The sequence below is a fragment of the Xiphophorus maculatus genome, chromosome 1 (genome assembly GCF_002775205.1).
Source record: "Xiphophorus maculatus strain JP 163 A chromosome 1, X_maculatus-5.0-male, whole genome shotgun sequence".
In the NCBI taxonomy this organism is placed as follows: Eukaryota; Metazoa; Chordata; class Actinopteri; order Cyprinodontiformes; family Poeciliidae; genus Xiphophorus; species Xiphophorus maculatus.
In genome coordinates, this window is record NC_036443.1 from 6,944,944 (window position 1) to 7,016,206 (window position 71,263).

Sequence of the window (71,263 nt, forward strand, 5' to 3'; positions counted from 1 at the left end):
AAACCCCACAGCATTTTTAAACAAACCGTTTGGAGTGTTCAGACCTTCAAACTCATTAGTCCCTCATAACTCAAGCTGTAAGAGATAAATCCAGCACTTCATAAATCCCACCCTGGACGCAGTGTCTGTCTGTCTGTCTTTATCGGTGTGCTGGCCGGTAGCTGCGGCTCGATAACGGCCTGTTCTGTTTACTGACGCACTCAAAGGAGCCAGCTCTCACTTTAAAGTGGCCCCTGGATTTAGAGAGCAAAGTCCAGGGCCGACATCTGAACCAGGGCAGGAGAGGGAGGGCTTCGGGGTGTCCTGGGGAAGAATGTCCACGTCACTTAAAGCTTTTGTATTTGGACATTTTCCTCCATTCCACAAATCTGTGACAAGCCCAGTGATGGACAAAAGAGTACAGAGTACCACATACTGGTACTCCTTGTATGTAAAGAGTACCAGTAATACATGCCACAACGTTCCCTAGCTTTGCACCAGTGCCAGTCCTGAATGATAGGCAATCTAAACGGCTTATTAGCAACACTAAGTCATCAGAGGACTCCCATAAAGGCCTGAATTTTTACTTTTGCACCCAATTCCTGTTTATAAAAAACACTGAAGTTAATGTTTGTGCTCTCACACCGCCCTGGGGAAAGAACCATTTAAATGGACCATTAAAACCCTTATAGCGTTCCCAATAATGTGGGCTATGTTAACTTCTGATAGACACTGTATTAGCAAACTAAACTGGCAGAGGCAAAAAAAAAGGAGATTAAACTAAGAGTGTTTCTACTGGTATTATTTTGTCTCACTGTTGCCTTTACTCAACAACACGGTCCACTGAATCCTAAAGTGATTCTGTGCCGATTTCAGAGTTTTTCTCTGATGAGCCGTTTGTGTTTCAGCATCTTTTCGTCTTGCCCAGCCTTCACCCTTTTTTTTCTTGGCCATTGGCATGTCATCAGCACTGAGATTTGCCTCACTTCATCTCATACGCACATTTAGTGCAAACCAACATTTAGACGTACATATTACTTAGACATACAGTAGACAAGCAAACAGAGTCGTTTGTGCAACAGGGGAAATGGGATAAACAAATCTGGTATAGTAAATAACAGAATAAGGAGTTTTAAGTTGTACCGTATGGGGCCTATTGGGTTGAACTTACTGGCAGGAAGAGTGAAAAAAAGTTCTTGCAGGAACTGGAAGCGTCTCATTAAAGACATTCCCAGCATATACTGTTTATAAACAGGCTCTTGTTCATCGCTGGTGATGGATGGATGTGTCCTGCTGCTGACTCCTCCTCTGACAAGCTTTCTGCCACTGTTTCACCACAAACACACACTTTACTACGGAGCTGATATTTCATGTTTCAGTATCACCTCCTCGCTGGGTGGGCCGTCGCCGTTTTCAGGGTGTGCGATTTCACGGAGGAGGGAACGTGTGTGTGTGTGTGTCCATGTGTTAGGAGGGAGAATGGCGCGGCAGAAGGGTCAGCGCGATCCTGCTAATGAAGAAGAACGGCCAGGCTGTCAGGAGCCGGTCGAGGTCACGCAGAGGAGCTGAACACAAATCCATGCCGCACTTTTCAGATTCTTACTTGTAAGATTTTCTGAAAAATCATTTCCCTTTCGCCTCATAGATACGTTCTGCATTGTGTCGCGGTCTAATGAAATCCAGATAAAGTTGCATTAAAATGTGTGATTGTGACAAAATGTGAAAAGTTCAAGAGGAGTAAAACTTTCACAAGGTGCTGGTTAATAAATGCATCTGAGGAGGGAAAAACGAGTCACACACGACATCACAACAGGGGAGAAAACGTCGTCTTCATTTTGTTTATTTCTTTACAGTACACAGACCGACTAGATACGTTTATCATTTATAATATAAAACCAATTTTCACATTAAAATGTGCAAAAACAGACAACAAAATGTGCAAATTAAAGAGGCAAAAAAAAAAAAAAAAAAAATCATTGTTTTGAGACAGTTTTAAAACTCAAGAAGTGCAATCAAAACTGGTCATGCATCTTCACAAAAACACCGAGTAAAAACCTGAAACTACAAGGAAAATATGAACGGTCTGCATAAAAGATCTGCTCTGTTCTGACATGTTTTTGCTGCAGGTTGAGGGAGAGCAGATGTAAATACAAGGTAAAGTCTTAAAAGGACAACACCAGACAGTGGAGTTATTCTGGCACATTTAACCACCACAGACGGGGTTGAATGTGGCGGTTCAGAAACTTTACAGCACCGTAGTTGGTTCAGAGAAAACATCTGTGGAATGGTCTAGTCTGCCAAATACCATCAACATTTACAGGATGCTTGACGTTACGACTCAAAGCTCCACGTCCGACGTCTGAAACCCAAATTAAAAGGCAGATAAATTAAGAATTTTTATCTGTACTTCCATTGCGGCAATAAGAAAAAGTCCCATCTGTAAACATTAATCAGGACGAACAGTCAATAAATAAAAACTAAAACTTGACGGATTGCAGTTTGCGTGTGTTGACCAAGTGAGTTTGATTGGAGATCCTGGAGCTTCTCCTCCGTCCGCCGGTTCAGCTCGGGATCAGCGGCGCCGTCTCATCAGTTCCCAGGCTCCCGTTCACGTTCTGAACCGGAGCCTTACGGTAGATCAAGAACTGCACTGAGATCTGAGCGGCAAGATTAAGGAAGTAAATGAAAGATAATTTAGTCTGGAAATTGTGATATTTTCCAATAATCCATTTGTTTTACAATACATATCCAGATGTAGAAATGACTTCAATTTCATACTTTTCTAGGCGACGTCATGGACCCATATATTGGGTTTATAAATTGAAATCAGGCATGTGTTCACAGTGCAGTCCAACACCAGTGCAGGTTGGAAATGATGGTGGTCTAAAAAAATGAGCTGCAATCAAGCAGCTGCAGCTGACCCAGAACGCTGCTGCTCGCGTTCTGACTAAAACCAGGAAGATACAGCGCATCACCCAGTCCTAAAGTCCCTACACTGGCTCCCTGTAGCTCAGAGAATAGACTTTAAAATATTGTTAGTTTAAAAATAACTGAACGGTTTAGCACCACAATACATTAAAGATCTGCTGTTGTTGTATCAACCTTCCAGACCCCTAAAGTCTTTTGGTTCTGGTTCTGCTCTCCAGAGCCAAACGAGGAGAAGCAGCATTCAGATATAAAGATCTAAAAAGCTTATCAAACCAACTTGTTGCACAGATCAGTGTGTAACTCAATTGCTGGATCCACTCAGAACTAATCTATGTGCTTCATGTGGGTGCATTAGTAGTTGAAAAAGATTTTTCCAATCTTTAAAATGTTGCTTATTTTGGGCAAAGACTGCAGCTTCATCTGATAAACACTAATAGTGAAGGTTTGTAGCAAAGCAGCCACCAGGGGGCGCTGAGGTAAGCCCTTTACTCCAGTTTCCCATAGATCTGGGGATCCAGTGTATTCGCTACTGAATATGTTTCAAACACAACCAGAGGATGTAGAACAGAAACTGACAGCCATCATCTCTACTTGGCGCATTGTGCAGCAGTGTCATTGTTTTCTCTGTGGAAGGATACGATGAGGTCCAGGCTGAGCGTTCCGAGGCTGCCGATGAGCCAGGGGAGGTGATGGACCAGGTAGCTTTTCTCGCTCTGGCCCCTCTCAGGGTTCTTCAGTAAGACACTCAGGCCGTAGGTGGTGTTCCCCAAAATGACGAGAGCAAACAAGAAGTAAGACACTCCCTCCGTCGACTTCCTCTTAAACTGCGACGAGAAACGAGACGACAGCAAGGGAAGTGAATCATCTGAACGAGGGATGTGGAACGTTTTCATTTTCTACCTACTCATATTCCTGTACACATTGTCACACAGGGAACAGCAGCTCTGCTTTATGCTGGATTACATTCACTTCCACTTTTGCATTTTCAGTTAACAAGAACATTGAATCTGTGGTTTTTCACAGAGAGTTCTCCAGTAATGTGTTGCTCACAGAAGATGCACTATGTTCTTTGGAAGAAGTGCTTATCAGTACTTCAATGTAAAGAAAACTTTGACCAGTTCAGACCCCAACTGGTCTCTATGCATTCCCGCTTTGATCCTTCTAATTTACTAAAAAAATAAACTTTTCTAAGCAAACGTACTTGAACTACGGCCAATGGCAACGCTCTGCAGGCTGCTCTTTAGACCTTCCACAACGGTTCTTAATAGCATTGACTATAAATGATAAAGAACAACTTACGTTTTAAAAATAGATCTAATAATAAAGGCAGGTTTTAGCTATTTTCCAGTTTTCTTCCATAGAATAATTACATTTACTTTCCACAGCAGAATGGCATTAAAATTACCCGTCATTTTTATTTACATCTATATTTCTCGTTCCGAGGCTGGAAACTACGTGCAAACATCAACGTATTACGTTTCTGAACACGTTTTATGTTTTTCTTCGTACTAAAATCTAAAAACGGGGATAAAAATATTACTATTTTAAAACAACAGATGTTCTGCAAGAGGTAACAAAAATTTGAGGCTCTAAATCCATTTAAATAGCTCAGAGCTAAATAAAATTATGGAAAAAATGGCACCTACTAACTGGTGACTGAGCACCCTCCCAATGATTCTTGATATTGCTGCATGTGCAGCAACATATAATAAAACAGACAAACATTTATGTGCATAAACAGACATTTCACTTAATAAATTATACAAAAAAATGTTAGTTCCACTAAAGCTAGCCTTGGTTCTTGCATCCTTTGGCTTCTGAAGAGTTTTTTGTTTTTATTGTAGTTTGAGATTTCCAGGAGCTGCAGAGATAAACCGTCATAAAGAAAAAATGCTGAACTCTAATTTCATTTAATTGAAAGTCAACACAACACGACATGGCCAAAACTGCAACGGCATGAAACGGCAAAGGGGTGAAAATGGTAAATGGCATCAACATTCCTTAAACATTTCTGCAAGCCTGCTTGTCATACTCACATTTCTGTGCATTTGTGGCAGTCTAGAGCAGAGGTAGAGGACTGATGACACCGACCCAATGGAGAAACCAACAATCTCTTTAGGGGTAAAAGGCTGGGGTAAAGCAGGACAGATTTAATGTTACCAATAACCAAAAACAGCCAGACAAAACTGGCAAACTTCATTTAGACGAGTAGACTATAGCAGGTCTGACCTGAATAGAGCTAGCATCAGAGGTTGAGAGCAAAGAGCGGCTCCTGAACCCAGAGAAGATCATTTCAGGTTCGGGGTCGACCCCAGGGCAGTGGGCCAGACCAGCAGTGAGGCCCAGAACGCAAGAAATGCCCACGACGTTCAGAACTGTCCTCCCTGGTGAAGATGCGGAAGCAGAGGTCGACACAAGTACGGAAAACTGAAGCAGGTACAAAAACCATTATATCAGAGTAACGTCGGCTCACCGTTTACCAGTCAGAAACATGCAAAGCTGGCTTTCAGCACACAAGGATTTCAAATTTAGTTATTATAGCCGTCTCTGCAAAATGTCTTACTGGGACGAAATCAATATCCAGTATTAATATTGCTGTAGTTTATTTCCATTTGTATGGAAATAAATATTAGTTCTTAATATCGGCCCAGTTTTATTTATCGGACCGTTAAAATATGTTGATAAATGACTACTGCTGGCCAACACCAACGTTAGAACCGATATTTTGCTAATCATTATTGTACATAAACAGTGTATTAGTGCTATTTAGTATATTTTATGTGTGGCTGCAGGTTTTGTGAGGAGCCTCAGGGTTTCCATGTCTAAACTCGCACTTTGTTGTTGTGCGAGTTTTTAACTTTGGTGTTAAATACGGTCCAAACGAACTAAACTCTATTTTTTTTTTTTGTGGACTCTAGTGTCCCTTTTTACAAAAGTAGGCTGACAGGAATGGGGAAGGAGAGGGGGGAAGACATGCAGCAAATGTCGCCGGGTCCGGGAGTCGAACCCGCGACGGCCGCGTCGAGGACCCAAGGACTCCAAACACGGGTCGCGCTAACCGCTACGCCACCACGGCACGCCCAGACTCTATTTCAGAATACCCAATAGGGTAAAAACCAAACTTTAATTGACGAAAATAAAAACACTCACTGTGAGCCACTCTGTGTCTCATTTTGTAGTAGGTGTACATGGCGAGCATCAGCAGGTCAGCCAAGACATAATAAATCGCTGTGTAGATCTATATGACGAGGACAAACAGATACACACGTCTCAGGTGAACAAAAAACTAAGATTCCTATGAGCTCAGATGCTTCAAGCCGACTAAAATAACTCATTGATACAAGAATATTCCATAACAATATGATTTCATGTATAAGAATGCAATATATGGTCATTTGTTAGCATTCTGGTGACGTTATTTTTCTTATTTTCAAGGCAAAAGCCATAAAAGGTTGGTTTTTAAAAAAAATCATGAATACTGAACATTTGACAAACTTGAAATAAAATATTTAAGTTGTTTATGTAAAAAAAAAAATAATAATAATAATAATCACCTGAAGTGGAAGCTGGTCAGCTAGAAAGGAGCCAATCAGATTGCAGGAATCGCCTCCCAACCACAGCAGCAGGAACCAAACCGACAGGGCACTGTCCATATTCCCCTTTTTACAGGAACTATAGTACTGACTGTAACCAGACAGAGAGCAGAATGAACTTTTAAGCCAATGACAATTAAGCAAACTGCAAAACTGACTAAAAGAGCAAACCCTTACGGAAGAGAGGACACCATGAAACAGACGATGGACAGGAGGCCCAGGCAGACGCTGGCCATGTCCCTCCCATCCTGGGCGCATTCCCCCAGGCCTTCCCAAACCCACCGGGAGCCATTCGGACACAACGAGGTGAAGTTTCCTGAATCTGTCCATCCGGGCGAGCTCTGGGTGAAGACGCTGCCTTTCCACATAGTCTGCCGGTCAAGAGGCACGTCTGTTAGTGAACACGAGAAAATACGTTTCAATTGTGGAAATGCACCGATTAAATAACCAGAGAGAGGAAAAACCTAAATCTTAGTTAGTTCTGATGGATGAGTCGCAGATCCAATATGGAAAAAACCTCGACCTTTCCCGCCCTCTTGATTCATGAACTGCTTATAAAACAATAACATAGTAATAATAACACAATCACCTTTAGCAGGCTTAAAAACTACTCCAAACAATTCTGCATAAAAGAGGAACAACACTGCTCCGCCATGATGAAAACGACTCAAAGCCTTTTGATCGCTGTTTATGCAATTAATAAAAGGACATATTAAGTTCAAAACTCATTTTAATGAGTATAATGAAAGTCATTAAAATGAGTTTCATGACCTAAAATGAATCTGTCCATCCAGACAAAAGAGAAACCCATAATGAATGAAGGTCGACCTTCGTCGTTTGAGGCATAATTTGTAATATTCGTGTAATTTCTTCCTTTTTGTCTGAATTCAAAGCCACTGCCCCTATCGAAGAACATAAAGGGCATGTTTTCTTTTTTTAAAATGTTAAAGTGTTGTTTTTATTTAAAAAAAAAAGAAAAAGAAAAACCAGAAAGGCAAGAGATAAAAAAGCAAAACAAAAAATTGGAATAGGCCAGAAAAGGTTTGCCTCCTTGTTGCATTTTCGTCAATGTTGTTAAGTCTTCATAAAAAAAAAAAAAAACCTTTTCTAAACAGATATTGAAGTAAAATACAGAAATAAACCTCCAGACCTCAATGTGTCGCAACAATACAAGCAAGACTGACGCCGTCCTTTAAAGGAAACCAAAGCAAACAAACTGCTTGTCTCGGCCTTGTGGCTCAAATGTCAGCTTATTCTGATGAAAACAAACAGAAAAACATCGGTAATGAATCTGAACGCAGGAGAACAGATGCAGAAACCAGAACTACCAGTAAAGGTTACACATCTATAAAGGTCGATATCAAAACAATAAACACGCTGTTTAGTAGCTACTGCAGAGGTTAGCAACAAAAGCTATCTACATTACCTCCCACATGTGACCAAACTGGTTCACCTTTAACAATGTGAACATGAATAATATGTGGTGTTCGCCTGTGGACTCGTTTCCAGGGCCCGGAGGTTTGGGAACATACCGCGGAAGATCACGATAAACAACAGCAAAGGTGTTCCGTCCTCCCCACTGATTGGCTGATTTTAAAAACGTATCCGCAAACGTAGCAATGAGCGTAAGTGACTGTGTATGGCAAGCCGTTTTAACACAAATTCGGTTTCGTCTCACTCTCTGTAATTACATTCCTAAAAATGCATCTTGACTGTCCGGAATTGTAATTTAAGTTATCTGCATTTACATTCTGACTGGTAAAAATAATAATTCAAGATATATCTTCAATTACATTTTGCCGAGTCAAAATTCCTTTCAAGATATCTCAAATTACGTCACTGGATCCGTCCTTTGAAGGGCCATACATCCGTAATTACAATTTAAGATATCTTGAACTTAATTATGACTAGTCAAAATTACAATTTTAGATATCTGAATTAAGAATTGCGTGGAAGCCCCTTTGTGCTGTCCAAACAGTTGCCTGCAGAATTTTATCTGTAAAATTATCTGTAAATGCCACAACGTAGAAAGAGCTCGGCAATGTTGTAATAGTATGGAGTGAAAATAGTCTCAAAATACCTGTGCGTGTGTAATACTGGGTTTGTAACTCGTGTAAGCATCTTTGTGTGCAACTTTGGATAGTTGTATCTGTGAAACATGTTTTGTTAACCGTAAAAAGAAAATTTGTGCGCAACTCCAGGTACTTGTAAATATATGGTCACACATATGAAGAAATTGCAAATACAAAATAAAAGTAGACACACACAATTACAATTTCTACAAACGTTAAATTTCTACACTTAGACGTTTTAACTACAACCTCACAAACCTTCTCCTACGCCTGTAATTTTCCGCATTAAGAGTAGACTGTACAGAATACATATTCAAGATATCAGTAATGTCATTCTGACTAGTCAGGATGTTAATTTAAGATATCTTAAATGGAAAAGCTGTGCAATTCAAGATATCTCTAATTTATTTGGAGATACCTGAAAAGGAATTCTGACTAGTCAAAATTACAATTCAAGATATATTTAATTTAGTTTTGTCAAGTCATTATTTGCTTTTAAGATATCTATCATTTAGTTTTCACTAATCAAAACTACATTTCTCCTATCCAAAAATACATTTAAGATATCTTGAATTATGTTGCCATTCGAGATATCTTGAATTTACTTTATGACTAGTCATAATTTAATTGTAGATATCTGAAATGTGTATTTCAGTCAGTAATTCATTGTAGATATCTTGAATTGAATTCTCCATACAACTCTATTTGACTAGTCAGAATGTAATTAGAGATATCTCAAGTATTTATTTTATCTAGTAAAAATGTAATTAGAGATATCTTAAATCGTTAAAACATGTAGTCATAAAACAATTTATGATATCTGGAATGTAAGGGCGGTAAAACAGAATTTATGTTAAAACGGCCTGCCATACATCCCATAGAACGCGGCTTTGGTCTGAACAAAGCTCCAAACTACGATAATAAGGAAAAGAAAGAAAAAATCGCCACATAGTAAACATTTCTCAGCACATATGATCAACCTCATTAACCTACATTAACTCTGTAACTGGTTCTAAGCCGATATAAACCTTTTTTTTCCTCGAACATTCCTCATTAAATGACAAACCTCGCCAAAGATCACAGAGCTACGTTCGTATTTTCCATATGTTACTAGAAAATGTCCCCTCTATCATGACCTGTCACGTAAATTACATTGACAGTCATGTTTATTATAATCTATTAAGCAATGTAGCCCTCAAAACAACTGGAAACCAAGTTGCGTTAAATCAGAAATGTAAACTTTGTAATAACTATAACTATATTTATCAAAAAAACATGTGAACAGAGGAAAGAGAGAACCTACCAGGAAGGCTATTAAAGTCCGAAGCTGAATCCCAAATACAAACCGGTCTTCTTCCAATTGTTATTTTGTGGGTTTGTTTGGTGCTGGCCAGGGGTCAGCTGACCCGCCGCCAGACTGACGACTCAGCACCAAGTTCACTGAAGTCAGCACGAAAAGCTGTTGTTTTTTTTTTTTTTTTAAGGTTTCCTGGAATCACGTGCTTCGTTCCGACCTTAACCCATCAGCCCCCAAAGAACAAAAACCGAACCCAGTCCCCCATAGATCCAACAGACGCAAATACGATCTTCTTATCAAATGCTGAATCAGCACAAACCCGCCTGTCGATCATCCGTCAGAGAGGAGCTGTGAGAAAGTCAGCAGAACGTTCTGCTGCAGCCCAGGAGGACTCGGAGACTTCTTGAACATAAATAATCTGTTGCGGTGAAGAAAGTAACTAGTGGCAACAAAAACACAACTGTAAATATTTCTGAAAACAGTCTTTTACATCCCCACCCCGCCACATTACAACTACAAAATGTGTTTTATTCGGATTACGGATTAGTCATATCCTCCACAGGTTTAGCCAAATCGCAACAATGACAAGAAACAAGCCATTGTTGAAAGAAATCCGATTTGAAGTTTACCACAACCCAAACAGAGAGAGACAGAAAAGGTGGAAGGCAATTTCAATTTAGTAGTCGATTAATCGTTAGCTAGAGTAAACAGATTCAAAGTCTTTTGCTGAAAAAATGAGCAGTAATTAAGTCAAAACTGTACAAAAATATTAATACATTTTAAAGATAAAAACATGCTTTAGCCAAAACTCACGTGGTTTAGTTTCAGCTTCACCTGTTCAAATACACTCTGCACATTCTACATTATTGCATTTTAGGCAGTAGTTTTTATTTTCTTGATTAAAAATGGAATCGAGTTGGGGGTTTTCGCATTGTTTAATATATTTCTAGTACTGCATACATTTGATCAGAATAAACATCAGAATAACTGATTACTAATATAATCGTTTGTTGCACTTCTTCTGTTTTTGAGCTGCCACACTCTTTTTGTTTTTCAGTATCGCCACAGTAAGCTGGATTGTTTGAACGAATATTGCCGTTTATCTTCCGGATGTTGTTGTTGCACCTGCAGTAGTTAAAACTTAGGGAAACGACAACCTGCTGCACAAATATTTTCCTCTGCTGTGCTTTAAGAACAGGTTTTATTGACGCACCAAAACACATATACGGTAGACTCTCTTATGTACACAACGTTTCCACAAAGTCATACAAATACTTAGTAGGCTCAATGTCAAAGCATAGATAATATACATCAAACAGAAAAAGTCAAGTTAAATGTTTTTATAAAGAAATTGTTACAACTCTACAAATGCAAATGGATGATAGAAAACAAAACAAATCAGTTGGTAGCTACAACAGAACAAGAAGTCCTACTTTAAAATCTGTACAAGCGGGTCAGTGTCCATGAAATAGAAGATCCATGTTTACGCTCTCGGGGGGAAACAGAATAAAATATGGCAGACGACTTGTAAATACTTTCATTCCAAGGCAACAATCTAATGAGTTGGTTTAGAAAACGTCATACTTTTTGTCTCTCCAACATAACAATAATTAAAAAAAAACAGAGGCTGGGAGATGAAAGGAAGACAGTCTTTTAACTTGTCGTTTCTTTACGCCGGGTTTTTACTTGATGTGAACAAGCTTGTCGTCCGTTTTCAACCGCTTGCGTCGAGGCTGAACGAAGTCCTCCTCGGAGTCCTCCGTGTCCACGTCCTCCCTCTCCTTCTCGTCGGAGGACGCGGGGTCCGGCGAGTCGGGGAAGTGTTGATCCGGGAATATGTCCTGCAGCTTCTCCTCAAAGTACAGGCTCACCGCCTTACCAGATATCGCCATCTCTGATCCCGCCTGTCGGAGGAGGAACAGTAGGAGGAGGAAGAGGTCGGAGGAGGAGGAGAAGAAGAAGAGCGTGAGGAGTGACATAGAGAAGGAAAGGTGTGAGTACCGTTGAGTGTGGGCGGGATAGGGGAAACATGAGTGGGTTGGAGGCAGGAAGAAGGAAGAGGAGAATGAGGAGACAAATTAGATTTGGTTAAGACTCCTGGTGGCAAAGTGGCCCCAGCTCAACCTTGCTGTACAGAGCGAGGATGTCCTGCCTTCCGGTCCCACTGTGGCTCCATGAAACATCTCCGCTAGTGACTTACAGGTCAAAGAGGCCGTTTTCAACAACACCCACCGAAACAAACAAAAGAAAAATCTATTCCATAAAACGAGATTTCCAAGGTTGCGTAAGAATGTAATGAACATGGCTCAATGAAGAGCTTTTCATTAAACTAAATAAAGGCTAACCTGCATTGATCAGCGGTAACATGAAACTTGATGTTGAAAGCCTCAACACTGCTGAAGATGAAATCTGAAACAAATCTACACCACTGATGTTAATTCAAACGGTTTTCACTGTAAGTGTCCCAATACAATATTTTTTTCCCTTCTAATACGATGCAGACGTCATAGTTTTCAGTAGTGGACGATACCGATACCAATGTGACATCGGCACGAATGATGAACACTTTTATTGCTTCTTCTGTAGAGTGGAACTTTAGAAAAGGCTTCAGAAAGTGACATTACTCAGAGAACAGTAGTCAGAAGCGATAGGCATGAGAACAACTGACCCATTTATTGTTGGTGTGTTTTCAGGATATAAGTGCTGCTGGATAGAAACTGGGACAGAATGAATGCTGGAGCGGAGATTTTAGATACTTGTTTATTGGATGATACTGGAGTGAATTCCAATATCAGCATTAGGTACCTGTATCATGCATGCACTAAAGCACATCTGCTTCCAACACTATTTTGAAATACAGTACAGTCAAACTGTTCAGAAGGCTTTTTATTTAAATACTTACTGTCAGAAGCTATGTACTGAGGGCACTGCATAGTAACGAACAACAGTTTCATAATTGTTCCTGCTGATTTATAGAGCCGACTTCTCTGTTATGGAAAATCCCTGATTAGGGAACCTGCCAAAAATCTCACTGTAAAGGTAAACATCTACATTCTTCAATGAGCACATACAGAAACTGGCGTCTAAAATATCACTTGTGTAGTTTTGTTTTTTGCTTCAGTATATTAAAAGAGTCCTGTAATGTCTGCTGTCTCTACTCCTAATACGGAAAATTACTGGCCCCTGCATCAGGGGCCAAACCTTTGTGAAACCGGATATCGGGAATTGGTCGTATAATTCTGATCGGTGCATTTCTACAGATTTCTTTCTCCATTCCTCTAATGTGTTTTGTGCCGTTTTATTTAGGTGTATTCACAGTAAACCTGGTAACTAGCATCCAAGATATTTCTTTAAAAACTGAAACTGCTTCGGTAAAAATTGTTACTGGAATAAACTGCTAAACGTGACAGAAGCAGAGGATGCTAGTTCTTCTATTACTCCGTTTTACAATATTTCTTTGACTTTGGTCCAAGGCAGTAAAATGAACTCAACTGGAAATGACATGTCAGACAAAAACAACCAAATAAACCCAAGACTGACAGATCCTGCACCAATACTCCACACCCTGGACACTAAAGGAACATTTGCATAAACAGCATACTATCTCAAACTTTTCTTAGTGTTGATAAAACTAACCATTTATACACGCTCAGTCATTTTGCATATTTAAAACCTTTTTTTCTACTGTGTAACTTTAAGTCTTCTATGCAAGCCTTCTATTTTTGAGCGACTTGAATGAGGCAAGCACACATTCAAACCGCCTTGAGCAGCTCACTGCAGGTCGACGCTGAAAGTTAATAAAAGCTCCTTTATGTTAGTAATGTAAAACAGACGTGTCCCAAATGGTTAGTTTCTTAGAAGTGAAGTCTACATTTGTTTACGATATTAGTTTGCTTTAAGTCAGTGAGCTTTATAAGAGCATCTTCTGTCAGCAGCATATTTTCATGTTACACTCATCTGCTGTATTAAAGCCAGCAAAATATAAAGTGAAAGCCTGGATCTGAGAGTGAAAACAGTCACAGAAAAAAGTGAAAGGAAAGCAAACTTAGTGACCCGTTTTGCCACTTATTGAGAAATAAGATCTGTGTCAACCAATTTTCAGCATTGTTTTTTCTTTTTTAAAGGTGCTTTGAATCTAAAGGCAGCTGCTAAGAGCTTCACTCGGGGCGTTTCCGCACATTTCTTGGAGCCTCAGTGGGAGGGAGCAGGAGATAGGTGCCCCATTTGAAACGGCTTACCTGGGTATTAATCTCTTTCTCCTCATCATAAACTTGGATTATTCGAGACATCTAAAGGGGGTAATAACATTACAACAAAGACAGTGAAGCAGGAGGAGGAGAGAAGAATTCATAGCACAGGAAAGTTTAGTTCATAACAGATAAAGGAATCTGTTTCTTTTAAACTGTGCTCAGTTAAATCACCCAGTCAAAAAAAGTGCATCAATTAACAGCAAGTGAAGGTGGCAAACGACAAACGGAGAGCATGGTCGCTTGCCAAACTTTTTCCCCTCTGTATACGTTTCACCATGTTGTTTTCTGGTCCAAATAATATGCATCCAATCGTCTCTTCAGCTTTACATGATGTTTTTCCTCAATGAATAAATACCAGCATGTGCATTTAATAAATATCTACAATAAATATCATTTAATAAATACCTGGAAACCTTCCTCTCTTATTAAGAATGTGGATGTTTTCTCTCGCAATGAAAGCTTTTTTAAACAACCGTGTGGTTTACCGATGTGAAGCAGTGGTAGAGCGGTGTTAGTAATGAGTGATGGCAAATGTGAAGAGAGGAGGAGATGCCTTTAAACTCCACTTGACAACAATTAGTGCAAGCGAACAAAACTGCAAGCATCACAACCAATATGCCAGGTTCAAAACGTGGTTAAGAGTAATGAGCATACAAGTGCATCTCTTTTTGAAATACCATCGGAAAGTTAGTTCATAACGTGACATTCCCTTGTTGCAGAGATGAATGGTGATAGATTAATTTGCTTTTGTCAGTTTTGAAGATTGTGGCCAACAGATGATGCTAAGCCAAAAGTTAGATCCTCTGGAAACTGATCAATACAAAAAAAGGAATATGGAAGTGTTGGGTTACAGCCTACACAATCCTGTTCGCCCATTAATAAAGAAGCTATAGTGACATATCAAAGCTAAATTCATGTAAAAGTTTAATGGGAGAAAACTTTTCTACCACAAGAGTAGAAAAGTTTGGTAGAACATAAGTAGTAGAAGTAACTGCTGAGTTTGGGCTCCTTGGAGTCCCACAATGGCTCTTTTTAACTTTGACTACAGAATTTCTAACTTTTGATATCTTAACAATGAAATGTTGTTCAGTTTATTTCTGCAATATTTGTCCTGAATTTCCACAAAGAACAACACTTAAAAGTCCTAGTAATAGGTTTTAGGTCTGCTGTCATTAGGCTGGAATCTATGAGTTTTTCTAGTTTTGACATAATTTTCTATCCTACAAAAAAAAGAAGAAAGATCCATATCCTTTATTAAATGTTATGTTTATTTTAAATCCTAAAACTAGAAATAAAATGATGGTTCATTAAAAATGGCAAATTTCTAATAGTAGATATTTTAAAGCAGCGATGCCTGCTTTAATGGCCGTGGTTCATTCATTAGCTGTAACCAACAATCGTCTACATTAACACATATAAATATATAAATGTGTGTTTATGAATTTCTCTTTTTGAAATGAATTATTAAAATGTACTTTTTGACTATATTCCAATTTTATGGAGATGCAGATGTACCCTTTTAATGGCTTCAAAATAAAGTCGGTCAGGTTAAATGCAAAATAAAAATAATATGAATGAGCAGGTGGTAAAAAATGTGGAATCGCTACTCTTGGATGGTAATAAATTCAATCAAAAAAAATGAAACCATAAGCAGCTTGGGGGAGAGGTGAAATCAAGAACTATAAAAAAAAAAGAATACATTTGATGTATAGATTATATTTAAAAGTCAAAAGAGGAACTTCTCTTTTAAACTACGTCTCAGAGTAATAATACAAAATGTCCTCATCACTGCTTCCCCACTCTGTTCTCATTTACTTAATATATTTAGCTTTCTTCTATGTAACTAAATGCTCATTACAAGTTTAAATGAATGAAATAAACGCTACAAATATGTAATCCTGTTGATCATCATCTGAAGTCAACCTCTATGTTTTCATCACTTGCACCTGCTTTATACATCTCAAAAAATTTAAATATTGTGGAAAAAGTTCAATATTTTTGTCGCTCGTTTCAGAAAGTGAAGCACATACCCAGCTCACCTGTCAGCCGTGAAATTAGTTGGTCATGAAAATTACAAGAAACAAAGGCTCAAAATATTTCACTATGCCTAGCAAAGCTATATAGTACGAGTTTTACTTTCTGAGTTGAGTGACAAAAATGTTGAATCTTTCACAATTTTAACTTTTTTTTTTAAAGAAGTTTGTATTTCATACGATACGGAACGTTTTTAACTTTGTTGTTTTTGGTGACACTTCTCTTGCTTTTGACCTATTGCTCCAACTGTAACTGAAGGAGAAAATATTTTTTAAGGAATTTCATAAGCTTACATCCAAGAGTGGAGATTCTATATTTTCCAATAGGATTGCATAACGTCCGTGTACATCAGTGTGACTTGTGTCTGCATGCACAATTTTAGTCACTGCCATTCCCCAAGCAGGTTGAAGCCTCATGCTGCTCACCTCGTTGTATTTTGCACAATTTTTGAAGATAAGGCGCATGTCATTCACAAACTCCTGTGTGGTCTTGTAATACTGGGAGCTTCGCAGCTGCAGCTTCTTCTTCACCTTCTTTAGGTCCATGGGCTGCTTAATTATCTTGTAGTAGTTGGGCACCTAGATCCAAGGACAGAGGTATGTTACATACTGAAATATTGCAAATAAAAAACAGTGTTCATAAAATCGAGGTGTAGGCTGGGGAATCTGGGAAAATAGCACAAATGTAAGATTTCTACTTCAGATTGTACACAAGTAGAGTAAATAAGTACAAGGCACAATGTCAGAAAAACATCCAGTTATGCCACCATCTCGGTCACTGAAAAAATAAGTTTGTTATGCATAAAGGGGAGTTAAGAGACCATCCAGTTAGCTAGATGCATTTTATTTAAGCTAAACGAGTTGGACTGGATTGTTTACCTAAATTTATGTTACGGAAGAAAACATATTTAGTTAAGAGAGATAACCAGAGGATGGGCTGAAGAAAAAAAACAAAAAAAAAACATTGGTCATATAAATGATCCTTGATGATCAATTATGAATTGCTGAAAGAAGTACAGCAAGCAGTGAAATATTTGTGCATGTTGGGACTACAGATGGCCACTGTGTTTTAGTTAACAGAGTCAGACTCAATGCCTGACTAGAAGCTCTGGTTACACAGATTGATGTTCTCATTCACAATAAATCTGTTTGTGTGTCTGTGTACATGTTATGTGCAACTGTAGACATGGAATCATGATTAAGTGGGGCCCGCACATTGGCTCAAACCCAGGGGCCCACACAATCCTAAGTCTGGCCCTGCTGGGATGCCAATCTCTACTGTTTTTCTCTACTGTGAAAAACAGTGGAGATGAATGAAAGTGTGCACTAATAAGTTAAGTGGATTAAAGCAAAAACTATTTAGTGATCATGAATGTGGTCACTGCTAATATAAGTAAAATATTTGATGTAATTCATGAAGTGTAGCTTGTTGAATGATGTGTGTGTGGAAGGTGGGAACACTTACAGAGCTTGCAACAGGTTCCCTAAAGCCCATGCTGAGCTCATGACAGAAAATATACAGAAGCAGGCGTTCACATCTCTGCAGACAGAAAAAGACAAAGTTACACGTCTTGTAGTGGTCATGAAGACGTCTTCGATTGATGTTTTGACAGTGCTGACCCGCTGGTCTTCAGGACTCAGGCTCTGATCTCCTTTGATCCTCTTACTTTCATCACAATACTCGATCTCTGGGTCAGCTATACTCCGGCAGAATGTGCAGAGAAATTCACCTCTAAGGGACAAAAAAATAAATCACACAAAGTAGAGCCTTTAGATTGATCTAGTTTACCGAAATATGGCCACAAAGATGAGCTTTCTGAAATGTTACTATGGCAAAACATACAAACGCACAGGATGCACTTACTGTGGGAAGATTTTTATGGTGGGTACGTGACATTTCATGTGGAATACTTTAGGACAGCGGTCGCAGCATAGAAGGTCACCGCCGTTGATACAAACAGCACACCAGTCTTCATTGGGGTCGTCATCTTTCCCACCACCGCCCTGCGCTGCATCATGCGACCCACTTCTTTTGACTACGCTTCCATTGGTGAGTGCAGAGCCTGTCTGGCTTGTCGTAGTGTTGGTGGAAGACGACGTGCCGTTCAGTCCAGAGCAAGACGTCTCAGACATGGGCTCCGTTTTGACGCGTTCGCCAACATCCCTGTAAGCGTCTGGCCCTGCGGATGGAACCCCCAGTGGGCTGCTCTCTGGACTGCTCATCTACAGCGACAACACAAAAGGTGCACTTCTTTTAGAGAAATGTTTTTATGGTGCATAACTTAAACCTGCCTCTTTAACACTGAAACATGCAAGAACATTAAAGCTGGGCAATAAATCTTCAATTTTTTTTACACCAGATCTGATTTTAATTGATTTTTTTCTTTCCTCGCTTTCTTTTAAATAATAAAATGACAGGAAATATTTTTTAAAAAGTGGCTTTTACTTCAGTCATCCATTTTGTGAAGTCTACGACAGAGTAATGGGGCCAGGCTACGAAAATGTTAAATTAATGTTGTTAAATTACGAGAATATAGTCATACTATTAGCAGAATAAAGATATAGTTGTACCTGAAAAACGTCTAAAAAATACAAGGAAAAAACGCAACGCAAGTAATAACCCGGCCGGAACACGGTGCACTAAATAAAATATAACTTAATGAAGCTTCGAGACAGATACATTTTCCTCGAGGAATTTTAACAATCGAGGTACTAGAATCATTCAAGGAATCGTTACAGCCCTAAAATAGACACTTAGCACAATCGATTCAAAGTCCTGCAACTGAAAATAATTTGATGATGATGTGCTTAAAGATTTAGAGTATAATATCATGTATTATTTCTAAAACTTATGCCAAAGTATAACTTCACAAGATGCTCAATATTCCTCATTTTAATTTGTAGTTATTTTTATTGATGGAGCTCTCATAAAATTACCAATTTATTCTCATTAAATGTTTTTACTCTGGTAACAATACGAGGGCATTCTTGCAATATCATGACTTTATTATTGTTAAGAAATTCAAAGTTGAAATAAATAGAAGCTGTAAAACGTGCTTGTCAAACAAGATAACCGCCTTGGGTGTGCTGACATTTATCGCCCAGCCTTAGTGAAAATATATACAAAAGAATTTTGACCTAATTATCTGACCAGAAACTACATTTCAAAGAAAAACATTCATTTCCATCCAGCCTGGGAATTGTTGTCCGTACCATGCAGGCGCTCCTCCCAGCATCTTTGCCTCGCTCAGTCTTCACAGAAGAGGAGCAGCTGTAGTCATCCTCAGTGCAGGGTTCTTTCTTCACCTTCAGCTGCTCTGCAGCCGATCCACCACCTGTCCCCGCTCTGCCAGCAGAGCTAGAACTGAAAACAAACAAAACCCAGGCATCGAAATATCAATGAACCTGATCAAATTCACCATAAAACTCAGACCGCTCTCTTTATGCCTACAGATTATCAGCCCACTAAGGTCCATGTTAAGCTGTAGCTACATAGATTTTTTCCTCTCCAATCAAAACTCTGTAAAACCTGTGCTAAACCAGCAGGTGGCCATTTGGATGAAATCAGTCTTATGACATTGTTTACTGTTCCCTCTCCGTTATTTCTTCAGTTTTTCATTCGTAGCTTACTGGAAACGGGGGGCAGGACAAACCGAACATAAATAAACCATAAAAATGCCTGCTGCTGTTTTGGTTTCCACTAGGGCTGCACAATGTTATGAAAACGTAATATTTGATGATATTGGTAAATGTTCCAATAACACGACGACCAGCCAAAAATAAACAAATATTTAAAATGTTTGTCTTTCTGCTTTGGGTTTATAGCAAACATCAATAGTTATTCCAGCTACTGGAAGAAAAAAAATCTAACATTTTCATAAACAAGACTGCCATTGAAACAATTCAGCTGTAATTTTTTTTTTTTTTTTTTAACAACTTCACAGCCTAAAACATTTGTTATACTGGATTAGTGTCACCGAATATATAAAAATGCACAAAGAATGCAAGGTATTTAAATAATTCGATAACATTTATAGCAGTTTTGTCTTAAGTTTTTTACCACAAAACTACAGAGTGGGCACAATTCAAATTGGGCCTCTATCTCATAGCTTTTAATATTGCTGCAAAATATATGAAATCATGTTGCAGAGATATTAATGTAGGCAATATCCCAGTCGCTGCTCATCGTTTTAGAGAGCGCGATGGAAAAATTTATATTTTTAAGATTAAAAGAACCTTTTGAAAAGACCCCATAATCAGTCATTTAACATAATTTTCACTAAATTCACATTACTGTATTAAATATGGCTTCTGTGTTGATCTGATGTAATATTCTAATCTTAAATGTTGTGTTTTCACCAGCTGTAAGCAGAAAATCAATAGAATTAACCAAAAAAAACATGAGTCTGTGTAATTAATCCATATATCATTACTAACAGAGAACTTGCAATAATATCCTAAATTATTGATTATGGCTAAATTTTACATGTTTTCATAACAATGTGGAAAAATGTGGATCATTTTAAGATTTTTAAGGACTTTGCTGAAACCCTCTTATTAAAATTATATTTATATTCCCACAATCTTGACAATGTTGCACAAGCGGCAGTTAAAAGTACATGGAAACATGCATATTCAAATGAAAGTAAAACAAATATTTATGAAAAACAGAAAATTAAAAATAAGATACTGCAAAGTATGAGCAAAAGTACAACACAAGCAAAAATATTCTGTATAGTTATTAAAAATGGTATAAGTAGTTTAAAAGAAATGCACAAAGTAGGATATTTTTTAAAAATGTACTTGATTTTTATATTTGTACGTAGAAAACAGCAAGAGATTATTTACAAGAAATACACAAAAACTCTGCAAAAATCAGCAGGTATGAGTAAGCAACAGCAGAAGTGTTATAAGAAGTTAGAAAAACTGCAAATATCAGGAAAGTCATAAACTTACTGAGTAAAAGAAACTCCTCCATACTAAAGATATATTTCATATCTCGTGTTGCTTTGTGCTTCAACATTCTTATAAAAACTACATCATTCTGCCAACACTTGGTCTGAATGTTTCTTCCCACAGACAGAATTTCTATGGAACAATCAGGAAACATTTCTCCCTCCGGAGGCTTCAGATGTGAAAAAGTAACACTAACTCCAACTAAAATGCAAATGTTTAAAGGCTGATGGATTACACTTTGCTTAAGGACAGCCTGAAATATTACATTCAGAAACACCAGAAGAGACATTGAATTCTCCCAGGTGATCCTCTCCAAGTCGCTGCTGCACTGCAGACACCGAGTGCTTTTTTGGCTCTTAGTTTGGCCTTCGGTGACTGATTCTATAAAACAAAGACACCCTTCATCTTTACAAGAATAGTTCTTTGGCTTTTTCTGGACATGTGCCTGTGTTCATCATTCTGCTGCACAATGAAATGCTCTCCCCTGGTCTGACTAAGAGCACTTGAGCGTACCTCGTCTGAGATTATTACTTCCAGCAGGAGTAGAGCCATCAATAAATTTCTGAGTGGCGGCTCTACAAGCAGGAAATGGTGGGAAGTTGTTGGACATACAGAAGAGGAGCTCTTTCTAACTAAGGTGCTGTTCCCTTTTCAGCACGTTTTAATCTACTTTGCATGCCGAGAGGAATTGACGGTGGCTTCGACTGTCCATTTATTTCTTTAATTTGGTCGGTTTCTTTTTGCGTATTTGAAACAAGAAACCTGCTTTTTGCACTTTCATTTGTTCTGCAGCAGTGAGATTATAAAAAATATGTCTTCCCATGTCTCGAACAGAATTTGTGCTAATTTAAGACTTTTTAGGACAGTTTAAGACTATTATGAATGAAATTAAGGACTTTTGCCAGTTGCAAATAGAGATAAAAGACAATTGTTGTCCAATGTAATTAACATTAAAAATACACCGTAATTTTTAAAACAAATTTAAGACTTTTTAAGGCCTTATGTTTAGATTTAGACATGAATTTAAGAATGAGCAGAAACCCCAAAATACTGTATTAAGCCAACAAGCACATCTACCTACAACTAAAATCCCAGACGAAGACAACTGGTCTTCTTCCCAAGTTATATTTGAAGCTCTGATTTGTTGATGCTTTCTCCATTTCTTTAAACCCCTTTTCATTGCGTCACAAAGCTTCCCGTTGCATTACCTGCCTCTGCTGCCTGTACTTGACGTACTGGAAGGTCGCGCCGGTGTGTGAGCGTTGGACAGACCTGCCAGAGGAGAACATGGACTGTGCTGTGACGAAGTTGCAAACTTTACCGTTTCTACCTAAACAGTTCATGGGGGTTTAAAGTATGACTCTCTTTGAGCATGCGAGTACCTGACGATCCAGGAGAAAGGGTCGACAGTCCGGGAGAGGGGTTCATGTCTGTGGAGCCCAGCTGGTGTTGTTGGCTGGCGGAGATGCAACGAGAGAGGAGGTATCCGAGATTGCTGGAACCAGCATCTTCCAGCTGACAACAAAAGTCAGAGTTTAGGAACGTGTCAACGAGTGTGTGTAGATGCAGAGAGTTTGCAGCTACGACAGAGTTATATTACAATGGTAGTTGGTGGTTATTCCAACTCCGGGTGAACAAAGATAGACATTTTTACATGACAAACTACATTAAAAAGTTTCAACAAGATTTGGCTAATGAATCAAATAGCATAGCTGCACAACAGAGAAATCAGTGAAATATTACAATAAAGAAGGTCTATTTGACAGCAATATTTGGAAGGCTGTAATATTTGAGGGCCATTACTTAGCATTTCATTCATCAGATTATTACATTTTATTATTATGAAGTAATGTTTTCCTAATGTAATGCAGTACCTAAAAACATCTAGGACACATTTAAGGTAAGTAAAGAGTGTGTTTTGGTTGGGAATGAGCAGATTAAGGTTTTATGAAAATACAAACTTGATGAGTGTAACAGGTTTTATTGAATCATTTTAACAAAAACAAAGACATTAATAGTTATGTTAAAATCTAGTTGAAAATGATGTGCAACCACGGCTGTGCAACTACTCAATTAGTCTTTCAGTTTACATTTCTGCTCCAAATGATCACAAAAGCAATTAAATTGCTAAAAAAAAAGAAGATTGTTATTCATATTTACTTGATCCATTCATCTTCCACTAAAATGCATAGAGGAATTTGATGTAAAACACAAAATACTGACTTTGGTTTGAACTGGACAAATTTGGATTTTTGGGACTTTTCACTTATAAACTGATGTTCACGATGACAAAACAGCGAGAAACACAAGCCAATTTAATCGCTGCAGATTCCTCTCTAGGTGTGCATGAGGCGAGCTGCTCTGTCAAGGGTCTGGTTACCGTCAGTGGGAGCGCAAAGAACGGCTCATTAAAAATCACGTAACATAGATAAAAACACTAAATTTAAGAAGCAGGAGAATATTGTTTCTGTATGCTTAATCCACTCAAGGGTAAATCTTGCAATCATGTCAAGAAGAAAGGCTGATAATGTTATCATATTTTCTCAAACTCCAATCTATGTGAATCAGTAGAACAATTAAAGACTTTAGTTTTGTACAACTTAAATTGTCCTCTAGAAATGATCCAAGCCACACATGTTAACAAATTACATCAGCTTTCTAAAACTCAGTAACCCTGAAGCTTTAAAGAACTTGTACTTCTTACTCAATTGATATAAAACATTTGTGTTGTGTTTTAATTACCATTTAAGGATCTTGAATATGTAATTTAAAGTGTTGAAATTAGGGGTGCACTAATTGCAGTTTTACAGCCGATCTGACCCGAGTGCAGCACTAAACAGATTTCCTATTTTATATAAACACGAAAATAAATATTTTTGCAACCTTTAAAATTAAATAAACATTTTTATTATTGCAAAGTGGACAGTAATGACTTAAACAGTGACATGCAAGTGTGCCTGTGTCATCAGAAAATTCTAAGCAATGTTCAGCTTAGCATAATCTTCAGCTAAAACTAATAAAGCTGTTTACAATCTATGAAGCCCATTTCTTTAAATGCAAAATCAGACAATGGCGCATGAGAAATAAACTGTCTGCAAGGGAAACGGTATGGTGCATTCCTTTTTAACATTCTAGCCAGGGTCTGTTTTGGTAGCATGCAAAAGATTAATTGCATGTGTAAGAAGGTTTTAATGTAACAATGTTGTAAATGTGAAGTTTGTCAAAGTTTGTTTATTTGACTTTATTTTTTTTATATACTTCTTTAGACATTTATTGGTGTTTTAAGTTCTGTTATGTTGCTCTTGGCAGTGGGTGGTTACCATAGTAACCGGTAATTGACAGCTCGTCCCCTTTTTCTGTTGATGTCCGTTACTGGGGGGGCAGAAGCTGCTAGACTGGAGATAACCACCTCCTTGTTTTATTCTTTTCTAAAGAATAAATACGATGAACCTGAATGTATCTGTCGAGGAGTCGGCCTATTGGATCTGAGACGAGCAAAGAAGGGTTACACATGTACATGTATGTATCTTATGGCAACAGTGATCGTAAATGTTCAATAAAACACCATCCCTGTTCGCAAGCTACTACTTGGAACGCAAAATAGAATGGAAAGGACAAGGTAGAAGAATAATAGGACATTTTAATGGCATAAACACAGCAAGTGACAACACTAAATTTAGTCAAATGTAGCAGCACATATGTGCAAAATTTAGATGAATTCAAATTTCATTACTTATATATGTGGCCTTTAAGAACACAAATAGTGTCTTGAAATAATAAACAAAAAGCTGTCTAAATATAAACTATACATGACCTTCTCATTGTGCCACCTATAGTACAGACTGAACATATTCTGGAGTGTAAATGAATGAATGTTCTGAATCCTGATACCTGCCTGGTTTCTCCCACCAACCTACGTCTTTTTCTCTGCAAGTCATAATCTCTCCTTACCTGAGAAGACCCTGCATCACCGTCCTGCTGCTGGTCTCTGGTCTAATTCTTCCTCCCTGACTCTTTGCTCTTTCTATTGTGGCAATAAAGATTTCTTTTAAATATGTGGAAAGCACAAGTCCTGCACTGAAACTACAGAGGATTGGATTTATTCCTAGTATTAAATAACCAGCAAACATAGGTAACAACAACATCAGTTGCTCTTCCAGCTTAACATGATATACCGGCATGGATTAACTAGCCATCATTTAGTTGACATTATCTGCAGGCAGCAGCATTACTCAGCTTTCAGGGTTTTTTGCTGGCTCTGGCTGGTTTGCACATTGTGCAGCACTGCTCAGCAGAATTTAAAACAAAACAACTTAAAACATTAAAAAAAAAAGTGTCCTGAGTTTCAAGTTTCCTTGTAGTGCAAAAAAAAAAAAATAAATCACCAAATGCAGCAGCTTGGAGGCTACTTAAATGTAAGTGAGGTCGGTGGAAAGGATCGTTGTCACATGCATCGGCCGATTGCCCAAATTTAAAGAAATCGGGGTTGATGCGATCGATGGGTCCACCCCTCGGGGAAATGTTATCTAAACCATGGGAATGGACACTTTTTTTTAGAAATCCTGAAAATTGGTTGCAATACTAAAAACAAAGAAATGCCATGTTGTCTAGACAGAATAGATGCAGTACATTTCTAATACGGTGATTAACAAGGATGATCACACAGAGGTGGAAGTTTATCACAATATTTTGTGCCCTTTCCTGTGATAATGACAAAGTGCTTTAAAACCTATTAAGAAGGAACAACTTACTAATTGTTAATAGTTGCATGATGTAGTGCACTTGTATCACTTAATGCACAACTGTATTTAATTGCATTTTTCAAGATATTGATATTTAAGAGCTATAGATGTAAGAATCTGTTGTGCGAAATAGTGGGACCGCTAGGCCGCTAGCGGTCGCATCAATAATGTAAGGTCCCAATAATGTAAGCACTCAACTTGTTCACATTATTACACCCGCAAATGCTTGAATACAGCTGGATTAAGCCATGTCTTGCTAAAGTGTTTTGACAAATCAAACTTTGGTTTTAAAAATTTTAATTTAAAATATGCACACCTGGATGGGCGGTATCTCAGGGAGGCAGGGCAGGTTCTCAGGATTAGTGACGGAGGGGATGAGTTCGATGGGACCAATTATGGGGCTGGCAGGGCCGCGGTGTGCGTGGGCCCCGGCCATGCTGGCACTGGTCGGACTCGTGGGACTGGCGTTATGCAGGGACGCCACTGGAAAGGGGCCAGCGTGTCCGGGGTTGGAATGCTGCACAAAGACGGAGAGAGAAAAATGGAGGGCAAGGACACACAAAAAAAAGAAAAAAGTAAAATAAGATATACGGAAAAACAAATGGGAGGAGAAGAACGGTTGGGAACATTAAAGAGAAGGTCACTCTTAAAAAAAACAACAAACAACTATTCATAATGTGCCTGAGAAACAACACGACTTCATGAACATGCAGGTGATCAACCACACATGCTGCACAAGACACATGAATGACAAAGAAGGAAAAAAGTGCCAAACCCCTGATTGGAGTAAGAAACGAAACCTTTGGTGGCTCATCTCAGATTCTAAAGACATCTGGACACAGAAAAAAAAAGGGGGGCTGGATATAGTGGAGGTTTCTATTGCCTCGTCTCACATGTACAAAAAAAACAAACAGCACATTTCCATGTCTGCAAAGTGGTGAAGATCTAACAGCATTGATAAGAACTCCGTGTATTCTGAGGATGAGCATGCATCCTAAATGCACTATCAAAGCATATACAGGCTCAATCTAAAACTGATTGACTTTACCTGTAATCTTACAAAAAACGTAGCTTTTTATTTTATTATCAGCCAGTAGCTTTTTAGGGAAATTCCTTAGGTTAAAATTCACAAAGAGCTAAAAAATCTTTTCGGATAAAACTTTTAGAAACTGTCGTTGGCTTGTCTATATTTATTCATCATCAATACATCGAAAACAAGAGGGAAGATCAGAAGACGCCCATCAGTCTGGAAATAGCTTGGCTACGTTTGACCAAACAATATTTTTAGTAGGCTCTTCTTAAAAAAAAAATTTTTGTACCAAAAGAGTGAAAATGTGTTATTTTAATCCGGGTTATAGTTACGGATCATTCCATTACTACCAGACATGGAAATGTATTTAGGGATCGCAGATTAAAATCAGCCTGACTTTATTCTGACATTTGATGAATTGCACACTCTGAGTTTATGTATCTAGTTTTTCTGACATTTTTGCTTTGAAATGTCTCGTTTTTGTGCATTTAAGAGCTTTGATCTTCAATTTTACCACTTCTTCAGCTAAACAAATTATTCTTCGTGGAAGGATTTTTTAAAAAGTGGAATTAAATCTTTTCCAGCTAAACTTTTTGGATTATCTTTATCTAAACGAGAACCACAGCAGATCACAACAAAACAAACACAAATTGACCAAACTTTAATGTTACTAAAGATTGTTTAATTATACTGAATTAACAATGGATAGTTAAGCCTATGTATAACTAAAAGTATGCAAAGTGGATTTTTATGTAAAATCCACCCAAAATGAGTTCCTGGCTGTTTAGATCAGCCTTATCTATCATATCTCTAAAATATCTGCAAATGTATCAGAATAGATAACATGCACACTCATTCTGACACAATTCTAATGTGTGTGTGCGTATACTGACCTGTCTTTGTAACTGAGGCTGCATCATAGGGGCATACTGCTGTCCGTTATGTCTGGGCTGAGCTGTGGGCATCCGGCCTTGTGGTGGACCAGCCAGACGCATATGATGGGAGGAGGGGTACATAGAAGGGTTGGTCCCACCATTGATGGCTCCAGTTCTTTGTAGCTGCTGCATGCTGATGAGCCTGGGAGGCTAGTCAGAAAGAACACACACACATATATAAATTGATCACAATAGGTCAACTTCCGTGAAAAAGTCTATGATCGGTGATCGTCGATCACATAAACCGATCACCTGAATCTCACTTTGTAGCCTGCGCGGGCAGCTCATCTGCTCTTTCCTACTGCGTAAGAGCCAGAACAAAACAATTATCCATCCTCTCAGGAAGTTTTGATTTAGTAACTCAAGATTGTTTATTCTGATGCAATTGGCTTTGCATCGGCAATTTGACTTTTCCCGTTTTCTTGGTATTACTTGATATAAGCAGTGTTATCAGATTCCAACTGATCAGTGTCACCAAGTATGCAGAAGCTTCTGACCTGGCAGCCTTATAAAAATACTGTCTGACAACATCTGGAAACGAAGTGCGAGCTGCTTAGCCTCCATCGTAGGCTATCGCTTCACAATCTAGTGAATTAAATTTAAGAGGGAAGGTATCTGAATAAACCTGAAGTAAAGAGAACAGAAAACAAATGGGCATTGTCTAAGTTGAATAAATGTTATTGGTACGCATACCACAATATACCACATTAAGTTTAAACTTGTTTAGAGATTATTTCAGGATTGATAAAATTATCAGAAATCACAAATCAAAAACTGGAGACAAACTGATAAAACGCTACAAATACATAACTTCAAACAAAAGACAGCATTTTAACAAACAGTATAAAAAAATATTCACCTTCTATTACTGTCACGTTCACCATACCTGCTGCTGAACCAAAGGCGGGCCGCCTGGCCTGGGATGCTGCTGGGACATTTGGGAGGCTAATCGCATTTGTTGCTGAATCTGCTGCTGCTGTTGTTGCTGCTGCTGCTGTTGCTGCTGCTGATGCTGTTGATGTTTTTGCTGTGCGTATGCAGCCTGTTGCATGTGTTGCAGCCTGAGCTGAGCCAGGTTGATCTGCCCTGGATGTTTGCCGGGGTGACTTTGGCCTGGTGAAATGGCCGGTCCGCCTACCATCACACCGGGAGGTTGTGGAACTGGAGGAGGTTTTTCAATAACCAAATTACCTAGGATTTAAAAAACAAACAAACAAACATACCATAATTTAAAAATAGGAAAACACTGTAAAAACAGTTGTGAAAGTAATTTTTTTTTTTTTTTTACATTATTTTGAGAAATGCCACCTTAAAAGCAATGACTCAAAACAAAAACAATTTTTAAAAACGACTCATAAACTTTTTTATTTTTTTATGGGACTTTTAGAATGTTTTACTCACCTAAATTAACAACATTTTTAGCCCAAAAAGTTGGGTCACAGAAGAACCTTACAACTCCATTGGACTGTGGGGCTGGCTCCAGTCTCGCCTTGAAGAGCTGTCGAAGCTGGTACATGATCTACATCCATTCGCACAAACAGAGCAAGGTTATTACATTAATAATTATGTCTAAAAGAGACCAACTAAAATCTTATTCTGTCATTTTTAGAACACGTCACAACGAAATCCACCATAAAGTCAACTCATTTGGGTGGTCTCTTATGCTAAAGGATTAAATCTACACCACATCTAAACAGGAAACACTAAGCTAATGTTGTGGCCCTAGTATGTTCCTCTATGCCCACTTAGAGGTTATAAACTGTTGTTAAGCGCAACCTGCCAACCTTGATCTTACACAACTTAAGTTTTGTTAAAAAGTTAACAAGTTAACCAATAGAAACTGGGATCTTCTTCAAGTAAAATTCATTAGTGTGTGGGTTTTGATAGAAACTACTTGGGTTAGCATGTTCCCTGAGTGAATAAGTGAGTCTTATGAGAAACATACCGGCCTCTTGCTATAGAGCAATGCAGTGCTGCTGCCAGAAGTAATGGCCCAGTTGCAGAAGTTGAGCACATGGTGGATCTGTTGAGCCAGCTGGGTGGTGTCCTTATGCTGACCCATCAGCCTCAAGCTCCTCTCTTTGTTCACGCTCTGAATAAACATGGGGATTTGGTTAGCATTGCCAGAAAAGAATCAGTGAATTAAAAAGCTAAAAGTTGCCTCCTAAATGATTCCAAACCACATTGCATCTTGCCATGTAAGGAGGGCATTTGAATGTTTGTGTTTTGCAATAAAAAGAAACAGAATGAATCTGAACTAAAACCATAAAAAAACATCCAACAATTTTCAGCTGCTTAGGTTGAAAATATGGAAGGAGTTCAATGACAAACAACTGAATATTAACACATAAAAAAGTATCAATGCTAGCATGAAGATTCTGACATGCGAAAGGAAGCAGTTCAGGCAGGTTTTCTGTCAATCATATATTTTGCGTTTATGATTTTGGTGACATAACACAAGTAAAGCTTGAAATTACCAGATCAGATCATTTTATTTGAAGGGGTGTGCATAAGACGGACATGACACTGTCATAAGCATGACACAACACCTGTCATGAACCTGAAGGACTCTTCAATAACATTTATGACTGTTGTCATTATGTGTCATTCGGTAAATAATAAAGCTTCTAATGCAAAGCTAACATTATTTAAAATGCCTTTCCTATGAAAACTTGTCATAAAACAAGTCCAAGACTTTTTAGACATTTTCAATCTGTCCCTGTTTGCCTCCAGTCTTCCATCATCAAGCCGGAAGCTGTGACTGACTTAAACGACTACCACCCAGTTGCACTAACCCCAGTCATTATGCGGTGCTTTGAGAGGATAATCCTAAAACACATTAAGGATAACCTTCCTGCTGGTCTAGAGAGGCACCAGTTTGCCTATAGGAGGAACCGGTCCACAGAGAATGCTGTCTCCATTGCACTACACACAGCCCTGACTCATTCCATTCCATTTTCTAATAATTGCTCCAACAGTTTATCTTTTTCCTCAAAGCTGCTTGGCAATTGCCCAGTAGCCCTTTCCAGCCTTGTGTAGGCAAATTTTGTCTCTGGTGCCTTTGGACAGCTCTTTGGTCTTAGCCATGGTTGGATTCTTACTGATTGTGTGGGGGTGGACAGGAGTCTTTATGCAGCTAACGACATCAAACAGGTGCTTCTAATTTAGAATAATAAGTGGAGTGGAGGTGGGCTTTTTAGAGGCGGGCTAACAGATCTTTGAGGGCCAGAATTTTTGCTGATTGGCAGGTGCTCAAATACTTATTTGCAGCAGTATAACACAAACAAATTAAAAATTCATAGATTGCGATTTCTGGATCTTTTTTAGATTATGTCTCTCACAGTGGACATGCACCTAAGATGAAAATTTCAGACCCCTCCATGATTTCTAAGTGGGAGAAATTCCAAAGTCGCAGGGTGTTACTTATACGTATTTTCCTCACTGTAGATGTCATGGATGTCAAAGTCAAGCTAGCATAGCTGACCTACTTCCCTCACCGTTTTTAATTTAAATAAAACTTTTTCCTGGTCTTGCTATCTAATTATGGTATTGTTGACAAATTACTATCAAAGCACTGCGACCCTTTTTCTTTTATACGTCACCCATACATGTAAGACATAGCCTCCTTTGTTGACAATTTGACAGCTAAAACCAATGGTAATCATCAGTTTTTTGCCTTGCAGCAGGAAAATGGAGGTGTGAGATCTTGTGCATGTGATGTGTACATCATGGGCACAAGATAGTATATGGTGTGCATGAGAACGTTTTTTTTTTTTTTCCATTGTCCCTTAAGGGGCTCTGGAGTTTAAGGTTCTGATGTAATAAAAAATGCAAAACAACAAAAAGCTCCAAAAAATATATCAGATGTAAATTAAATATTAACTTCAAACGTAAATGAAAAAGCATCTTCCTTCAAAATGCAAAACTTTTGTATTTTCACCCAGTCTTCTATCGCAGCACTGTCATTGAATCTCACAACTGTCAGCTGTGTTCTATTTAGATTTTAGCATTTAGAAATAGTGATTCTTAAGTTTAAAATAAGTTTCAATACAGTCTTACCTCTAACTGCTGAAGTAACGCTTTGCCCTTTTTGTTGATTTCATTTATAAGAGTGAATACAGCAATCTTGATCTCATGTTCCACTTTTCTATGAGTCTCACCCAGTTCTTTTAACCTGTATTAAGTAAAAAACAAATAAACAAAAACACAACAACAAAACACACACAAATTAATTCCACACAAATACAAGTCAAATACAAAACTGTTCAGAAATTGTGCAAAATAGATGAAGCACAGAGAAACCTGAACCCACCTGTTTTGCAATTGAGACACAGAGTAATGGACATAGTTCTTTTTTTCCTGTAGTTTGGCCATGTTGGCTTCGATGATTCCTTTATGGTTCTGGAAAGCTTCTTCCAGAAACTGGTACCTGATAGAAGACAGAACAAACCCAAGTCACGATCAGGTTCAATTAACTAAATTAACTTCTGAAGGCCTGTACATACTCTGTAGGTACTGAATTATTCTTATTTTCAGGGTTTAGAGAAAAAAAAGGCTGTTTTCCCACCATCTTGGTTTACCAGAAGTTCTGTATTTGGCTTGTTTGTAAGTTAAACAAAATGTGTTTTAGCAACCTCGCATAAATAAATCCATTTGTCAGCGCTTGTGTGGTATTTACAGTCCTTAAAGGTTACATGCCACCAGAAGTAAACAGATATGGACATGAGTCCAAAAATGAGTCAAGGTTTTGTAGAGAATTATTCATAAACTCATTTTCTGGAAGGAGTGTAATAATAATAATAATAATAATAAACTTAAGAGGGTTTCATAATTCCATGAAACAAACAACGCTATAGTTAAGTTTGATTTTCTCAACTATTTTACACTTAGTTTTTCTAGTGAATTCATTTCATTTCTATGGGGTAGAAAGACACGATGCCGTAGGAACATAATGCTTATGCATCCCCTTTCCGCACATTTAACAAAGGAAAAAAAAATGAGGCTGCAACTAAATATTATTTTAGTAATTATGGAATTATGGTTTTTTTTTGGAGGATAGAAATCTGCTTTACTAGCTACAAAACAGATGTGTGCAAGAGCGTTGGACCTACCTGTGCTCCTTGTGCTCCAGAAGCTGACAGTCCCGACACGTTAGAGTGTCGCATGTCTCGCAGAAAAGTTTCAGAGGTTCCTGCCTGTGGATGGGACAGAAAACTGGCCTCTGTCCTGTTGTGACAGAATCTGTTGAAACAATGGAGGGAAGAAATTTAATAACAAAAAAAAAAACACATATCAAAGAACAACATTTAAAATTTTTAACAGCTGCTAAACGGGTCGCCTGATTGCACCAAACCAGACGTGGCACAGAAGGAACACAAAAAATGAATAATATTACATCCGTTTTGTTTGCTGCGTCATTTGTGTAGGGGTGAGCATGTCTATCATTTATCGTGATACATTTCTTATGACAAGAATTTTAATTTATTGTTGTCTCAATAAATTCCGATTAATGATGTTCAGAACCCCCAAAACTGTCCGTATTGTCGGGAGTGTTATTTTACTATTTTACCCACATTTTGTTCAATGAGAGTATCAAAAAGCCAATAAACTTGATCATATGATTAAATGCAGTTACTGTGTGCTGCAGTATAGTGACACAAATCACTTCTTCATGTGACTGTTGTCCTAAGGAAATACAGGCATGATTTTTTTTCAAGAGTATTTGTGTTTGTGTGGCTGCAAATGCTGTGTCATACAGTCAAAGTTTTTTAGTTACTTAAAAAAGTAGTGGTAATAAATTGTTCTTATTGTCAATTGTCATTATCACAATAGTGCTGAAAATATTGTGATAAAATTTTAAGTCCATATTGCCCAACCCTACTTTTATGGCAGGTTAGCGTCTTCCTCTCACAATAATGACATAGTTTGACTGAAAGATAAGTTGGGATTCACAAAATGTTACACTTCTTCATTTCTTCTCCATTTTGATGTCTCCACTTTCATTTTTGATTTGTCATCACTAGTATTGCTTCCATTCAGAACAAACATGTAGATCAATAGAAAATATTGATTAAAATCTAAATGTGTCTGCGGTATGAATAATTTTAAGCATAACTGTGTGCAAGAATAATTTAAGATATAATGACTAAGTCTTTAGGGGTTTTTTCCAAGTCAAAGTTGAAAACGGTATCAACATATATTAAATTTTTTTTAAAACTAATTGTTGAAGTCCTACCAATATGTTTTGTCATATTTATTTACAGAATGATCTTATAGGCTCAGCCATCAAACCAAGAATCCAAACGGGAAAAATAAATAAATAAATAAATAAAAAATCTAATTCTGGTTCAACCCTCAAGGGTTTTCATAATAATCCGCTCTCCAATAACCATGACAACATTATTTGTAGTGTCCAATAAATACTTCCCAAAAGATTTTCCGTCTCAGGCTTTGGGAGTTTAGCTTCTGACTCTTAAGTGTTCTTACCAGACGCAGCATCAGCATCTTCCTTTGTACGGATTTTGTGGTCTTTGGTAATTTTCACTCTCTGATGGGCCTCCACGCAGGTTTTACACAACCATTCGCCACACTCAACACAAAAGCCTACTGTCCCAGCGTTGTCTTCACAACTTGTGCACACCTTAGAAATACAGAAGCAGAGAAAGAGAGAAACGCAAATAAGCGTCACAGCTCATTTGGAAGACAGCTGAAAAGAACTGAAGCATTCAAGTTGGGCAAAAACGACTGTTTGCAATACCTGTGCAGCTTTTTCATCAGATGTGCTGGTAGCTTCCGTTGTGTCTTTGACAAAGTAATTGTCGATGATGTCACTTTGCTTGTAGTCCTGGTGGCAAACCGAACACCGCATGACATTTACTAGAAAGAAAGCGAAAACACGGGGTTAAAAATCAAACGACTGGGGCTCATATTCACCCGCTAGGATTTATTGCTAAGATTTTTGAAGCAAAGCAGCAGGCAGGCAGAACCCGCATGGAAACCGATAACCTGACTTAATTCAATCGCTGCTGCTTCAAACAAAAAAATCCTTCATCTGATGTTTTTTCTGGATTTCCATAATTTCCTTTTGTTGAACTGCTTTTAATGAAAACTCCTGGTGCAGTGGGGAAGGCCCGCTTATTCATGGGAGCTAATCAACTTAACTTCGATTTCCCGAAAATTCTATCTCATCACCCCATGGCATTTTTATTAGAATATTAAATCACGCGGCCCATAAAAAAAAAAAACAATGTCAGCTTCGCTTAATCGCTTTATTCAACTTCTTTAATAAAATTAGAGGAATCGGAGCTGCAGTTACTGGCGCCAACGAATAATTAGTTTAGCGTTTTAACTTTGCCACCCAATTCCATTTGAGCAAGATAAACTTCAGCCATTTTAAAATGATGCAAAAGAAATATTTTGCTCCTACTCTACCTCATAAACCAATAACCGACCATCCCAACCCCCCCAAACCTCCTGAAAAAAAGAAGAAAAAAAAAAGGCCGGCCGTCTGTGGTAAGAACTAGTTCTGGCCAGTTTGAACTGGCTTACACTGGCTTGATCAGCACACAGCCGGTTTGTGTGAGTGCCAGCTGCATGGGTCCCCATGTGTGGTTAGTGGTGGAAGCAGCTGGACTGGGTTTAGGCTTAACCTCCCCCCCCCACACACACACATATACACAGACATGCACAAATGTGTAAATAAACACATATGTGCCACCCATATGGGACCCTTAAAATGTAGATCTCCATCACATTTGAAAATGTTGCACAAAATAACTTTCTCCAAACAGGGCATGGGTTGTGTTTACTTTAATTGAATAAATAGAATACACACACACTAGAAATAGTTTGTTGGATTAAATTGCCCCAGGTTGTGTCCTGGTGACGTTAGTTTTAGATGCCATACCTGGCATAAGAACAAGCTGCATGCAACACCGGTCTACGGTCTATGGAGCTAAATCCGGGCCATAAGAGATGACCCATTAGGATCTTCCACAGATGACGGGTATTACAGCTCGCCATTGTTTTGGTATTCCTGGCCACTTTTTATTTAACTAAAACATGGAGACCACACAGTTTAGCTTTGGCTTTTATTTAAAACCCATTTGGTAAAAGCTTGAAATAAAGTGCCATGGGCTCCTTAATGTTCAACAAAGCTATATTTTTTATTTTACATAGCACGTGAAAAAGGAACAGAACCACATTACCACACACAACTAAAGCACTGATTGATTTGTCCAACTTTATATTTTTGTTTTTCAATCAACATCTCTGACAATCTCATTAGGGCTGACACGATTAATCCGATTAATCGTGAACCGTTTATTGAAATAATCGCCAACTAATTTAGTAATTGACGGTAAATTTGTCCAAATAGCCATTGCAATAAACAATAATATTGCCGTTTTGAGTCAATTTTCAAGCTATTAATTATGTTATTAATTATTAATTATGTTTATACCATTAACAAGCAGTATATTGTTAATGGCATAATTATGCAAGTTTACCCTCTCAAAGAGAAATAAACTTTAATTTTGAAAAGAACAATTAAAACTGGAACTGGTAGATCTTTTAAATATCCAAAATAAAACGTGACAACCAAAAACAATGAAAGTGAAATAAAAACCACACATTGACCCGTCACAATAACAAATTTTGCTGGGCGATTAATTGTCCCAGAAATTATTGCGATATACAATAATATTGTCATTTTGAGACCATTGTCAACTAATAACAAAAAAATTGTCTAACAATGCAAACACACCTCTCAGAGGTCAATAAACTAATTTCAAGAGAAGATTTAGAAATGGAACTGGAGGACCTTTTAAATATAAAAAAAATGGGAGGGGAGTTAGGGTGGTTTGCATTAGCCACTGTTCCCACTCAATCCCAATTGATGGCAGAGGGCTGTCCCCTCTGTGGGGAAATAAAAACTAAGAATCAGAAATGGAAAACTTTGCTTGTTCCACCATATTGAGGACGTTCTTGATAGAAGATTTAGACTGAAACTGAATGAACAAATTAAGCTGTTGTTTGTTTGTTTTTTACATTAGGTAAGGAAATGAGAAATTATTTGTTCCTGACCTTTCCTCACCAGTTCAAATTAAATATAACCAACAATTATAATGTCAGCTGCCTAACAAATTTACATTCTGCACGCAAGTGACCTGCATCAAACAGGAATAATCTTTGGCTCCTTTCTGCCTGAAAAAACATGAGATGAAAGAGAAATTAACAATCCATGCAATCTGATAATAAACAGTCTCAACCTCAAAAAAGACAACGTTGTCATTGTGTTTTGTAATTACTATGAATTCTGTTCATGTGTCATTAACCAGGTGATCTAGGCGTAAATGAATCAATAAGTTGCTAAACGCTCTGACCCAGGAAAGGACAGAACAACCTGTAATCCATTATGTCAAGTCAGGTTAATAAACACTCTAAAACTGGTTACTAAATAACCTATTATTGAATGATCGATTATTTGCCTCAGCAAAATTCAGTAACCAATTTACTGATGTAACTTATAAAAGACTATATAATGAGATGAAGGGCTGCAAAACATACCTCAAAAAGCAATAAGCGAGTCGATTTCATCTCTGTAGATGAGAAACATTTAGTGTTTTTTCTGAAATCTAGTAAAACTAACAGCTCAGAGATGCTGATTTACAAAACCATTTCTGTTTAAAAGGAAAAGACTAATATATTTTGCCAATAAGGATAACAAGTTCCAATGATTTGTAAATCCAAATGTGATCGTTCCAGGCAGATCCCCTCTTATAAAAACAATGTTATTTCAATTCAAAAAGGCAAAATGCAGTTCAGAGATCGCAAGCTATGAGGTGAAATCTGTACAATATAAAAATACTAAGAGGAAAAAGATGGATTAGGTTTTTTTCTTATTATTTGCCAGCTCTAATCAGCAACAGTAAGTCACTGAAATATTCATATTGGTAGGGTTGTTGTAAAAGAATATTTTAGTAACTGAGTACTCTATTGAATATTTTTACGATTATCCGAGGAATTCTCTCTCTCTCTCTGTTTCTCTCTCCCTCTCAACCGTGACGAAGCGATTCCGACGCCAGAAAAGCTGTCGTAGTCCAACCATCGCGCCGCAAAATTCAACAATCCTCATTTGTCCCCGAAACTCTGGCAAAACGACGCACACTTCAACACCATGCTGCTAGCACTTCACAACTAGGCGGAAGTAAGAGCGCTGCCCTCCACAAATAATGATCCGGGCGGAACACGGTGCGCTACATAATAAATATGTAGTAATAGTTTAACGAAATTTCGAGGCAGATAAATTTTCCTCAAAGAATTTCAATAATCGAGGTACTCGAATCATTCAAGGCATCGTTTCAGCTCTAGTTTTCAGTACAACAAATCAACACTTAAAACACACACTGAAGGTTGGGATTAAAATAGTGAAATTGATGTACAATTCATGCGAGTGTATTTTCATTCACTAATTTCATGTAAAAGTATATAAAATTTTACTGTAGGACGAAAAAGCATTGCATTTTGGCAGAAATAACAAACACAAGACTCCTAAACACTTCAGATGGTGCACCAGCTGAACTTCTGCTGGCTGACTCCTTGGACGTTAGCCAAGCAACAATCATGCTTTCCAAAAATGCACCCGCCTCAGTTTGATCTGTGCATCAACTCAAATCTGTACAAACACTGGGTCGTAAATGTAGAAATGCAACAATCAGGATTTTCCAAGCAGAATTTGTTTTAGGTCCATTTCACATTAGAGAAGTAAACATGTTGCAGCATATTTGAGAGGTGGTAGCTTTGAATATATTATTTAAAAGAAAAGACCAACGTACACATCAATGGTAGATGTGTTAGCAAACTGGAAATGGTGGACGTTTTGATGCATTTAAACTGGGCAAATTTTTTTTTCATTTATTCTTTTTACTATTTGTCTTGTACATCACAAAATCAATACAGGGAAAATTGGCTGATTCCAAAGAATTACTTATTGATTGCTGCATCTCTCTGCAAATTACTTTGCACTGCATAGAAAAAGAACTAAAGATGTAATACCGATACCATGGATGGACAACAGAAGGAAAACATAAGATATGAAGAGTACTGCTCAGTGCTATGATCATGACATACTAATTAGGCCCATCGCAACAAGCAATAAATCAATTAACTGCATCACTGAAACGAGCTCAATAATTTCCAACTGCATGATTTACTGTCTCTCTTTTCTCTCTCTACCAGAAACTGCATGATAAGTCTTCAGTCGGGAGCAACTAACCCTTTTTGAGATACAGTTTTGTGCACAGAGACTTCATAATTCATTTCATTTGTAGTTTCAGTTGTTTTGTTTATTTTGGATATTTAAAGTATCTTCCACTTCCAGTGTTAAATGTCCATTAGAATTTAAGGTTTCTTGATCTTTGAGAATGTGTTCTTGCATTATTATGCCATTGCCATTACATTACTTGAAAATGATCTCAAAGCAAACAACATTATCACTTATAACTTCTGGGACAATTTAATATCCAGCAAAATTTGCTATTGTGACAGGCTCAGTAATACCAATTTTTTTGCCTTTCTGCTTTGGACTGATGGCAAACAGACACCAAAAAATGAGTATTCAGTCCAACTACTGCGGGGTCTTAATAATACTCCCAGTAGTTGGGAATGCAAAGTCCCAACTGAATACTCCCAACTACAAGCCATCTGTTGTGGTTTGAGATGACTATTTCCATTTCAACAACAAACATTTATTGAAAAGGTTGCTTCCACCTGACATTTGGTATTCTTAGCTGTAATATTGTGATGACTTGACCCCCTTACTAGTCCATCTTACTCATTTTATTTATTTTTTAACAAACTCATTTGTGGGCCAGACTGAAATCAACATCTGCAAGCATAATATAGTAGGGACCAATATGCCTACGGTCATAATCATTTGTTGGCAGAAATGTAATATAATAATCCCGATTATGCTGTCAATAGTAACCTAATCATCTGCAAAAAAAACTTTTTTTTCCTTTTTTTTTTTACATCAGAATTTGTCATTTAGTGAAGGTGGAATCCCCCACAGAGCCTACCATGCTGCCATGTTTCTATAATGGTACATACATACATATACATACAATACATAATGGTAGCTCAGGGTTGGAAAAAAACTCATAAAATCTGATTAATAGGCCTATGTACATTATCCTAAAGTTTAAGTGTAAATTTCTACTATTGCTGATTAACCTTTTTATAACTTACAAACTAGACACGAGTGACACCCTAAACACCGCCGCCCAAAATCCCATACACAAACACCAAAGAACCTATAAAGGTTGTAGTTTAAGTCTGTGACTTCAAATTACAGCTCAGTATCGCCTCACCAGTCTCAAAAATCAGAATTTGTCCAAAGGGGCGGTTAACTTCATGAGCTCATAACTATGACTCTGCTACCATTTTGGAAGGGCTATCATACCAAAATATTAACTAGAGACATGTATATTTTTAAAAAATATGGATAGACTTTGCCACCCTGAAATGGACCAAAATGTGAAATTTAGGCCTCTGGCCCATGGACTATACCTCTCTAACTTCAGAAGCTTTATTTAGGGATCTAATAACCAGCACCATCAATAATACATGCACAGAGAGCCTGAATGCATTAGTGATACGCTACTGAAGCTGTAAAAACCAGGCATTCCAAATAGATTATTTAACACTGAATCCAACATTTATATGTACATAGATTTAGAATTTATAAACAGATTTAGAATTTTGCCCTATAATGCTCAAGATGTGTGATCTAACCAACTATTTAGAGTTCACTGCACCAAAGCAAGGAAGGGGAAAAAAAACATTGCTAATGACGACGACATTTGCCACAGATTATTACAGTACAATCAATCTCAAATTTGATGCATGACATAACTTCTGACGACACATCGGTGGATTTGTTTTAATCACCGATTAAATATATCAGTCATAGTAAAAACAAAAAAAGTAGCACAATCTTTTCAGTGGAAAAGTGAGACTATCTGACGCACAATCTAACAGAAACTACCTTTTGAAACAGATGTCATTCTCCAAATCCTCCACAGCTTAATGTTCCCTACAGGCCTGGCTAACACTTGGATCCTTAAACCAGCAACACTCACCTATATGCGTATCCGTTTGACCGTGTGGACCAGGCACCTGCACGCTTATCTGTCTGTCCGGCTGCGGGATACATTTCAGGCAAAACGAGTGCAGGCAGGGCAGAAGTTTTGGTTCGCAGTCTCGAGTCTGGAGACTTTGTTTACACACAGCGCACGTATCCAGTAAATTAATGGGAGTGGACACCGGCGTCGCCGCCGCCGCTGGGGCAGTCGGAGCTGGAGATGTTTCACTCGTGTTTCCGCTAACAGGAGCATCCGCGGCAGGAACAGCGTCAACTGCCGGCGGCTCCGAGTTGCCGTTGCTGGTCTCGGTGGGGCTAGCTGCGTTGCTAGCGTTACCGCCTGCTTCCCCTGCCGCAACAACAGCGGCGGCGGCAGGCGTAGCAGTAGCCTCGGCTGCCCCGTCAATGCTATCGTCCACTCCTTCACTGCTGGCATTGAGCTCCTCGTTAGCGTCCTTAGGGGACTCGGTTTCTGCATCTCCCTTCGAATCCGTTTCTGTAGCTATTCCCTTGTCTTCGCTTTCTGTGCTAGACTGCGTCTCGGCTTGCCCTGAAGGCACTGGGTCCGCATTAGCGGACGGTTCCATCTCCTCCTCGCCTTTGTTATCCGCCATCTTCCTTCCTCTTACAAACCGCTGCACGTCCTGCGTAAAGTTCTCGAACCGGGAGCACGCATGACGACGTAAGTTGTGACGTCGAGCGAAACAGCTCAAGAGAGATACAAATGTTGTCACTGGGGGGAAAAAAGAAAAAGAAAAAGAAATGGTAATTAGAAAATATAACCACCTCGAGTCAGAAATGGTCTGGTGTAGTGCAAAAACGTAAAACGAATTAGTTGTAAAAAAAAAAAAAAAAAAAAAAAAAAAAAAGAAAAGAAAGTGGCTTGCTGGGTGACATTTTGAAATCAATTTCTTCATTTCTGAAGAAATTTAATTTTCCTCAAAAATTCAGTTGATGCACCCACAGTTACTGGAAGGCCTTTTCTTTTTTTTTTAGTGCTGAAAATAATGCCAAAAACTTAAATGTGAATGCCATACAGTCTTATTCAATAAATTAGTATAGACGTCCTGATCAGACTTGTCAGATTAATAGTATCTTTCGAAAATAACCTTTTAGCAGGTATTAAACATACTGTGAACTATAAATATATTAAAACGGAAGTAATCTAATTAATCTATATAATGCATTATATAGATTATACATATTACATATGATACATTTTATATATGTATTCTATTCACTTGGTGATAGAATTGCTGACAAATGAACTTTTCAGTCATATTCTAATTTATGGAATCAGTCTGTATTTGCCTACAGATGAAACAGTTTCACAATTCAGTAATATCTTTTGTGAAGAATTATCACATAGTTGCCTTTTATTGTCTGATTTTATCAAGTGCTAAAAACATAAACAACATGAGATTCCTTAGCAATCAAAATGTTAAACATTTCAAAAACAGATTAAGTAACTTCTGCGTAAACCAAATGAATCCTTGTCAGTACAAACTTTGTATTTTTCATTTATGTGATTCTGACTCCACAGCTGTCCCTCAATTGGTTCCACAATGGGGGAACTTTTTTTCCCCCCCCCACACAAAAAAGTCCGTAAAAACACCAAACAGAACATTCTGTCCGTTGCAGGTTTATGTTTTTGAATTTCCTTTTTGCGATCATTAGGATGCGATCGCCTGAACACTCGCGGTGGTTGATTAGCTCTAACTTAAACACCTGCTCTCCTGATTATCTGTCAGAAAATCTTTGTGGGTCGCCTTATATTTGTCGTAATTGAACCGAAATACTCCGAACTGCAGAGTAAATGTTAAGGTGATGAAAGTTAAGCTACCATAACTAACCTACTCTCCACTTTCACCACCATATGTATTTTAATAAAAGCTTTTGAAATGTCATCCCTTTGGACCTTGTTATCTTGCTGTCGTAGTGTAGATAATTAATATCAAAACGTTGCGTCCCGTTTTCAGATTCTTTGCTTGATTGTGTCATTTCCCCGACCACCGACATTCCTGACTCAATGCAAAGCAACAGCGCATGTGGCGCACTACGACGCGCAGTAAGTCACGTGACGTCCAATCAACTAGATCACTGAGAGGACTTGCCAGTTACGTTTTACAAAGAAATTTTAAAAAGCATTAACTGGTTGATAATGCTTTGAATACAGTATGCAACTGCTGCCAAGTTACTGTACACAAATCGATACAGGCACATAAAGAAAAAAAGGTGCAGGAAATATTGGTGGTTTCATTACATGCCCACCCCTGTCCTTGAGGAAGTTACGCCTATGTTATACAGATAAGGGGTGGGCCTTTAAAAGTTATCAAAAATCCTGTTTTTTTTTTTTTTGGGGGGGGGGGGGCAAGTAACTTGGCGTACTTGCCAAAGCAAAGGAAATGCTATAACTTTCACATAAAAAGGTCAATTGGCATCCTATGTTGTCATAGTATGACATCATCTATGATGTCATCATAACAGGAAGTAACTTATCTTCATCATTGTACTATTTTGATCAAACTTTGAAAAACAAAATCACAACATCACTCGGAATAGTTTAATTTGTCATGTAATTAGTGAATTGTCCAGCTGACTGTCAGCTCTATGCTTCTTTTCGGGCTCGCATATGGACTCCACTTAAACTACCCAGAGAAAACACAAAATACCCTCCTGTTCATTGTTTTCTATTAATTCTTAAAATCTCTAATGTGGTGAAATTTACACAGACTGACATTCTCAAAATTTTATTAAACAAACGCTAATTAAAATCAATGTATTTGGACAATTCAACCTCCTAGCTTCCTGTTATCAGCTCTTTAAATGTAATGAACAGATCGGCAATGTTGTAAAGACAAGCTTTTCAGCTCTGTCAGCTCAATGAAGTTACTAGTATTCATTACTTATGTTTACAAGAAATAGTTACTTCTGTTTTATCAGTATTCATTTCTCATGTTTTTCAGTTAAAATTATTAAATGTAAATTATAATCCTAATTAATTAGTTTTTTTTACCTGTATAATAAATAGTGCTTAGAAAAGTTGCCTGTATGTTACTCATTGTTCCTTAAATCAAAATAACAATTCAAATTATTTTTCTCACCTTAAATGGAAAAAAAAAGATGCATTAAATTAAAGTTTACGTAATCATGTCTGATCATCTCCGAGAAAGGTTTGAATAGCAGTGTGAGCGTTGGCTGGAATATACAGATAAATTTGGACTTTGACAGCAAAACAGAGAAAGACCATGTGCTATTTAAGAATGGTCTCCAAAGGGATGATATACAAGAAGAGAAGGTGGACAAACGTAGAGGAATACTTCCCAAGGTGAACAGAAAAACTGTTTTCGACAGTTTGGAACCATCTAAGGGTTGTGCCTTATACCAATAAGTTTCAAAAGAGAAGTTCATCATGGTTTACGTGCCGATAGAGGCAACAAAACCAGGACAGCCAACCTATCTGAATCAGAAGATAACAGAATAAAGCGGAACATAAAGGGTAGGAGGGTAATAGTGGTCTGGTGAAGCTGGTCTTACAAACAGAATAGAGTCAGTCTGTGATTTTCTCAGTGACACAAACAATTTAGGCAACCATTCTCCATTGAAACTATGTAGGCTGTGTGGCCTACCTGTGTGCTATGGCTGCCCTGGGTGAAGCCTACTGCTGCTGCAGTCTCCCAGAACCGAGTCCACATGTCCTTTGCTGCTCTTGGGTGCTGCGTGCTGCAAGTCCGACAGCACTCTAGCTACTTGAACAACTATGCAACTACTACGTAGCATTCACCCACTCAAAACAAACACAATTATATGTACACACCAATGCACTGACACACAAATAATCCGAGTGGTTGAAGGTCATACAAACATAGGCTACTATTACAGCAACGTGACCTAGTTTGATGCTGGATGCAGCCTTGGTTTAATAAAGTCAAACACACAATCAAGACTGCAGAGATATCAATTCTGTAAAGCAAATCTACCCTGGTACATGTAGGCAACCAGCTTCTGTACATGTTAAGCTCAAAATGCTTAACATGTGGAAGAAAGAGAATTAACTAGAACACAGAAGGGTAATACTGTCTGACGAAGATGGTCTTTCAAGAGAATTCAGTTTTGGTGATTTTTCTCAGTGGGATTGCATCTTCACTTTTACTGCAAAAAAAAGTAGTTTGAGCAGTAACCCTCCAACCCAACAGGCGGCAGTAACTACAACTTACACAACAGGATGTAAACATTCTCTTCCGGAAAAGCTTATAGTTGGAATTACCACGTCCGTTTAGCATTTGAAAGAAGTGAACCTTCAAATAAAACGATAATTAAACAAACTGAAAATGGCCGGAACGGCTTCAGTGGCAGGTGAAGTTTTTGTGGACGCTTTGCCGTACTTTGACCAGGGTTACGATGCTCCAGGTGTCAGAGAAGCGGTGAGTAAAAACATTACGTGCTAACAGAAACGTGTTGGCTGGCTATGCTACATGGATGTGCAGCAGCAGAACACCTCGTTGTAGCCCTTTAGCAGTTCTGCAATTTGTTTAAATTGTCTGTAGCGACACAGGCTTAGTAAATAACTAATAAAATGTGGTCTTGTTAGACTCTGTGGTGTCCTGTCCTCGCAGAGCAAGGGCATAGTTTGTAGCTATACCCCTTCTAACTCTAGAAGCATTATTCTAGAGTTTAAGAATAATTCTTGTAAATGTAGACGTTCATATTCTAATGACTTAATATTTATGTTGAGTAGTAAATATCTTCCCATTCATAAAATGGGAAGGAGTCAATTCTTGGATATCAACCATAATCATTGTTATGCCACTTCACCCACATAAAGAACTAATTCCTAGAGGGGAATTAGAGATTAAAAAAAAAACTTTTTTTTGCATGATTTTGTTCTTCCATTTGGGTCTCTACTGGGTTTAGAAACGGTCCAGAAACTACAGCTTATTTGCATAAAAGGGGGACAGAGTCCTAACACAACTCGCTCCAAAAAGAGTTCAAAATAGGCAGAACTGAGCCTAAGTCTCATTATCTGATAGTGATTTTGTGCAAAAATAATCTGAAATCATCAGATAATCATTCTGAGATTATCTGAGAATGATAATCTCACACCATGAGAATGATAATCTCAGAATGAGATGCAGTGACCATGTTTTGTTTAGCGCATGAACCCCTCTGGACTTGTTTAAAAGAAAGCATCCTCTTTAGCTCAGTCCAGTCAGGCTAAAATAAATTGATTCATGTTCATAGTTCACCACTAAGATACTTTGAACCAAGTTGTCTGCTCCTACTTTAAATAATTCTTGTTCATTTATCGTAATCTGTGTGAAATATTGTTTTAAAAAAATTATATTTTCATGTATCAACACCTCTGACACAGGCGGAACATTTTGATCACTGAAAAGTGAAGAGAATAACACTGATCATTCTGTCACCATGACACCTCTCAATGACTAGGTGTACATTGGGCAGCAAATAAACATTTTGCCTTCAAACATGGTGTGTTTAGAAACAGAAAAATGGGAAGGTGTGGCGGTCTCAGCAAGTTTGACCAGCTGAGTCAGAGTACAGCGTGCACCACCTGATCGACACACTTTGATTTTCTTTGAAAAGACTGAAATTTTTGGAAATCTGTCAGACATTAATCCTATTCATTCCTTCAGGCTGCAGCGCTGGTTGAGGAAGAGACAAGAAGATACCGGCCTACGAAGAACTACCTGAGCTACCTGCCTACGCCTGACTTCGCAGCTTTTGAGGTTATGATTCCATTAGACAACCTCTGGTTGATTTTATGAGTTTAGGCAGTGGCAGAACATTAACAGCATTTGAATGTTTCTTTCTTATCTTTTTGCTCATCAGACAGAAATTATGAGGAACGAATTTGAACGGTTAGCAGCTCGGCAGCCCATGGAGCTCCTGAGCATGAAGAGGTAAAACCTGGTCATTGCAGAAATGCTGCTTTTTGAGGGGTTTGTTATGCTAATCCACCAATACAGAAATGTACAGTTTGAGTGCACACATTTTTTTAGCATGTAACTTAAACTTTTGTTGTCACTCTTTGTGGAGATATGAGCTTCCGGCGCCCACATCAGGACAGAAGAACGACATAACGGCGTGGCAGGAGTGTGTGAACAACTCTATGGCCCAGCTGGAGCACCAGGCAGTCCGCATCGAGAACCTGGAGCTCATGTCGCAGTACGGAACCAACGCATGGAAAGTCTACAACGGGTAAGAGGCATCAGCCTTTTTCTTCAAAGACCGTTTACTGTTTGAAAATGGCTGACTGTTCTCATCCTCCTTCCTCAGCAACTTGGCCTTCATGATTGAGATGGCTCAGAAGGAGCTTCACAAGTTCAGGTAAAGGCAGCAGGATGGTGATATTTGATGGCCCAAAGTTCTTTTTTTAAAAAAAAAAAAATTTTCACAGATAATGTCCTTAACTTCTACAGGAAGCAAATTCAAGATTTGAACTGGCAGCGTAAGAATGACCAGTTGGCAGCTGGAGCCAAACTACGCGAGCTAGAGTCCAAGTATGTCAATGAGAATGCTTGCATGTTTGTCACGGTGTGAAGGTGAGACCTCACGGTACTCTTCTGTGTCTTAACATATGTACATTTCCATCCATAGCTGGGTGTCACTGGTCAGTAAGAACTACGAAATCGAGCGGGCCATCGTCCAGTTGGAGAACGAAGTCGGTCAGCTCCGACAGCAGCAGGGGGACGAGAACAAGGAGAATATCAGACAGGACTTCTAGAGAACTGGACTCTTAATGGTTTCTGACTAACATGGACTCCCTTGGACTAACATGGACTGGGAGTAATCTGAGCAAAAAGAAGTTGATATGAAACCACAGATGTGACATAGATTGGTAAAAACAACAGTGGAGCAGTTTCAGACACCTGCGGGTGTTCTGGCTTTAAAAGAAGCTTCTTTTCGTGTTTCTGATACACTGGTGGCAGCTTTTTCTCTTGCTTTACCGCAGGACTTGAATAGATGCCTTTCAGCCAAGGGATGTGTTAGCGGAAAGTGTACATAGTGTAAGTCTGTTGAAGACTGCATTAAGTGTAGTTTTACATCGTCAATTGATGCATTTTTTAAAAATAAATCTTTGTAATAAAATGAATTTCTATAGTTCCCTTTGAACCGTCGTCTACAGTTTTCCAATTGTCCAAGAGTTTCGTACTCACAGTTTTAATCTACACTCATCGTGGTTATGAATGCTGCCTACTTTCAATAATAGAGCTGAAATATTTTTATTTTAGGTGGGATGATGGTGTAGCTCCAATGAATTACCTAAACAAGAATTTGCTGCACAAGTTTGGATTCATAGATTTTTTCCTAACCAGACATGGTAAAAACTTAAGACTCTAAAATAAACAAGAACACTTATGTGGGTTTATGCTGTGGTATGTAACTTATACAAATGTTTTTAATATACATATATTAAAACTGTCCGTATATTGTGACAGTATGAGAGGATCTGTGAAAAGATCAAGCTCCTCTCAGTGCTACTATTGCCATCTGCAGGAATACGCAACCAAAGCCAGTAGGAGGGTCAACGCGCTGCTAGATGTACTAATAGAGAAACAACTGGAAAACCTTAACCGCCATTATCGGTGGCCATGCTAGCTAGCCTGAGCATTCAGACAGTTCTGCTGTCGAGAACCAGATGAAGCCTAGCAGAAAGCAAGGGAGATGGAGTCAGCAGGTAGGTACAAAAATGAAGGAGGAAGAAATCAATAGTTATATGGTTGCTACTAATAGACAATCAGGTGTTCCAGCAAATTGATCGATAGTTTTGGATTAGACAAAGCATGACATCAAGTCTATAGAATCGGAATATAAACACCAGTTTGTACTCTTACATTTTCTACCCATAATCACCGTAATACTTGCGTAAGCAGAAGTTTATTTTTTTTATTTGTTCCTTCGATGTCCCTTTTGGGGCTCCGTACAGAAGCTTGTTGATGACTATGGAAAGCCAGATGGGTGAATGTGTGTATAATTTTCTCTGTTGTGGAGGAAATGCACAATAAATTCAAACCTGTGTGCAAGATTTTTCAAAATCATGACAGTTGTATCAATCTACACTGAAATAAAGCAGTTTAAATAGATATTTAAAAGCCTTAAATTATGACATTGATGTATATGATACTTAGATAAAAACTTTTCACTTATTCTCGGCCAACTCCACCTGCAAAAAATAAATCTAAATTAAAATAGTGACTGTTCTCTGACCTGAAGAATAAAATACTCCAAAATATTTTTCATTTGTGCCCATTTGGAGCTTTGGACACCAAGCTTGTCCAAACACAAGCTTGGTGTGAACAGACTCCTTAAGAAGCACTAAATTGGATTTTTATGCATTTGTTAGTAGAATCCTGTCGAAGTCACAAATTTTCCCCTTCACATGAGATATCTTTATACACATTTGTACATTTTGCAATACTCAGAATAATTGATGACAATTGGTTTCTTTATGAAATCACAAATGAATTTTCCAACACTTCCCATTTTGCAACTTTCTAAAATGAAAGTGGGTGAGGACTATAACACCATTGAGTGAATTTGAAAAACTAGTTAATATACATGCTTCTGTGATAAATATGCATTATGTCTCCTTACAGTAGAATCAGTAAATTTGTCATTTATTAACAAGTATTGCCACATTCCTTACATTACAATACCTCTCTCCCCTGTTTTATTACAAGCAGAATAACCTAAATTAATGTCAACTCAGTTTAAGATAAATTAAAGCGGATTATCTGCATGGTTGTCACTGAAAGCCAGACTTCCAGCATAAGAAAAGGAGAGAGGCAGAGTAGAAGGTGGATCAGATCTGAGCAGGATCTACAAACAAGAACGAGAACTGAACTTCAACCGAAACACAGCAGAAAACACTGATACTCCATAATGTTCTTTTGAATAACTTTCACGTGTCTCACTCACACAGATTTGCAGGCACCATTTAACTGTTTGTGTAGAGAAACTATATATATATATATTTTTTTTTTAATTTTATTTTATTTTTTTAGAAAAAAAGAACAACTCAGAAACAAACGTTCCCTGTGATAGGATCTCTGATTTTAGCTATGTGCAAAACTAGACAGCCACTGGTAGAAAAAGCTGCAGTTTGGAACATTGGACCATGCCTCAGTTTTATATACTGAGAGTGTTGAGAGCCGGTACTAGAGTCACAGCGTCTGGAAGGTTCTGGTTCTGGTCCTGGCCTCCTTTACTCTGAAGAAACTTCTGCCGATGCCTCTCCTCTTGGCGCTTCTTCTTTTCCAGCCGCTGTTGCTCTTTTCTTTGCTTGTTTGAAAGCTAGATGGGATGGAAAACAAACATTATAAAAGAGAACCATCTGCATGTATGCTTCCAAGCAGATTCTAAATTAAGTAGATTGTCAGTTTGAACATAGCAAACTATGTTTGCTATGCATCATATGTGCATTCATATGCACATATGATGCATATAAATGCAGTTATTTACTCTGCAAACTTGGGATAATTCAGCAAAACACCAAACATCAGAATGCAGCAACGTGTTAGTGGGAAACCTATGGAGCTAAATTGGGACCATAAAGTTTGTATACAAGAAAAACAAACAGAAAAATTACTTTGAAACTGAAAAAACTGTATGAATCTGAAAACAAATGTTCATACTGTAAAAAAAAAAGAAAAAAAAAGACGTGAAACTGAAACAAAAACGTTAAAAAATACTTTAGAGGTTTTTCTTTTCAGTTTCAGGTTTTTTTCCCAGTTTCAAACTGGTCCTGTTTTAGCAAGGGGAGGGGCCACAGATGACAGGAGGCATGGAATCAGGACTGAGAACTGTTGCACCCAGGGACTATGGAAACTGGAAATATCTTTAAAACATCTCTGATATTTTGTGTACGAGGCTGGTTTTGAAAAACAACATGCTTCACTTTTATAACCTGCCTATGTCAACACACAAGTATCAATGGAAAAAAATATTACATTTACAAATCTGCACAGCATTTTCAATTTTATTTTAATCTCATCAATATTCACAACATATTAAATACCCCAGCTTTTTTATTTATATCATGTATCTTTTAAGTATTATTTCAGTTTTTAAAGAAAATTACTTATTTTCTTATTTGGAAAAAAAAAGAAGAAGAAAAAAAGCAGTAGATCCCATCCATGATAATACCTTGGGCTTTTGAACGTCGCTGCCCTCTCCTGGCTTGTCATGCTCACTGCAGTCTGTGGCTTCGGCTCTGCAGGTTGAACAGGACACCGATGTGCATTTGCCCTGGCACAGCTGGCCAAGCGACGACCCAGCGAGCCATTCAGCATTTATTGTTGCTGCACTTAGCTGCAGCAGGTTCTCCTCATCACCTGAAGAAGGGGGGAGACGCAACTCCGTGATCTGTTACTGTTCACATACATATAGGGCTGCCACCTTTCTGAAATTAAAATAAGGGAGGCCCACCAGGCCGTGTCGTCCTTCTCTCGTGGGGTGAGATGGCCGCTGCAGTGGTAGACTTTATTTTATGGGAATGTTTTTTTGTTTAAAAAAAAAAGAAAAAGTGATTCATAGATCAATCGTTCATATTTAGAGGTGGGTTAGCATTCCCCCAAGTTGTACTCCAATCAGAGTAGAATACATTCAACAGGTTTTTACTTAAGTAGAAATGTAAAGAAACAGTCTAATAAATTACTTAAGCTTTAGTTAAGCAAGTGTAAAAAATATTTGGTAAAATTTCTTCTCAAGTACTGAGTAACTGCACCAAATGTAATATTTTAGATTTAATTAATCAGACAACCAAAAATATAAGGTTATGTGAAAATTCTTGTATTTTAAAGAGTATTACCAAAATATTTATACAAATACGGAGTTAGTTTTGGACGCTGGTTCTAGACCACACGGGGGCAAAGGTAGTCAGTGTTTTTTCAGTGTTTTACACTTAAAGAATGAAAGAAGGAAAAAAAAACCCAGCAATATTTCATCATTTGAAATACCAAGTGACATTGTTCAGCCTTGAATCTGTGTCTTCCCACTCACGTCTGTATTTTAACAGAGTTTTTGCTTCTAAGAACATGGTGGAGAATCGGGTAGAGAACATTTTAAAAAGAAGATGGCAGCTCACGGTGGCTGCGTGGTGTCCGTCTCTAGGCAACCGTGACGGCAGCGTCGGACCACAGCGTTCTGGGCGGGGTCCTGTTTAGCTCCCGCCACGACAATTTAGCTGACCTTAATAATTCCTGTGTTTGACTTTCGTCATTATTGTTACACTTAATGTTGATATATGTGTGATAGGTGTGACATTTTATAGAAATACGGAACAATTTGCGTCCCGTATCGCAACACTTAACAGCCAAATATGGGACAATTCCGTATTTTACAGGACGGGTGGCAACACCTCATACATACAACAAGCAGCATCTAAGAGCTGCTAAAGTTCTATTTAGCTACTAACCCTGGATTCCCCGGTTCTTGATGGAGCTCAGGATCACGTTTTCCTCTTCATACGCTGTCGGCAAGGGTTTCTTTTGCGTTTCCCTCTGACCGTCTCCAAACACACGCTGCTGGCTGTGGGAATTCTGCAGGGTCTGGAAACCGTGAAAGCATCTCAATTAGCAAAGCATTAGAACACGCGCAACCTGGATACATCCTGGCATCTGCCCCAGATCCAGAGGAATTTAAGCCAGGGGGGCATTGGCTTATTTTGGAGGGGCAGTGTAAATGAGCTGTTTTAATATAAATACTTAAACCTTTATGTAACCGTTCAAAAAATAACCATGTTTGGTATAAAGAATAAACAATAAGGATGTAAACACTGACATGTATAAAATGTTGAGTAATTATGCGCAAATTTGCATAAACATGAGTTCATACATCGCAGAAATCTTAGGGGTCCAATCTCTGAAGTCTATTTCTTTAAATGCAAAATCAATATTGCTCAAGTAAAAGAAAAAAAAGTACCGTGGAGTAAAACTACTCTAAGTACATTTTTTCCCCCTCAAAAAGTTACTCAAGTAAATATAACCAGTGCTACCTGCTTTTGAACATGGATAACAATATCAGTAGCCTATTCTTGTTAACAAGCTTAATGTGATATATTGGCATTAGTTAGTCATCATTTAGCTAACATTACCTGCATCCAACAGCATTACTTGACACACCTGGTTAGTTTGGGGGAAAAAACAATGCAAAGTTCTTTGCCTTTTGCTGGTTTGCTCCCATGACTCTGGGACTGGCGTGCCGTTCTGCACAGCAGCATGTCTCAGTCACTGCCGCGCCAGCATCTAGTGGTCATGTTACGTTTAAAGGCGGCTCGTAAAAACATGTTAACAATGGATTAAACAGTTGACAGGACTGAAAAACGTGCAGGAGACCAAGAGCACAGACACGGGAAGAGCGGGAGCAGGTGAGACTTCGACAGGTCTCACCTGTCGAGTTCGACTCCCCTTGCACGGTTCCTTTGCCGCATGTTTTTTTCCCCCTTCCTGTCAGACTACTGTCGAATAAAGGCCACTAGAAACTCCTTATAAAATAAAACGACTACCTCAATGCGTAGCTGTGCAGGACTCTCAGAGTTGTCTCCGACTCGCCGCACGCTGTCATAGTGATCTCCATATCGGTAGGCGATGTGCAGCTCTCTACACGCTTGCTTCTCGACACCATTTATCTGCCAAAGCGACACAACTAATGAACTGGCGAAATACAGGTGAATTGGTGTCCCACGGTTAAACTAGTATGAACTCATGTGATGTCATTTGATTGCCTCATCCTGTAGTTTGATCCCTACCTCCCAAAGTGGGGCGTTTAGCTGATGAATGACCACTTTCACTTGCTGACTGCGAGCAAAAGCTACAATAGCGTCATTGCCAGCAAAGGTACCGGACTGGGCGAGATTGGACACTGGAGGAAAAGAAAAGAATAAGTTAGTTTTTTATACATTTTACAAGAAACAGTACAATTGTATAATATAAATCACTGCTTTATGTAAAATGTCTTGTCAAATAGAATTGATAAATTATCTCTATTTGACTAGAAATTTAGCTAATAAAACATAAAAATTTTACATTATTGAAAACTGTTTTTTTTTTTATAATAGTAATGAGGGTTTGCGCACTTTTCAAGTATTTTCAATGTAAGTTTTCAAACTTTTCCACAATTTGGAGATTAAAACAATACAAATTAACTAAAGACCATTTCAATTCACTATTATAGATCATTTATTTCAGTTAATAATGTGTTGTGGTAGTATTCTACATTCAAAAAGGCAAACTAAAATATAAAAATGTTATGCTCTGAAATGTCTCTCACGCACACACACTATACACCCGACCCGTCCCAGAACAAAACACTAATTTAACAAAAAGAGCCCCTAATTTCAATAACTAACATGCAAAATATAAAATCATTGAGTCATAAAGAATAATAAATACTCATTATTTATTATTGAGTAATAATAAATAATTTGCTTCTTTGCTTGGATTGCAGCAATCCAAGCAAATCGTTTTAAGGTAGCTGACTTTCCTGCTCAAACACAAACTTATGAATTTGAAGAAAGTTACACAAAAATCTCTAAGAAATGTCTTAGATTCCAGCATTTAGGAAATAGAAATACTTTGGGGAATTCTAACTCACCTAAAACAAGAGAGGTTTGGTCTGATTTAACTTCAGACAGTGGGGAAAAAAACGTGTATGTCTTTTTATTTAGTGTGTGACCTGGTTTCAACAATAAGTGACTTTTTCAAGTTTAGGCTTTTACTCAAGCATTAGATTGCCGTTTATGACAAAACTGTGCCGTTTGAATTTGAAGCACTTTCAAGGTTCTGATGCAAATATCTACCACTTTCCAAATCTTGAATTGAAATTCATGCATTTTCAAGGATTTCAAGCCCCTGCATGAAACCTAAAAGGAAATGACAACTCTGGAAAAAATGCTTCATCACTTCCAACCTGCAGACAAAAACTTCCAGGAGTCACTGCTTCAACATCAACTATAAATTAAACAATCCCATAATAAGCAACGGTTGGTATAACATTATTCAATTTAAAAATATATATATATAAAGATAAAAATTAGTGTTTCCAACTGATTCTTTCTTACAGTGCTGTGGAAAAGGAACATCATCTTCAACAAAAGGCTCAAAGTCTTGTCGATGGGACATCATGTACTGGACGGTCTCCTGGCGAAGCCGCAGATGACCCCGCGAATGCCCCTCTAACTGGTCACCGAGCGCTCTGAACAGGCAGTTCCTGCAGGAGACAGAGGTCATACATAATGATTGCTGTACCTCAGTACTTGCTATATGGAAAAAAAAGCTCTGTCTGAGTTAAAGAAGCAGCCTGTCCAATAGGGACGGGTTAAAAGGTCCTCTCTCAACAAACTGAAGCCCGGTGTGTCATGATCAGAAAGATTATTCTTTAGTTAAAGAAAAAAAAAAGCTATTTTATCTTTACAATTAGATAAAGGCAAGTTAAGCTATTTTGGAAGAGTTGAGAGAAATGCTTCGTAGCAGCCACCAACTGAGACATGGACTGTTTTTAGATAAAGAGGGTTTGAAAAACTCATTTTACCTGTAATAAATAAAACATTCTATAACTGCATTTTGTATTTAGTCAGGTTATCTTGATTTGAAATTAAAATGCAATTATTTGTGTGACAAAAAAAATGGAAAAAGGAGAAAACATTTTTTCACAGCACTGTATGTTTGTTTATATTCATAGTCTGCAGTAAGGAAATGTGGATACCGGACTCAAATTAAATCATTTCTACTAGCAAAGATTGATTAGTGTCATTTAGGTTTGAGTAGGGGTCCTGATCTGTCAAACAAGAAACTGAAAAAAAATGATTGGAAATAAATGTAGCACAAGTTTTGATAAGCAAGTTTTTAGGAAATACCATAATTTTTAAATTAGTTGAGATTTGAATATTGTTATATTGAACTTCCATAATTCATGATAATTATTAATTACAAAGAAAATTGACTGATAATCAATGGTTTAATCAATAGACATGAAATGTAAGTACAAAGGGAAAAAAAATGGCAATGTGAAAGTCCTAAATGGGGAAGTAATTAGAAAAAGGGTCAATTTGTCTTGTTTTTTACAATACAGTTCTTTTTAAAATTATTATTATTATAAAGACTAGACTATAAAAGTTAATAGTCTAGTATTAACATAACCACTGAAAGGTCTCAGGGCATTTGTTAATATGGAAATCATAACTTCAAGGATGCAACTAGAAAACATTTTAGTAATGGATTATATTATCAGTTATTCTGACAATCGATTCATCGGAAAAAAATTTTTTTGCAGATTTTTCATTTCACCGCTTAAGCTTATTTTATACAATATTAGAAATACATGGGGAAAAAAATACACAAATAACTCAGTTCATTCAGAAATACTTATAACATCAACATGTGAAATGTTCAGCCCATTCTGCTCAACAATACAGCGTAGGGCCAATCTGCTGATTATTTTTTGGGATTAATCGATTATTGATTGGGAAACAACAAAAGTGCTTATTAAGAGTTTTATGGTTTTATAGAATTTGAGCCAGGTCAAGCTAAAACTATGCCACGTGAGGAGTATCGAGTTATTTTTTGAGCAGTGTATATATATATATATATATATATATATACTGTATATACAGTTCAGACCAAAAGTTTGGACACACCTTCTCATTGAATTCAATGAGAAGGTGTGTCCAAACTTTTGGTCTGAACTGTATATATATTTATATCATTTTTATCTAATTACTGCTCTGAGTTGTTAGGTATGTTCTTTCAGCAAATGGCCTGTTATGAGTCTGTATACTTCAGTTAAGGGTTAATCCATTACTAAATTAGTTGACAATTATTTCAATAATTGGTTAATCACGATTAATTGTTTCAGCCCTAGCTCAAACACACATGACAAATATAAACAGTTTCCCCATCTCGTACCCGTCTCCTGGGACTTCTCTCAGCTTTAGCCCGAGTGCCTGGAGCTGATTGGAGAAGCTGACATACTCTGCCCCTTCGTCGTTATCCTGAGGGCGGTTCTTCCGATCTTTTGCAATGGCACGGCGAGCTGCTCGTTCATCCCTCTTGCGCTCCAGTTCGCCCTTTTTATTGCTCTTCACAGGTTTCGCTGTCTGTTTCCGAGACATACTTGCTCTAATCGTTTCTTCGTGCCCGCAGCACCAAATAATGTCCTGTTTTGGCAACTAGATGGCACTTCATTAAATAATTCCAGTCTTGTGCGACCTAAAAACACAGAAAGACAGGTAGGGAAATGAAACTGATAAGTGAAGATGGATACATGTTGCTACAAAGCAAGAATAGATATTATATATTTCTATTGAAATAATACAATGTGGAGGTGTAAAAATAGTACGTAAGCTTTTACCAAAGATCTCCCACTTAACTATTACGATTTTCCTATTGTTCTGTTTCTTTCTACTGAAAGAAAAACAAATAGTGTCAAAAAGATGTATTCAGTCTGAAGTGCAAAATAAAAAATATAGAAATTATTTTAATAGGCACCAGCTGGTATGACATTATATTAGCAAGATAACCTTGAGTAAAAATGCAAGGCGACATGGTATTTATGCAAAACTGTTTAAACTTGAGCTAATTAATATGGATTAACAAAAACAAACAAACAATAGAAACTCAAAAAATATTTCTACTGCAACTAAGGCATAAATTATTAAAGTTATAATAATGTTATCTAAAATATGTATGTAAACTGATTTTTGAACATAGACACAAGCAAAATACAAAACTAACACCCGTAATATAAAAGTGCAACTTATTCAAATCCCATATAGATTGAAACCGATAAATAATCTGAGCCTATTTCTAAAACAACTTTGAAAATGGTTTATTTAGGACACCAACAAATTTTTAACTTAGAAAAAATCATAATATGAATTTTCCTTATATCAAAATAGATTTTTAATGTAATGTAGGCGTTTTCTTTTCCTTTGTAAATCAGAAAAATGAAATAATTCCGATACTGTTCTTAAAGAGCCTCATTTAGTTAATCATGTAACTGTAGTGTTCATTTAAAAAATACTTTTTGCTTTTTAAAATAAGATAGTTAAACTAATAACATGCAGTTGCTTTGGTCAGTCCAACTAAATTACCTCTTTTGTTTAATGTAAGCATTGTTAACCTAAAGTAAGAATTTTAAAGACATTTGAGGAAAAACGAAAGTGCTTCCAGACCTTCTGTCGTAAGATTGTCCCAAATGAGACACAATAAGAAATAAATGGCATCTAAACAGAAGCCAAAATATATAATAATTCACTTTTAAAATAAAAATTTCCAGTAATACGTTAGCATTCTGTCTCTGTATAGTTTCCTTGTTCTGTTCATAAGTCTTGTAAGCTACATTTTAAAAATCGATAACGTGTAATTAGATGGGGAAAGAAATGTTTTTTTTTTATGGTACACGTTTTCAGTTAATACGGCTTTAAATTTGTTGCCTGCGTGGTTTCGTTTCTTTTTTTTAGGCAAAGGCCTATTACTTTAGCTTTTTATTAATAAATAAAAGCTAAAGTAACAGCTCGGTTACTTCATTTTTATGTGCATAAAACTGCTCGGCAGAATTCAAATTAATATGTAAAACGCACTAACTAGTCAAGGAACTCGCTGTTGTCAAATAGTTAAACCGAACTTAATTTTTACTGTTAGCTAAAATGACAAGTAGTCGAAGCTAAATGAAGACAATAACCGACCCAGTACATCCAGTTTTATCTACCCGCTTCCAACACTCCGTCTACCGAGTCGCAATATATCTTAACTCAAAGACTCTTACCTGGCATGTGCGGAAAGTTATGAGTTTTCTCTGTATTTATGCATGTTTTGGTTCAGACGAAAACATTTCCCGTCTACGTATTTGTTTACAACCAAAGTTCCGCTTACGTATTTGTAGGTACGTCAGTACGTACGGAAGCCATAAGGGGCCAAAGACGAATTAAAACAACTCCATAATGTCGAATCAGTCATAAAAATGATCAGATCGATCTGTCTGTCTGTCCGTAACAAACAACTGTGGCTCAATACAAAGTAAGAGTCTCTGTATCAGATCTGTAAGAAATATTGCCTCTGAATAACATCCACCTTCTGTCAATCTTGTAGATCCAGTCACCCTCAACTCTTTGTGATGACACCACACAGTTGGTGAACATGACGTGGGGGTGGAAACTGCACCATAGAGTGAGGACAATTTTATTCACAGCGACTATCTGACAAAGTATTGATCAAACCAAAAATCCAAGGGAATGTACTTCTCTTTGTTATATATTCCTTTTTGTGTATTTATCCCAACCAGCTGTGCAGGTTTGGATTAAGTCTAGTGAGTTGTTGGCTTTGCCTTGGCAGATGTACACTGGCCTGAAGGTTACATTTGTGCATGTGCAGCACTCTCACCAGAGAGGAACAGTCAGCCAAGGGTGACTGAAAGACAGAATTTTATCTGAATGCAGATATATCCACCATAGCATGTGTTTCGTTCATGTGTGCATAGATAAGTACTGATATTCTACTTTAGTTGGACTTACAGTGCCTGACAAATTACTAATATTGACATTTTTTCCGCACTTTTTTTTTTGTTGCATCCATAAACGTGTATGCATTTCATTTATATTTTATGTAAATGACAAACAATACGGAAGAAAAGTAAGTACATTTTATTTATATAGCACCTTTCACAGGTCAGAAAACCTCAAAGTTGTTTAGGGGGGCACCGAGGGGCGACAGTGGTAGGAGTTTGCCCAGCAATTGGCGGGTTGCTGGTTTAACCCTAAGCCTGCTCCATCCTTCTTTGTTGTTGTGTCCTTGGGCAAAACACTTCACCTACCTTGCTTGCTGTCAGACACCCCCAGGGCACCTGTGGGTGCTGTCTGTGTCTAGTAGCTTGCCACTATTAGTGGCTTGAAAGAAAAAGAAATAAATACAAATACAGGAATCTTATTTAAAATGATAGTCCAGAAGCAAGTATTACTGTATTTTCCGGACTATAGAGCGCATCTCACTATAAGCCCCACCTACATTAAACCCCCCCCCCAAAAAATTGGAAGCGTACATATAAAAGCCACACTGGGCTACAAGTATCTCCGCCTCTCTCGGTTTCCCACAAGGACACAGCAGAGGGAGATTCTTAATAAATCTGCTATTAAGGCCGCAGCCCTGCGGCTCCATGGATTCGCTCACACCAAGCTGACGTGCAGCTTCAGCTGCGTCATATTAACTTCTTCGTGTTGTTTCCATGATGAGGGGGTTTGAGTTTGAAGAAATTTCTTCGTCGTGCCTGCTGATAGCATGTGCTTGTTCTAAATGAAAATCAGCACTTTCTTCTTTGATATCCAATTTCCAATGATTCACTTCCTGCTAAAGAGCCCCCCCTGGCGGTTGAAGAAAATCCACAGAAAAGCCGCACCGGACTATAAGCCGCATGGTTCAAAGCGTGTGTGTGTGTGTGTGTGTGTGTGTGTGTGTGTGGGGGGGGGGGGGGGGGTTGCGACTTATAGTCCGAAAAACTACGGTACATGCTTCTGGGTTCGTTACAAACTTTATTTTTCTTTTTTTTTTTTTAGAAAAGAAAAAGATTGCTTCAATATTTTTTTGGTTGTTCACAAGATGTAATAACTTTGAAGTTGCTGTCAGCTTATCAGTCTAAAGGTGGATCTTAAATTGTAATATAGTTGAAAATTGAGCCCAGTGCTTAGTAGAAAAAACCGATCAATGCAAATGCTGTCAGTCAAGAATGTGAACATGACCCAATACAGAGTACTGCACAGTACTGTTCAGTACTTTTGCATTTCTCTATTATGCGAGTAAAAATGGCGAATTTGAAGAGCATCTCTTATAAGAGATACTGTATATCCTCCCGGCTTCACAGTGATCCTGTTCTTTTTATGGCGCTTTTAAAAGAAAAACTGAAAGTGTGCAATACCGCCACCATCTGGTCTGGAGCGTGGACTGGAGCTAATGCAGTTCATTAATCGATAGGTCTTACGTAACACATCTGGAAATGGACTTGGTAAAAATAGCTTCTGTGTTTTAGTTAACAAACTGAAAACAACAGATCATATTCGGAGAGATGTAAAACTGAAGACACCTACATTTAGTGTCCAGGACAAGTAATGTTTTTGTTTTAGAACCGCTGTCACTAAAGTGTCAATGTTTGATATGTTGAGGCATGAACTCATTATTTACTTTGTTAAACATTACATCAAGTTCCACTATAAGATTTTTTATTGTTTTTTTTTTTTAAATTCTTTGTCATTTTAACAAAATAGCAAAAGATTATTAAGTCACCTAAAATAGCCTAAGGTATACACTGAGATGTAATTTAAAACATACAGACATTTCAGTATATTTAATTGTTTATTATTAATGTAAGCTTTAAGTGAATTTTAAAAGATTCTATTTTGAGCATATATTTTAAAATGTACACAAAATATCTTAAAAAGCACATTGTTTCATTGGTACACTTGAGCAAATACATATTTTGTTCACTTAAAATATACTTTTGTTTTATATATTTCTTAAAAGTGTATTCTGGTACAATTATATTTAAGTGTGTTTAAAGGTATAATGTCAAAATTGGTACAAGCATGCTGTTAGTATACTTCGTGTACATATATTTATATGCAGTACACTTAATACTTCGTATATTTAAAATCTACATACGCAAATGTATGTTTGAAATATATACTGAAGTATATATTTCTTCACTAGTCTGTGTTGCAGGTGAAGTATCCTTCCACCGAAGCACAACCGCTTTATTATAAACCTTCCTGAATATATATTGTGCATGTATAAAAACAGCTCTGATAGGGAACCAAAAGTGGCTCTAGCCCATAGGGGCCCCAAAATCCCCTAAATCCGGCCCTGCACAGGCCTACAGAGACAGCTTGCAGTTCCACCTCTCCTCTTCTTTTCCCTCCTCTCCTCTCTTCACTTCCCAGCTCCCCTCCCTCTAACCGCCCACTGTACACACTATCGCGCTCGCGCGCACACGCACGGGCAGTGGAAGTGGGTGCTCGTGTAGCTGCTGGAAGCCAGGATGGGATAATCATGCGCGTCTGGCTCCGGGCGTTGATGCAGTTGCCGATGCTGGATAGGGACTGGTCTCGGGGCGCAGGGTGGGTCTAGGTGCAGGCCACGGTGCTGCTTGGACCGCGTCTGGATGTTTGTCAGGCCAATCCGAGGAAGACTGTAGGGCGATGGCCGCGAGAGGTGTTGGTGCTGCAGCTCTTTGAAACGTTCTCGCCTGATGGAGGACGGGATTCACCGGCACTGAAGCGCAGAGCGGGGTCTGGAGGAACTTGGGGGGGAAAAGAGGGAAGAGGGCACCGAGGCTTCCCCCTCTTAGAGGATACAAAAAAAAAAAGAAAAAAAAAAGAGAGACGCATTTCATGATTTTTCTTCGGGTGATGTTAATTTGAACGTTGGAATAGAGGTGGACGGGGAGGGGGAGAAACGGAGCTAGAGCAGCGGATTCCTTTCGAATCGGCAATTAAGGAGCGGACAGCCTCTGTGGAGCCGCATCCGTCCGACCGACCGACCGACCGACCGGGGTGGTGGTGGTGGTGGGGGACCTTACTTGGATGGAGAGAGGGTGCAGGGAAGGCTGAGAGAGAACGGCTCGCCGTGTGTAGGAGGAGGAGGAGACGGAGGGACAACCGGGCAGTTTGAAGGGACGGGGGAGCCAGGAGCGGCGCGGCGGCTCCATGAGCGGCTCCTGCCGGGAGAGAGCGCCCACAGCCCAGCCGGAGCGTCTCCACTGCCGCGGGTAGAAGCCCGGGCTCCAAGACGGCGGTCAGTTTTGGAAGTTTTGATGCATATGATCACAACCACCATGATTTTTATGATTCTTGGTGCTTCAGTTGTAATGGTAAGACATTCTCACCTCCCTCAGATGCAATGTGATTTCTTTTTTTTCTTCTTCTCTCATTTCCACACAGAGGCTACATGATGCCAAAGATTTTTTTTTAAAACTTACATAAATATGATACATTTTTTGAGACACCCTATCACTGTGGCATGTGGAAGTAGGTAAGCCAATCTATAATTAGCCTACCTGCTGTCATAAATAAATCAGTTGGTTTTCAAGCAACAGTCTCCCTCTCTTAGAAACGAGTGTGTGAGAGAGAGAAGAAAAAAATCTGCCATTTTCCTCCTTCTGGTTGTAATTCCTATTCTTTCTGAAAACCCTTCGCTGTGTGTGGTGATAGTTTAGCGCCGTTGCTCGACATGTCCCAGCTGACTGGCATGGTTCTTTGCAGGCGATAGCCTGTTTAATGGACATGAACGCACTACTGGACCGCTTTCACAACTACATCCTACCGCATCTACGAGGGGAGGACCGCGTCTGTCACTGCAACTGTGGAAGGTAAATACCAGCGTTCTCCACAATAAGTGGCATAAAAATGCTGTGCCGTGTTTCCCTCTCTGTCTTCCCTTTATCTCCCCCGGCACACCATCACCATCACCACCACCACCACCACCACCACCCGTCAATTCTTAATTGCCGAAGAGGCCTGGAAGATTTGAAGCGGTGAAACCCCGCAAAGCCAGCCTGATAGGCTGCCGTCCTATTTGCGCTCGTCTTATAGCCGCGGTTTCCGCTGACGTCCTGATATTTGTCTTACATAAAGCCCGATCTCGCTGGGTTTTTTCTTTTGTTTTGTTTGTTTTGCAGTAGGTATATAGCGGCTGACTGTAAGGCTTTGCTGCATGCAGGAAGGCGTGTGTGGGTGCGTGCGTGCGTGCGTGCGTGCGTGTGTGTGTGTGTGTGCAGGACCCATAAATAGGTAATGAACCATGAGCGACAGTAGGCCGTTTAAAACAATCTGAGCATCAAATGCGCTGTGCGGTACAACAGCTCTCACATTCACCCTGTCACCGACAATACAAGCCCTACCAGACGAATCATTGGCCACAGTTCAATCCAGATATTTGCATTCACTGTTTAATGGATTTTTTTTCTGTCATTAATTCAGAAAAACCCCCAAAAAGAATTTCCTGCGTTGAATACCAAAAAGTATTTCTAAATCATTTGCTAAATTACAGCGATTATTGTCATTATTATTATTACTTTTAGTGGTTGACACAATAAGATCAGAATGCCTTTGATGATGATGTCATGGCTTTTTTGGAAGATTTTGAGTCAGGTGGAGTCACACCTGTGAGTAGACCAAAACTGTTGGCCCTTATTTGGGTGACATCACGAGGAAAACAAGCCAAGAAATCAGGAAGAGAGTAGCGGACCTACTTCATCCTTTCCACATCTTCATCTGTTCAAGAAAGAAAAAAAAACTCCAACAACTATGGGATACTGGATTTGTGCCCCAGAGAGGAAATATGCCCCCCTAAAAAGCAAAAGGTCCAGTGAAACGAATCCTGTACCGACATAGTCTGAAATCAGTCCAATCATTGAGGATGAAGCGATTACTCATTAGCAAAAAGACTCGGGCATGTAGAAGTTAATTTCTGACAGGTCAGACATATCTAAGCCTTTTGCAGTAATCAATAAATTGAATAATAAATTTAAGCAAGCTCAATAATTTCCATTTGCATGGTTTAGTTTTTTTTCTTTTCTTTCTTTTTCTACCATAAATTGGATGTCAAAAGTCTAAAGTCTGGTGCTTTTAAACAATTTTTTTTGGTAACTAGCCCTTTTTTTTGAAGGTCAGTTTTGTTTACAGAGACTTCAGAATTCATTTGTTTCTGTTGTGTTGTTTATTTACTTGAAATATTTAATATACCGACCAGTTCCAGTGCTAAATGTTCATTAGGATTTAAAGGGTCTTGATCTGTGAGAATGTGTTCTTGCATTGTTGTATCACTAGCATTATGTTACTTGAAAATGGTCTCAAAACAACATTATCAGTTATCTCAACAACTTCTGGCACAATTTATCGTCCAGCAAAACGTGTTCTTGTTACAGGCCTCTCTATATATATACAGATATATGATTTTCAATACTACCAAAACTCTTATTTACACATTAAGGCAGCTGGCACTACTTCATATTATCGTCATGAGGAAAGAATGTTAAGAGGTGATTTATTTCAAAACATCGGCCATTGTCATGTTTTGTTTCTTGTTTGCTCTTGTATTTGTCTGCTCGGGTAAATTATTTGGAAGTGGGCTATTATTCTAAATTCTATATTTCTGTATTATTCAGTTCCTTTGTTTTGAGTTAGTTTTCTTAGTTGTTTACTGTGTTTTGTTCTCTGTGCATTTTGGTTTAGACTACTGTGTTAACATTAGTCTTTAGCTCTCGGTTGGTGAAACCCTTTATGCATCCTGTTCTGTATTTTTCCCTGTTTTTAGTAGTCACCTGCCCTCACTTCCCTGCTTAGATTTTCCCATCACCTGTTCTGCATTCCTCTAACTGGCCTCACCTGGTGTCCATCACACAAATGACACCTCCAGTCCACATTGTTTAATTTATCTGGTAATCATGTTTCACAGGTTGTTGTTATCCTACGTCTGCTAGCTCCTTGGTTTTCACTTTCTCTGTCTGTCTTAGAATCTGTTTTAACCAAACTGTTATTGGCTTAGTTACTAAGTGACTTCAGGACAAGAACTTTTTAGGTTAGTTATCAAAAGCCCTCATCTCAGTCCCATGGAAATGTTGTAGTCATTTAGTCAGAACGGATCAAAATTTCAGCAAACTATCATAGCAAACCTATAGAGCAATGAACTAAATATTCTGCTTTTGATTTAAATATCTACTTTGGAAAAATAGTTAGTTTGAAAATTCAATGTTTAGTTTCCAATTTAAATATTTAATTTGGAACTATATATTTAGCTCAGGCTTAAACATTTAGTTGGGAAAATAAATATTTAGCTTCCTAAGTGCTTAATTTGAAAGCTAAATATTTCATTTGTAAGCTGAATATTTACATGGTGAATTAAATACTTAGTTTGGAACTCTGAAATGTATAAATATATGAATGACACAGTGAAAATGTGACTTTGAAAAATTACATTTTTTTCTCTATAACGGACTAAATAAACCAAGGTTGTTCATTATCCTGGCATTTAAGCAAATAGAAATGACTTTTGTAATTCTAACTGACCTAAACCAAGAAAAATTTTGTCTGATTTCTTGTTAGACAATGAGAAAAAAAAAATATCCGTGTTGTTTTAAACAGTCTGTAAATATCTGGTTGTAGCTGAATGTGTGTGTGCACAGACTGCTGGTGGCCGGTCAGGCAACCTGATGTTTGTTCTCACTGAGAGAACGTGTTCGAAGTATGGGAAAACATCAGCAAGACAGTCATTATTAATATACGAAAATGTGTTTAACTAGCATTAATGGACTTTCCCTGAACAGTTTCTAAGCAAAGAGGGGGAAAAAATGACTTCCAGGCTTGTTCTGCACCAGCACATGATGTTGATATTGGTTAAAAACTTTAAAGACAAAATCCAAAAAGATGCAGATGTTTTTTTTCCTGACCAGTTCATGCTGGAACACTAAGACAAGATTACCAATAAAGCCAAACAGCAGTGTGGGGGCTAGGAGTTCATCGGCAACATTAAGAGTTGCCGATAGTCAGATCAGAGCAATCTTCTCCGTAAAGAATAGATGGAGTCAAGACAGACACTTATCTGAGTTATAAATACACAATGCACTTTATTTGGACGTTATGGTAACACAACATAATTATGAAGCATCAGCAAACTGCGAATGCTTTAAAAAGAGTTTCACAGGTTAAAAATCTGAACACTGATGGGCATTGGTGGCCAGCCTCCTTTATTCTATTGCCCATAAATACAATTCAGTGCAACTGTTTGGTTCCAGAAGACACCTAATTAGCAAAAGCGAGTCTACCTGTGTGTAACTGGACCTCAGTATAAATCCAGCTGTCTTGAGATGGCCCCGAGAGGTTTGTTAGAGAACATTAGTGAGCAAACTGCATCATAAAGGTCAAAAGAAGCAGCAGACAGCTCAGGGAGAACCTTCTGCAGAAGCCGGGTTAGTTTTATGAAGCAATAAGCTTTCGTCCCCTCACATGGTTCAATTCATGGAGCAGAGCTATGTGTGGGGAAAGGTTAGCTGCACACCTACAGGCCAGGTGAGGGGAGCATTAATCAGGAAACTAGCCAAGAATGCCTGTAATCTGAAACCTGCTGGTGGCAGCATTGTGCTGTGGGGATGCCTTTTCTTAGCAGGAACAGGAAAGCTGTTGAGGAGCAGAAGAAAAAGTACAAACGTGCAGCCAGAACTACAGCGCTACATCAAAGCTTAGTCATGTGCAAGAATGACCTAGTTAAAGCCCAGATCTTTACCCAAATGAGAATCTATGGAAAATGCTTTTAACAGTAGTAATAAATGATATCTAATAATATTAGTTCTAATAAAAATAAATGACTAAATAAATTTTAAATACTAATATTTAATTTCTCTTTGGGGTATCAAGAAAGTGCTTTGGAATTTAACTGAAAGGCTCTCCACTCATCTTTTTGGGGTTGGATTGAATACTAATGCACACCACAATCTTTAGACTGTTTGTTTGCATGCATGTAGGACAGTACATGTATACAGTACTTGTATTATTTTGTTGTCACTGCTTTTTGGACCGTCATAAAGTTCAAAGAAACAGTTTTTGGTCATAATGTGACATGTGAAAAGTGAGAGAGGTAGGAATGCTTTTGCAAGGCAAGGCAAATCTAAATTTATGAACATGGCTTGAGAGTAATGATAATTCATAATTGACTGTCTTGCTTTGCATTCAAACTGCCCTGCCCACTGCTGGTAACGAGCTCTGAGAACCAGAGGTGAGCAGAGTACCCAACAAGTGCAAGGGTAGCGATACTTCAAATTGTTTTGATTCAAGTAAAATCAAAAAGTAATCATCCAAGAAATTACTCAAGTATTCGGTAAAATGGCTACTCAAATATTAAGAAACTGATCAAACGTTACTCAAATAATGTAACAGAATAAATACTTCCCGACTCTGCTGAAGACGTATAAAAGTCAAACAGTACATCAACATGTTCCTGGACAGCAGGCTCAGTCAAACCTCAGTAAGAGTCAAACCTCTTAGTGCTCAGGTTACTGTAACCACACCTCGTCTTCCACCGATCCGGAAACCCCCCTGACCCAGAGCCAGTCGTCCGCTCTCACATGAACAGCAGAAACCTTCGTGAGTGAGTGGAGAGGAAGAAAAAGGGAAGCTCTGGCTCCGCCTGCCTGCCCTTCCGTCCGTGAGACGTGGAGGTGCCGGGACGGCCGACGGCGTTCACCTTAGTGCCGTCGAGGACACAGCTTTATGTGTCAGCTCGTTTGGCTTTGTCCGTATTCTGATTTGGACGCCGTACGGATGAACCCTTTCGGGTAGATTGAAGCTTGAAGAGCAGCAGGTGCCTTTGTGGCTGGAATGTTGAAGTGGGTGGAGATTTAATCATAGGCTGCACAGGATGCAGGTGAAACAAATACAGTTAATAAAGAATCAGATAATTACAAACTTTGGTTGATTTGGAAAAAAAAAAAGGGTTACATATAGTTCAGCCTTATTCTCAGGAAACTCCACACCGTAAAAAAGTGTATTTGGACTTATTTACATTAATCTCACTTAATTCTTTTGGTTTAGTGATGACAACTTACTTTGACTTTACTTGAAACAATTAAGTTCAAAGTCCGTATCCTACGTCTGACGTCATGATGCAAGCTTCACCAGGGACAGATCCGGTACCGACCGGGGTGCTGTGGTGGTTCCGGGGTAGAGCACAACCCACATGAGGAGGCCTTAGTCCTCGACGCGGTCGTCGCAGGTTCGATTCCCGGCCTGATGACCTTTGCCGCATGTCTTCCTCCTCTTTCATTACCCACTTTCCTCTCTAACTTCTCTCAAATGAAGGCTGCCTGAGCAAAAAAAAAGGTCCTTTCTAGGTTTACTACTTTATTTGAAGTAAATTATATGATTTGAGTAAGACTGACTTAAATTTGTCAAGTGTTGCACAACTGCAACACACTTATCAGTCGCACAAACAAATGTATAGTTGTAAGCCTGACTCATGTGACACTCCTTGTTCTCTCGGGTGCCATGTTTTGGGTTTCAGGCCTTAAACAGCGACAAAGTTTGTCCATGTCTTAAACTGTAAAATACACACTTGTTGGGGCGAAATCACAATATATCTGTGCGAAGCTTGACAGTTAATTTATCTCCTTCCGGTCTTTGTGAATTCCTGAAAAGCAGTGCTTTACATTCGTGAATGTCTTCAGACGTCCCCATCAGTTCAAAGCCCCGTTATCAGTGTAAAGTCCCAGAGTGCACCTGTACTCGCTCTCAGCTGTCAGATCTCTGAGCTCCCGGTGTGTTCCCCGTGCGATGTTCTTCAGACATCTGTCTGCGTCATTAGGCTGGGAAAAGCCTATACCTGCTCCCAGGAGGGCGGATAATGTCAGCGAAGGTTTTCATATCCACTGGAATGGCAGCGTGTTGTAGAGGAGGCCAGGATGGAGAAGTGAATCCATCCATCCATCCATCCATCCATCCATCCATTTTCTTACACCCTTATCCCATTGGGGTCGTGAAGTGTGCTGGTGCCTATCTCCAGCTGTCATGAGTACAATTCATTCAAATTCAATTCATTAAAGTTTAAGAATATTTTATTGATCCCAAAGGAAATTTAAATAAAATTATTGGTTCACAATAGAGGCATTTTCTGCCCATATATGACTTTTTCACTACACTCTGAACAGCTAAATCCTGATCTTTTCGCCCCTCCAAAAAAAAAAAAAAATCCAATCTGAGTTACTTCCATATGTGGAACTAATTAGAATATGTTTCACATGGTTTTCAAGTCTGGATGGTCGTGTTGCATTTTATCCGCGTCCTACGTCGATGATGTGAGACGTGTCATAATTCGGCACTAGAAAAAAGCCAGACGGCGTACACCAGGATGTAAACAATGGCTGAAAATTGTTGTTATGAACTTAGGAAAGAACTCTGAGCGCATTACATCACAATGCACAATGCTTATCAGAAGAAAAATTCTGAATTGTTTGACTTGCGTGTCATTTCTTCAACAACCACATCATACATAGAAGTAAAATCCTTTCTTTGTGGCAGTTCAGCAGTTTTGATCCAGAAGATTACTTTTAGAAAGTGATGGTCTTTCACTTTTAAGCAGGCTGAATTTCTTCCACATATCTAAAAATTACAAGTCAGCCATCCACTTTCCAGCCTAAAGTGCATCCTGTGGAACCCCCGGTGGTCCTTCACATGGGCTTCAGGGGTTTCCTGTAAAGTGCAGATTAATGTGGCTTTATTTAAGTTTAGAAAAACTTCAGCAAACCTCCAGGGTACAGACGGTTGCTACTTTAAAGTTTAACACTTCTGTCCTCTTCTCCTGTCTGTCCTCACCCCAGGCATCATGTTCACTACGTAATCCCGTACGATGGGGACCACTCCTTAGTGGACTCTTCAGAGAACTACTTTGTGAGTGACAGTGTGACCAAGCAGGAGATGGACTTGATGTTGGGTCTGCTGTTGGGTTTCTGCATCAGCTGGCTGCTGCTGTGGCTTGACGGAGTCCTGCACTGTGCCGTCAGGGCCTGGAGGGCGAGCCGGTACTACGGTAAGATGCTCACAGCCTGGCTGGAAACGGCAGGGGACTCACCGACTCAAACGCAGAATTAATCCAGGTTAGAAGAAGAATTCGCTAATCTTTTTTTAAGTTAAATGAGATGCTAGGTAGCTAATGTTCAAAGAAAGAAGACATGCACTCGCCAGCCACTTTATTAAGTACATCTTGATACTTATCAGGTTTAAACTCTCATTATTCTTAGAAACTGCCTTCATTCTTCCTGGCATGGATTCAACAGGGTGTTGAAAATGTTCCTCATAGATTCAGGGTGGTTTCACATCTGATAGTCCGGTGGACTCGGTTCGACTGGGGACCAAAATTGCTGTTATTCCATCAAATTTCAGCTGGTGTGGTTCACGTTCACACTGCACTGTGTGAAAGTCCTCTGAAAAAGACATGAGCACGTTTTTCTTCTTCACAACAACAACGGAACGGCATCGGATTTTAGTGATTGTAAGATTTCTCTTGTCGTTAGTAAAACATCACAACTGCGTTCTCCCGCTAGCGTTAGACTCACGCGTTTGTTTTATGCTGTATTTACCCAGAATGCCCTGCACTGTAGTTCACTTCCTGCTTTTGGAGCAGTCTCTGCATCCACATAAGCATTCGAACCACACCGGAGTTCACTGAACCAAGACTAGGCGTGTAGGCGCACCAGCGTTCACTTTTTTGGTCCACACCAGAGAGTTGGTAAACTATGAACAAGTAGGTTGTGGTGTTTAGCT

General features: G+C 38.4%; 5 protein-coding genes across 9 annotated transcripts in view; 2 read left to right on the forward strand and 3 right to left on the reverse strand.

The window, feature by feature from the left end:
- Positions 1–1,803: 1,803 nt before the first annotated feature.
- Positions 1,804–10,157, reverse strand: pqlc2 (PQ loop repeat containing 2). 4 transcript variants are annotated; one of them, XM_023341835.1, is made up of 8 exons: positions 9,876–10,157; positions 6,678–6,871; positions 6,462–6,591; positions 6,058–6,145; positions 5,137–5,291; positions 4,944–5,036; positions 3,546–3,731; positions 1,804–2,636 (listed from the first exon to the last, which is right to left on the reverse strand). In XM_023341835.1, the coding sequence occupies exons 2-8, from the start codon at positions 6,866–6,868 to the stop codon at positions 2,541–2,543; spliced, it is 939 nt and encodes a 312-aa protein (XP_023197603.1). In that variant the 5' UTR covers positions 6,869–6,871; positions 9,876–10,157; the 3' UTR covers positions 1,804–2,540. The 4 variants fall into 4 exon arrangements, with proteins under 4 accessions (XP_023197603.1, XP_023197601.1, XP_023197589.1 ...); XM_023341833.1 differs by having other exon boundaries at positions 6,678–6,891; positions 9,876–10,156; XM_023341821.1 differs by lacking the exon at positions 9,876–10,157 and adding an exon at positions 7,927–8,078.
- Positions 10,158–11,040: 883 nt separating this feature from the next.
- LOC102222703 (E3 ubiquitin-protein ligase TRIM33) lies at positions 11,041–44,679 on the reverse strand. The gene is given in 23 exon segments (XM_023333209.1): positions 11,041–11,773; positions 14,108–14,158; positions 16,579–16,731; positions 17,618–17,692; positions 17,773–17,884; positions 18,017–18,375; positions 19,366–19,516; positions 22,317–22,380; positions 22,491–22,623; positions 26,167–26,367; positions 27,774–27,965; positions 28,702–29,006; positions 29,217–29,334; positions 29,761–29,907; positions 31,875–31,989; positions 32,128–32,244; positions 32,927–33,056; positions 34,302–34,455; positions 34,573–34,691; positions 40,955–41,585; positions 41,587–41,607; positions 41,609–41,689; positions 44,586–44,679. Coding segments are annotated over 22 exon segments (3,594 nt in total). The 5' UTR covers positions 41,633–41,689; positions 44,586–44,679; the 3' UTR covers positions 11,041–11,551.
- Positions 44,680–45,198: 519 nt separating this feature from the next.
- Positions 45,199–48,336, forward strand: bcas2 (BCAS2, pre-mRNA processing factor). The gene is made up of 7 exons (XM_005805768.3): positions 45,199–45,380; positions 46,611–46,703; positions 46,807–46,877; positions 47,014–47,175; positions 47,254–47,304; positions 47,397–47,477; positions 47,575–48,336. The coding sequence occupies exons 1-7, from the start codon at positions 45,288–45,290 to the stop codon at positions 47,699–47,701; spliced, it is 678 nt and encodes a 225-aa protein (XP_005805825.1). The 5' UTR covers positions 45,199–45,287; the 3' UTR covers positions 47,702–48,336.
- A 508-nt stretch (positions 48,337–48,844) lies between these two features.
- Positions 48,845–58,836, reverse strand: otud3 (OTU deubiquitinase 3). The gene is made up of 8 exons (XM_014471295.2): positions 58,741–58,836; positions 56,880–57,182; positions 55,037–55,185; positions 53,726–53,838; positions 53,483–53,605; positions 52,394–52,526; positions 51,124–51,311; positions 48,845–50,271 (listed from the first exon to the last, which is right to left on the reverse strand). The coding sequence occupies exons 2-8, from the start codon at positions 57,083–57,085 to the stop codon at positions 50,107–50,109; spliced, it is 1,077 nt and encodes a 358-aa protein (XP_014326781.1). The 5' UTR covers positions 57,086–57,182; positions 58,741–58,836; the 3' UTR covers positions 48,845–50,106.
- Positions 58,837–61,873: 3,037 nt separating this feature from the next.
- Positions 61,874–71,263, forward strand: part of tmem240 (transmembrane protein 240) — a 16,208-nt gene continuing 6,818 nt past the window's right edge. The window contains exons 1-3 of one of the 2 annotated variants that reach the window (XM_023340263.1): positions 61,874–62,750; positions 63,218–63,324; positions 70,321–70,529. In XM_023340263.1, the coding sequence (XP_023196031.1) occupies positions 63,233–63,324; positions 70,321–70,529 (301 nt within the window). In that variant the 5' untranslated portion in view covers positions 61,874–62,750; positions 63,218–63,232. Of the gene's footprint in view, positions 62,827–63,217; positions 63,325–70,320; positions 70,530–71,263 lie in introns of both variants that reach the window. The other variant, XM_005805766.2, reaches the window with a different exon arrangement.

What these genes read in the sequence shown, in the direction of transcription:
- pqlc2 (XM_023341821.1), bottom strand. Translation starts at nt 7,971, where the DNA reads ATGTTCACATTGTTAAAGGTGAACCAGTTTGGTCACATGTGGGAG. An exon ending in TGCCACAAATGCACAGAAAT is followed by an intron (nt 3,732 to 4,943) that starts GTGAGTATGACA and finishes TTCTCGTCGCAG; the next exon opens with TTTAAGAGGAAGTCGACGGA. An exon ending in CGCTCAGCCTGGACCTCATC is followed by an intron (nt 2,637 to 3,545) that starts GTATCCTTCCAC and finishes CTTGCCGCTCAG; the next exon opens with ATCTCAGTGCAGTTCTTGAT.
- bcas2 (XM_005805768.3), top strand. Translation starts at nt 45,288, where the DNA reads ATGGCCGGAACGGCTTCAGTGGCAGGTGAAGTTTTTGTGGACGCTTTG. An exon ending in CTCCAGGTGTCAGAGAAGCG is followed by an intron (nt 45,381 to 46,610) that starts GTGAGTAAAAAC and finishes TCATTCCTTCAG; the next exon opens with GCTGCAGCGCTGGTTGAGGA. An exon ending in GAGCTCCTGAGCATGAAGAG is followed by an intron (nt 46,878 to 47,013) that starts GTAAAACCTGGT and finishes CTCTTTGTGGAG; the next exon opens with ATATGAGCTTCCGGCGCCCA.
- otud3 (XM_014471295.2), bottom strand. Translation starts at nt 57,085, where the DNA reads ATGTCTCGGAAACAGACAGCGAAACCTGTGAAGAGCAATAAAAAGGGC. An exon ending in TAAACGCCCCACTTTGGGAG is followed by an intron (nt 53,606 to 53,725) that starts GTAGGGATCAAA and finishes TCGCTTTGGCAG; the next exon opens with ATAAATGGTGTCGAGAAGCA. An exon ending in GCGACGTTCAAAAGCCCAAG is followed by an intron (nt 50,272 to 51,123) that starts GTATTATCATGG and finishes CATCCCATCTAG; the next exon opens with CTTTCAAACAAGCAAAGAAA.